The 52,647-nt window shown below is 40.0% G+C and overlaps 2 protein-coding genes across 3 annotated transcripts in view; both read right to left on the bottom strand.

Annotated features, from left to right (window-relative positions):
* The window catches only part of Sar1a (secretion associated Ras related GTPase 1A), a 17,512-nt gene extending 12,603 nt beyond the window's left edge, over positions 1–4,909 (bottom strand). The window contains exon 1 of one of the 2 annotated variants that reach the window (XM_040273683.2): positions 4,836–4,909. The gene's annotated coding sequence lies outside the window, so the exon portion shown is untranslated. Of the gene's footprint in view, positions 1–4,744 lie in introns of both variants that reach the window. The other variant, XM_005325948.4, reaches the window with a different exon arrangement.
* Positions 4,910–24,870: 19,961 nt separating this feature from the next.
* Ppa1 (inorganic pyrophosphatase 1) lies at positions 24,871–52,388 on the bottom strand. The gene is made up of 11 exons (XM_078040978.1): positions 52,195–52,388; positions 49,365–49,423; positions 41,701–41,754; positions 40,111–40,230; positions 38,384–38,470; positions 35,896–36,022; positions 32,121–32,248; positions 31,428–31,513; positions 27,761–27,830; positions 26,498–26,540; positions 24,871–25,220 (listed from the first exon to the last, which is right to left on the bottom strand). Exons 1-11 carry the CDS (start codon positions 52,256–52,258, stop codon positions 25,189–25,191), a joined length of 870 nt encoding a protein of 289 aa, XP_077897104.1. The 5' UTR covers positions 52,259–52,388; the 3' UTR covers positions 24,871–25,188.
* Positions 52,389–52,647: the final 259 nt, after the last annotated feature.

Genomic DNA, 52,647 nt, shown 5'->3' with positions numbered 1-52,647 from the left:
GATACCACCAAGGTCTACCACTCAACAACACCTGTAGGAAATCAGTCTCATTAATAACCTGGATCAAACAGACACATAGATATGTGGAAAATAAGAAGAAAAGCATATTAACTTGTCTGTGCACAGCTCTAAAAGACAAAGCCAAAATTGTACTGGCTAACTTAATTTGTCCTGGTCCACTTACAACCTCTTTATCCCTATTGGGGATCGAAACCAGGGCCGTAAGCAAGCTAGGCCCTGTGCTCTAACACCAAGCTATATCTCCAGGCCTTTCTTAAATTTTAAGGCAAGGATCTCACTAAGTTGCTCAGGCCTGCTTAAGCCTACTGTGGATTACAGGTATACACCACTGAACCTAGCTAAATATTATCTCTTCTTTAATAAAATTTGTCTAACCCCTTTTGCAAATGTTTCAATTTATAAAAAGAAAAGACATACTATTTTATAGAAACAAAAAGGAATAACATAATACTTTCAAATATAAATAATCAAGTTCAAATCCATTTCATAAATTCTTATTTACTTTAAGAAAGAAAATTCTCTCATAAGCAAGGTGAAGCGGCACACCCCTGTAATCCTAGTACTGGAGAGACTGAGGCAAGAGAATAGAAAATTCAAGGCCAGCTGCAGCAATTTAGCAAAACCCTGTCTCAAAATAAAAAGGACTGGAGGCCGGGTGCAGTAGTGCATACCTATAATCCCAGCAGCTGGGAGACGAGGCAGTTGGATCACAAGTTCAAAGCCAGCTTCAGCAAAAGCAAGGCACTGAGCAACTCAGTGAGCTATGAAGCTATATATCATTGACCAAATTTTGAGTGAGACCCTGTCTCTAAATAAAATAAAAGGCTGGGGATGTGGCTCAGTGGTAAAGTACCCCTTGATTCAATCCCCAGTGCCAGAAACAAACAAGCAACAACAACCAAAAAAACCCAACAACTCATTCAGAATACAGTAGTAGCTTTCTAAGCAAGTACATTTATTAATTAGCACTAATTAATATAATGAGCAAGATATTTTAATTAAACAAGTACATATATTAACTAAGCAAGTACATATATTAATTAGTAATTAATTAACTTAGTTTCCCACAGGCCTAGATAAAACAATGACCCAAAGCTACTAACAGGTCTAAACACACTGGTAACAGGACCTCTGAGTGAAGTTACAAGGAAAGGATCTAGAGACATTGGTGAATCTAAGGTGTGTGAGAGTTAGCATTTTCTGGTTACACTAAGTATTTGCCTCAATATCTCAGATTTAGGACAGAAAAAAAAAGACCCTCATCCATTAACAATATCTATCTGTACACAAGACTTTACACTACATGTGATCAACTATAATCAAATAAAAAACTTTCTTGAATAGTAATGGGTAAAAAGGTTACACACAAAATATTCTTTTCTGTTGCCCAAGCTGGCTTTGAACTCCTGGGCTCAAGCCATCCTCGTGCCTCAGCCTCTCTAGCAGCTGGGATGGCAGGTGCACTCCACACATAGGCTGCACCTATATGCTTCAAAGAATGCTAGACGGAAAGGAAGCTGAAAAATACAGAAGGTATGTTTTTTCTTTTTCATTCAATTACTGGATTTCTTCAGGGTTGGGTATTGACCTATAAACTTTAGAGCTTCCTTAACACTATTCACAGCTCTTACCACAGAGGGAAAAGGTTTTATGAAAATAAATTAAAGCTTTTTTCCTCCCTTTTCTGTAACATTCAATTTTATTTTGGTAGAAAGACCATATTTAGCATGTTAAATAACACTTTTGTTTAGAAACTTAGTCTACACTTTAAGTCCAATAACTTAAATGCACTTACAGGCTGGGCATGATGGCACACTTGTAATCCCAGTGACTCAGGAGGCTGAGGCAGGAGGATTGCAATTTTGAGAGCAGCCTCATGAACTTAGGGAAGCCTGAGCAACTTAGCGAGACCCTGTCTCAAAAAATAAAAAGGGCTGGGGAGTAGCTCAGTGGTTAAGTGCCCCTGGGTTCAATCCCCAGTACCAAAAATAAAACAACGTATATACAAAACTCCTATGCTGTTTCTTTTACTACAGGCAAGCAAAAGGACAATGTGCCTTTCTGTATGGTCTCCTCAAAGCAGATACCCTTCCCTGTTTTTCCTCAATCTATTGCTTGGAGAAGCACAGTTCACATTTATTTATTATTTATTTCGCTGGGATTACAGTAGTGTGCCATCACGCCTGGCACAACTCATCTTTAGAGAGTGCCCTTCAATAAGGTACTCCCTGACCATCACTCCTTTACAACACATCTCTATTAATTTGTACTACACTGGTTTGCAGTCAATACTTTATAGATTCTCCCCCACTGCTCCCCGCTCCAAGTACTGGGGATTGAACTCAAGAGCTTTGTGCACACTAAGCAAGTGCTCTCCAACTGAGCTACATCCCAAACCCCTAGATTCTTTTACCACATCATTTTCAAAGTACTCCCAACCGGGCTGGGTAGTTATAGCTCATTGGTAGAGTGCTTGCCTACCATGTGTGAAGCACTGGGTTCAATCCTCAACACTATGTAAAAATAAATAAATAAAGGTATTAATAAATAAAGGTATAGTGTCCATCTATTAAAAAAAAAAAGTAGTAGTACCCCCAACCAGGTGAATTCTGCAAAGGTGATGAGGGGAAAACCTCACACTTCAAGGAATTTTCCACAGTACTTGAACTACTCTGATTTTCCAATTTATTTTCCTTTGACATCACTGCTTTATGGGCGTAGTATGGCATGCCTATAATCCCTGCTACCCACAAGTCTGAAACAGGAGGATGGCAAGTTTGAAGTCAGCCTAGACGTAGTGAGACCGAGGATGCAGTTCAGTGGTACTGTGCTAGCCTGGCATGTGCAAGGCCCTGGGGTCTACTTCCAGCACTGCAAACACTAAACAAAATTATCTATGGAGAGTGAAGAAACTTTAGGTGATGTTTAAAAAAACAAACAAACAAACAAACAACAACAACAACCAAAAAAACCCTCCAATTTTTTACTGGACCGAAAGGGTTGGGTTCCACTGCTACCCAAAGTTAAGCAAATGGCCTTGATGTCTCCTCCATCCTTGAATTCTCAGAATTTATACCAACTCAGTCATTTTAGAGATTAGAGACACCTCATTTCATCCCTACACCAACTCACAAGCAGGGCTTATTAGCCTCATTTAACAAGATGAAGATGCTGACACTCCTAAATTAACTGCCTTGTTCAAGACTACTTAGCTGAAAATCTCACAGTTCCAGGACTGAAATCCAGGACCTCACACACACATTAGGCAAGCACTCTACCATTGAGCTACATTCCCAGCCCTTTTTATTTTTTATTTTGAGACAGAGTCTCCCTAAGTTGCCAAAGATGGCCTTGAACTTGCAATCCTCCTGTCAGTCTCCTGCATAGCTGGGATTACAGGCATGGCCACCATCTTTGGTTTTATTATTTCTGAGACAGGATCCTGCTAACTTCCCCAGGCTAGGCTTAAACTTCTGATCCTCTTGCCTCAGCCTCTGGAGTAGCTGAAATTAGAGCCACCCAGCTTAAACCCTCCTTTTATAACACCAAAGCCAAAGCCCTTTCTGTTAATATTACATAAAATTCAGATCCAAATCACAAAATTTATTTAAAAACTTCCTTAACCCATCTACTATATAGATAATAATCTTTTAAGTCTTTTTTATAATTCATCACACCTTTTGGATGGTATTTTAATAATTAGTATTTATTTCCTTTACTATCACATTATGGCAAGTAAGAGTATTCTAAAATTTAAGGGTTCTAAAGACATCAAAAACACTGCTGCACCTAAAACAAAGACTTGCAAAGTTAAGTTCTGATTCAAACAAGTACCGAAAGGAGAAACACAGATTATAACTCATTTTTTTTTAAATTCTGCATCATTTCCTATACACACTCAGAACAACTTTGAGAGACTATTCCAAACAGATCTGGAGTTTTAGCTAGGAAACCACTTGGCTGAAGGAGTAAATGTCAGCCCATGGCAAATCTCCCTAAACCTTCTGTTTACACCTAAGCAAAAGGACTCAGGGTAAAGACAAAAGAAGAGGACCAAGAGAGAATATTTATAGAGGCAATTTGATGCGACCCTTACGATTCTGACCCCCTCAGCTAGAATCGTAAAGAAAATAGAAATCTGTGCCGAATGCACATGAAGAAATTTTTCCGTGCACCAAAGAGGGGGAAAGAGGGAGGCGGAAGGAGAAAACACGGGGTTTGAACGACATCAGATGACAACAGAGAGCTGACGTGGGGAGGAGCCCTGAACTAGGAGCCTGTAGACCTGGTTCAAGCGCTCACAGTTGCCAGCTGCGGGGACTTGCCAGGCCTCAGTCCCCGAGTCGGTACAAAATAAGGATGATCAAAAGCTCCCAACCGCCTCACCGACGACTGAGGCACCTCCAAGATAGGAGACACGGATTCGTTTCCTAAACTGAGGAGCACAGTACACACTGGGAAACTGTTATCCAGCCCGGCAGCTGCAAGACCCCGAGAAGAATGCAAGTGAACTCAAGAGCCCGGAGGTCGGCAAGGGACAGAGCAGACCCGGCCGAGTCGGCCCGTCTCCGCCCAGAAGCAGCCCGGTGGCCCCAAAGAACCGCCTGCGTGTCACTTCCCCCCCCCAACCCTGCCGAGGCCGGCCTCCGCCCCGACCCCCTCCGCGGCCCACCCCAGCTCTCTGGGCCCCGACTGCCTTCTCCGTGACCACTCCCTGACTTACGGCCCGAGGGGCTCCTCCGAAGGCGGCAGGCGGCTGGGACCCTCCCTCAGAACACACAGACCAGCAGCACCCGGGACCGCCAGCTACTCACCGGATACACGTCATACCCCTCCCCCGGAGTTTCCGGGAGCGTCCTTGCCCCCGCCCCTAGCGTCACGCTCTCTTCCCAGGTACCGCCCTACCAGCGAGTCTCGCAGCTGAAGGGCGGGTCTAAGGCGTGACGTACGCGGTCGAGGGCGGGCCCCACCTAGGCTCCACCTACTCTCGTGGAGCCCGCAGGCCGCACGAGACGTGGCAGCACCTGGCTTCGCAGGCGGGATCCTCGAGTCCAGCGGCGGTCTTGCTCGTTCTGCTCCCGGGTTTCCTTTCCTTCGGTGCTCCTAGATGCACTGATAAGATCAAAAGGTGCAACCGACGGGTGGGTAGACAGGTTCTGCAAACAAAAGTTGACCTTAGGGCCGGCGACCTCAGGTGGATGCCGTCAGTCTTTGGCTTTTGTTTTATCCAGCCCCCAAACTGATCTCCCAGGAAGGAAGTGATCCACACACGGTTAGCGGTATTCCAATAGGGAGCCTTTATTACCGGGGCTCGCTCCACGACAAAGAAGAGTGGCCCCTACCAGAGTTAGGGTCGGGTTTAAAAAGGAAAAAAACCGCAAAGCTCAGTATGGGTGGCATCTCTCTTTTGTCCTATCAGCTCTCGCCAAGCAAGCAAGGTACTCACAGAAGCAGAATTTGCGGTTAATCAGGAATTTTTGCAGGTGTGCTAAGAGTCCTAGTTTCCTCTTTTTAAGGGTCCTAATTCCTCCTTAGGTGGAAATTCCCTTCTGGTGGTTATTCTAGGAATTAATGCCATCTTTCTCTCTTTGATGCTGGGGGTCGAATCCAGGGCCTTTTGCATGAAAGCCAAGCATTCTACCAACTGAGCTATATTGTCTCTATACAAACTGGAATTAGGTTTGCTGTCACACTTTAAGTCACATTTGCCCTGTCGAGGCAAAGCCTGTTGAGTGAAAGAGCTAGTATCTGTTCAGCACTTACGCTCCCAGCAGTCCGCTGGGTACTTGGAGGCTTCATCTCATTCTACCCTCCTTACTGTTTTCTGAGGCAGATACCATTATCAGCCCCATTGTACAAATGAGAACCGAAGTTCAGATTAGCCAAGAAATCAAACTTAAATTCAAATGATAAAAAATAGCAAAAGAACATGTCACCCCACTATACTGTGCTTCACATATATTTTCTCATTTGATTCTGATGACAACCCTGTGAGGTTGGTATTAGTACCCCATTTTGCAGATAAAACAGTAGAATGGAAAGATGACACTCTGGGATAGGAAGATTTCGGTATCATAAAGATGTTAATTCTTAAGTGAAATTATAAATTTTATGTATATTATAAATTTAACATAATCCCAGTAAAAGTACTAGTAGGATTAATAGGTCTTGTGTGTGTGTGTTTAAACTACCCTGTTCCTAAAATTCATATGGAAAAATAAATAAGGCTCTGGAAAACAGCTAGGAAGAAGCAGCTACCACTATCAGATATTATAGCATTATAATTAAAGGAGTGTACCACCACTAAGTGTGGTGGTACACTCCTTTAATCCCAGCAACTTTGAAGGCTAAGACAGGAGAATTAGTATTTCAAGACCAGCTTCAGCAACTTATCGAGACCCTCTTTAAAAATAAAAAATAAAAGGGGTGTAGCTCAGTGGTAGAGGGCCTGTGGATTCAATCCTTAGTACCAAAACAAACAACAACAACAAAAACGGTAGCCAGGCTTGGTGGTTCATGCTTGTAATCCCAGCAACTCAAAAGGCCAAGTCAGGAGATTCACAAATTCCAGGACAGCCTCAGCACTTAGCCACTTAGTGAGACACTGTCTCAAAATAAAAAGGGCTGGGGATATGACTCAGTGGTTAAGCACCCCTGGGCTCCATCCTCAGTACCAAGAAGATGAAGAAGAAAAATATGTGAGATATATATATATATATATATATATATACACATATATATACACACATACACACACACCCACTCTCATATATATCTCGTCCATAATTATTTAAAACAGGTACAAGCCAGTTGAAATGGCACATGCCTGCAATTCAGCCACTTGGAGAACTGGAACAGGAGGATCACAAGTTCTAGGCCAGCCTGGGCAACTTAGTGAGATCCTGTCTCAAAAATAAAAAAGGGGCTGGGGAAGTAGTTCAGTGGTAGAATGCCTAGCATGAGCAAGGCCCTGGGGTCAGTCCCCAGTACAACAAAACAAAGGAACTGATGCCAAAGCAATGAGACAGAACAGAGTACAGAAATAGATCCAAATGTACTTGGAGAAATAAAGTGGCCGATGGCACTGCAGCAACCACATCTCCAACCCTAGTGCACCACCTTTCCCCTCCCTTCATCCTGTGGGTCTTGGGTATTGAGTTTAAATCTTGCCCAGACAACAAAAAAGGTCCAGGCCATTTTCTGATGCTTTTTTCACACCAGCTTTGTCCAACAGAGGACTGTGCCCATGGGGCTTACAATTACAACGTGCACAACCTGGATGCATAGGTATATTGCCCTGGATTAAATCCCCAGTATACAAAAAAAAAAAGAACAAAAATAAAAAACCTGAGTAGTCAACAAACCAAGTTGCATCCATAAATGACATAATACACCAAGTAAGTTCCAGGTGATTTGCATAAGTTTGGGTAATAGATTAAGTACTTAGTATGCCCAAGGCACTAGATTAAATCATCATCACCAGAAAAAGTTTGTATATTTTAAATGACACTAGAAAAGTACTTGCAAAATAGAAGAAAGCATGGATTTTTTATTATCTTGAAATGAGGATGACCTTTCCAACTGTGATTGAAAATTTTGAAGCAATTAAAGGGAAGATTGACAAATTCAGCTGCATAAAAATAAAAGGCTGAAAATGACCAAAAATAATAAGGGCACTCTAAGGGCAAATAAGTTGAGAAAAAATATTTACAAGTGAAAAATACGCATGAAAAAGACTAACAATGTAAGCTCCAACTAATGGTCTCACCAAAATATGACCTGATTACTAGGGGGATTGGAGTACATGTGCATGGAGAGAGGGGATACATATCATTGAGTTACATTTTCATATTCTAAAGTTGTTAGAAAATAGGTATTTTCCAAATCTGAAAAAGCCAATTAGTAACTAAATAAGCATGCTATGCAAAGATATATAGGCAAGTTTAAAAAAATTCATTAAGAGAGTTAATGCGATTGTCTCCAGGGAACATAAAATTAGTCAGGAGTGTTGGGGTGGGCATGGATATTTTTATATCAAGATTTGGAGTACCATTTGCCTCTTTATGTGTTTGTGTAACTTAACTAAATTAAAATAATAAGTAACAAAAAACAAACAAAGACTAATAATGGAAAAATAGGTAAAGAATAGGAAAGAAATACAAATGGCTCTTACACTTAGTAATATAATAACATACTGTAAGCTGAGCACAGAGTGGTGCATGCCTGTAATCCCGGCCACCTGGGAGACTGAGGCTGGAGGATCACAAGCTAAAGGCCAGCCTCAGCAATTTAGAGAGACCCTATGTTTCAAAAAATGAAAAGGGTTTGGGGACTAGCTCAGTGGTAGAGCCCCCTAGGTTCAATTCCCAGTACTGCCAAAAACAACAACAACAAACTATAGAATATATATAGACATTTTATATAGAGGACATATAGGTATATAGGTAAAAGAGCTATTATAGAATATACGTCTTGGGCTGGGGATGTGGCTCAAGCAGTAGTGCGCTCGTCTGGCATGCATGCGACCCGGGTTCGATCCTCAGCACCACATACCAACAAAGATGTTGTGTCCGCCAAAAAACTAAAAAATAAATATTAAAAAAAATAGAATATATGTCTTGAAAAAACGTGTATCTCTATATCTGTTTATATGTGGATATGGTTATAGCTGTTCCCTCAGTGTCCATGGAGGATTGGTTCCAGGACACCTCTCAGATACCAAAATCCAGGGATGCTTAATCCTTTATATAAAATGGCATAGCATTTGTTTATAACTTCTGAATGCCTGTTTTGGAAAAAAAGGGGGGGAAGGATCAAATTCAGACACTTGTGCATGATGGGCAAGTGCTCTAGCACTGAACGGAACCCTTAGTTACCTCCTGTATGCTTGAAATCACCTCTACAAATAAAAAATAAACGCTGCACATACAATTATTTTGTTTTGCTTTCATGGTGCTGGAGATTGAACCAAAGGCCTCCCTCATGTCAGGCATGTGCTCTACCACTAAATTTGTGTCTCCAGCCCTGTGTATATAATTGTTATAGTGCATTGTTTAGGGAATGACGAGGAAAAAAAATCTCTGAATGCTCCATAAAGATGCAATTTCCCCCCAATTGTTTTCCATCCACTGCTCTTGAATTCTTCTAATAGCTGATTGCATAGGGGAAGACACTAAGTAAGGTTTGTTACAGATTCCTCTGGTACCATCTTTGAGCTGATAAGGGTTATTTGCCTATATTGGTATGATGGAAAGCACATTTCTCAAAGGAATTTTAGGGCTTGCTGCAAGTGGGAGCTGTTAAAGGGCAGTTCAGATGGTCATTTCTGTAACTCCTATTTCTCAAGTGCCTTCAGCTCTGATTGGTATGCCAAAATGACCTATCTTGGGGTGGCATGTTCTGGTTTCTTTCATTACTGTTTATGGGGATGTATAGGTAATGCCATTTTTTGGAAAAATAGGTTCTAGAAACAAGCTGGGTTTGAATCCCAGCTCTTACACTTACTAGCATAACAAGGACTTAGAAGCTGCTTTTGCTAACAACACTGACTCTTTACTTGGGCCTGCAGATGGGGGTAACTAACTGCAGATGGTGGTTACCCCCAGTGGGGTAACTAAAAACAGGATAAAGCTTGGTATTTCTGCCTTCATTTTGTATCTGTCTTCTTTATTACCTTAAACTTTGGGTCAGATACTTGCCTAGTTTTGCACACAGTTAAGAAGTGTTAATCTAAAGCTGGCAATCCTACCCCAAGGTAGAGTAACTAAAGCATTTGCTGGATTTTCAGGTGCCAAGGTCTCGGCTTGGCACCAGAATCACGAGCCACCACACAGCTTTGTAGGTTCAAACAGCAATTCTTTATTCCGCTCTCACACCGCCTCCACACAGGTCCAGGGGCAATCGTGTTCTGCCGTCAGCCCGCACAATCCACCTACTCCACAAGGCTCTCTCCAAATCCCATTTTAATCTCACGAGAACTCAACGGAAACAAGCAGCAGGAACACCCTAATCCCAGCAATAATCTTCAACCTTTAACTTCCCTAAAACCCATTATCTTAAACTGGCAATGCCTTAAACTCAAGGAGCCGGTTACTTCCTCAAACCTGATCAGCTCTAAACCCGGATCCACCTTGGTCCTTGAGCAAGGTCACCTTATTAAAGCATGCATGCAATGTCCCATCGAATGTCCTCTAAGCAGCATGGGGTACGCTTGGCAAGGAAATTTCGATGCGTCACTCCTACTTGGTAATGGCCCTCAGCATTCAGGGACATCATAGTCAACTAATTGTCAACTGTCAGCTTTTACAAAATCCTGTTCCAGACCACCAAGGGGTGCCTAAATGACCACCTGTCATTGCCTCACACCTGAAGGACTAACACCATCTTGCTTTTCTAACTGGTAATGTTCTCTGAGTCATTCTCTCCTGCAGTCACTAGGATTCCAGGAACAACAGGCCTTATCAATAAACATTTTGTGATGAGTCCAAACTACCCGGGGGCAACATCAACTTTCTTACAGCTAATGACAAAGCTCTACGTGGCCAATCCTGAGATAATGATCACCAGACCAGTTTGACCAAGCCTGCTTAACTGTGCATGCTTGTGACTCCCCTTCCCTATATAATCTGGAAGTTCATGTCAGTATCCCTAAAGAAAGGCTGAAGACACCTGATCCCCTTTGTCTTTTCTACAGCTATATTGAATAAATTCCTTTCCTGCCTTTCACCATTATTTCTTCCATTTAATTTCTGGGGTGAGTGGCTGGACCTGAGTGTTAGGATTCCTGGAAGTCAGGCCTCATCTAGCTAGGACACTGGTCATCTGACATTAGCTGTCAAATCTGTGGTAATTTATTGAACTTTATAATACATAGAAAGGATAATAAGACATTGACTTTTTGATAGTGTGTCCCCAATGACTGACTTTATTGTATAGTAGCAGTGAAGTTTAATTATTAAATTATTAATCAAGTGAATGTTTTGTTTTTCTTTCTTTTTTTTGGAACTGGGGATTGAACCCAGTGGTGCTTTACCACTGAGCTGGGCTATATCCTCAGTCCTTTACACATACACACACACACACACACACACACACACACACACACACACACACATAGACTGGGGATTTTTTTTGGCAGTGCTGGGGATTGAACTCAAGGCCTTGTGCATGAGAAGCAAGCACTCTACCAACTGAGCTATATACCCAGCCCCCAGTCCTTTATATTTTATTAGTACTAAGGATTAAACCTAGGGGCACTACATCCCCAACCCTAGTGTCAAACTTGCCATCCTCCTTCCTTAGCCTTCTAGGTGGCTGGGACTTGCCAGTGTGCACCAGTGCACCCAGTGTGGATTTTTTTTTTTTTTTTTTTTTTTGCATCAGGGATTGAACCCAGGGGCACTGAGCCACTCACTGAGCCATATTATTTTTATTATTTAATTTTGAGACAGAATCTCACTAAATTGCTTAGAGCCTCTCTAAATTGCTGAGGCAGCCTTTGAGCTTGTGATCCTCCTGCCTCAAACTCCTAAATTGCAGGGATTACAGGTATGCACCAACAAACCTGGCACTGAATGTTTTTTTTTTTGTTTGTTTGTTTGTTTTGTTTTTTTTTAATATTTATTTTTTAGTTATCGGCAGACACAACATCTTTGTATGTGGTGCTGAGGATCGAACCCGGGCCGCACGCATGCCAGGCGAGCGCGCTACTGCTTGAGCCACATCCCCAGCCCCTGAATGGTTTTTATGGAGATTAAGATTACATAATTTGGGCTGGGGTTGTGGCTCAGTGGCAGAGCACTTGCCTAGCACCTATGAGGCACTGGGTTTGATCCTCAGCACCACATAAAAATAAATAAATTAATAAAAGTTTTATTGAAAATTACATAATTTTAGGGGCTGGGGATATAGCTCAGTTGGTAGAGTACTTGCCTTGAATGCACAAAGCCCTGGGTTCAATCTCCAGAACCACACAAACACACAAAAAAGATTACATAATTTTAGTTTCTAGCACACATTCAAAAATATCAAGTGTTACCATCAATATCTTTTTCAGCCTGGGATTCCTTCCTTCTTGTATATATTTGTGTGGGCTCTTCTTTCTGGAGGGCTCTTTGACTTCTTTATGTTGTTGTTCAAGACCCAGGTCAAGCAAAACCTCTATAAACAGCCTTTTCCAGGTGGTTCTTCCCTACATTTGCAGGTCTGATTCCTTTCTCCCATTACAACATCTCTAAAGTTCATGTGTAATAATTTTTTTGTAATAGCTTTATTGAGATATTATTCATATACTATAAAACTCACCCATTTAAAATATATAATCCAGTGATTTTTAGTATATTCACAAGACTGTGCAACTGCAACTATAATTGGTTAAGAATATTTTCACTGTCCTCTCAAAACACCCATTAGAACCTGGTATAGTGTAATCCCAGATACTCAGGAGGCTGAGGCAAGAGGATCACAAGTTTGAGGCCAGCTTCTGCAACTTAGTGAGACCTTGACTGTCTAGAAATTTAAAAAAAGAGAGGGAGGCTGGGGATGCAGCTCAATGGTTGAGTGCCCCTGGATTCAACTCCTGGTACTAGAAGAAAGAAAAAAAAAATTAACAGTCACTCCAAATCTATAGAGACAAAAAGTAGAGAGTAGTGGTTGCCAGAGGCTTAGTCAGGAGGCCAAGTCAGAGCTTTCCAGAAGGCAGTTCAGCACATATCATAATCTTTGTACATACTCATCCACCTGCAGTCCACCCCTAGGGATTTATCCTCAGGGAAAAGGGTTAGATATATATTCTGATTTTTGAAAATAAAGTTGTTCATTTATTTCTGCATTATTTAAAGTCAGAGAAAACTAGAAATAAACCAAAAGTCAAATCATAGGAGATTGGTTAAATAAACTGTTACATATCTTCATTGTATGACTGAGTCATTTTATTTAGTATTAAGTATTTTTATAAAAGAATAAAAGTTCCCATGTTAAGTTAAAATAACAGGTTACAGGTCTGGAGTTGTGGCTCAGAGGTAAAGCGCTCACCTAGCATGTGTGAGGCACTGGGTTCGGACCTCAGCACCACATAAAAATAAATAAATAAAGGTATTGTGACCAACTATAACTTTAAAAAAAAAACAACAGGTAACAAAGCTGCAACTGAGTTTCTCACTTTCGTTTCATAACTTTGCATACCCAAATGTGCACAAGTACAGACAACTGTTGATTCTCGTTATTTGCAGTCATTGTGTTCAATCTAGTCACCCCAAATGCTGGATCTGCTTCCTTTCGCTGTTGTTTGGAAAGGAAATCTGCTCAAAAAGAAGGCAGCTCTCTCGGTTCTGCGCTTCCCCACTCGTATCTTCTCAGGAGATCTCTTCATGGGTGCTTCTTGAAGAGACTGGCAGGTATCCTGCAGCTGAGGACAAGACCTGAGCACCAGACTTGACTCTGAGGTGCCCTCCAAAACCTGAGGGCTCTGTCCACTTCCAATACCTTCCAACTGAAAGACCCTAGCCCAGTTAGCCCAGTTACCTAAGGCCAAGATATGAAATCAAGATACCGGGCTTGTCATAAACAGGCTCAGGGGAGGGATGTGCTTTCCACATAACTGGTTGAGAAAGGACAGAGCACCCCCATCCTGAGGCATGAATGAATAAACAGGAACAGATAAGCAGGAACAGAAAGAATAGAATGCAGACCTGTGGTTTTTGGAATGCAGACCTGTGGTTTTTGGAATGCAGACCTGTACCCCCTAGGTGGCCTATATGCTAGATTTAAACAAACCAATAAGAAACCTGTTGCTTCCCGCGTGCGCGAAACCTGTCCCAAACCCTATAAAAATCTCTGTATCCCCAAGCCCCGTGTGCCAGTTCACCAAAGCTCCCGCTGAGGTTCTGTTGGGCACCCGCAGGCGCCTGTGTCCCAATAAAACCTCTTGCTTTTGCAGCCAGTGTTTCGTGTGATTCTCCTTGGACAGGGATACGGGGGTCTTTCATTGGATGGGGGTCTTTCACAACTACTGCCTTTAGCATTTTGTCACTGCAGACACTCCTGAGGAAGGGAGGAGGCAAAGCCAAGTGAAGATAGCACAGCATCTTATGGAGGTTACACCTCAGGCCTCACCTTGCTAGGACACATCTTGTGGGAGGAGCTATGAACATATCCTGACACAGCAAAGGCTCACACCAATCTTTATGTTCTGCAATTCAAAATTCATGCAAATGTGGCTGGGCATGATGGCTCAGGTCTGTAATCCCCAGAACTCTGGAGGCTGAAGCCGGAGGATCAGCCTCCAGAGGCTGGAGGCTAGCCTCACCAACTTAGTGTGAGACTCTGTCTCAAAATTCACAAACTTGGAGGGTTGCTTTGTTCTCTTAAGAATACACCACTATTGGGCTGGGGATGTGGCTCAAGCGGTACGCTCGCCTGGCATGCATGCAGCCCGGTTCGATCCTCAGCACCACATACCAACAAAGATGTTGTGTTCGCCGAGAACTAAAAAATAAATATTAAAAAAAAATTCTCTCTCTCTCTCTCTCTCTCTCTCTCTCTCTCTCTCCCCCCCCCCTCTCACTCTCTCTTTAAAAAAAAAATAAAAAAAAATAATGTGAAAAGAACTCACTGGGATTGTGCAGAAAGCACTCATTTAAAAAAAAAAAAAAGAATACACCACTATGTCTGAATATATTCTCCAGATATTTGTACAATTCAACAATTTGAAAGACATGTTCACAGTGAGAAAAAATATAAATTCAATCTAAAAAACAAGGAATGAGGAATCTTATTGATAGAACCTGATATGATTTCATTGTTCAACTAATTACTCTTTTATTATAAACAATGTGCTAAACATTTTTTTAAATATTTATTATTTTTTAGTTTATTTAGACACATTATCTTTATTTCATTATTATGTAGTGCTGAGGATCAAACCCAGGGCCTCATATGTGCTAGGCGAGCGCTCTACTGCTGAGCCACAATCCCAGCCCCTGTGCTAAACATTTCTTATGTTCCACTAAGGTTGAAGCGATTCAGCTCATTCAGGCCTAAAAAAAAAAAAAATCAAAAATACAGAGGGCTAGGATATGGCTTAGGGATAAAGTGGCCCTGGGTTCAATCCTCTGAATTAGAAAAAAAAAAATCATGCAAATGTGATGCTGGGGATTAAACCCAGGGCCTTGTGCATTCGTGGCAGGCACTCTACCAGCCATGGAACATGGGTCAAGTCTTAATTATCGGTCTCCCAACCTTGTCCACTTGTCCCCTTCAGATCCTGTTCCCTGGACTATATCAAAATCAGACATGACATCTTTCTTGTTAAAATATATGATCAAGGAGCCGACTACCTCAGTATACACAATGAGGAAACTCAAGCCCAGAGAGGTGAGAGGATCTGCTCAATGTCACAAGGGGCCGAGCCTGGACAGAACTCTTCCAACTCCAATTGTCTAGTGGCACAGCCATGAGACAGCAGCCACAAACAGCAATTTGCCCAGAAATGGCACATCTTCCCCTTCAAAATTCATGAAAACTGGCATTCAGAGCTGAAAGGCCAAGGTTCGTCGTCGGAGATTAAAATGCACACACACAGATAGCAGTGACAAAGATAAAGCACTTTATTGCAAGCTGGTTCTAGCTTATATAGAAAGTGAGAGTCAGTTATCTTAAACCATGAAGCTCCTGGGGCCAATCATAGTAAAGGTCAGGTCATCACCTACGGTCCATGCACGTCCACCCTGCATAAGATTCATGGGGGGCACGAACTGTCCACGTGTACGAAAGATGGGAGGACCAATTAGAAGGTTTTCAAAACAACTTGTTATCCACCCACTGGCAACTTGCTCGTCGCCATGTTGCATTAGGGGCTCCTTATCTGAAAGGCCCAGGGAGTTCTAGCCGCCCACTGGCAATTTGCCCACCGCCATGTTTGAAAGGCCCGGGGAGTTCTCAGGGAGACTCCCAACAAGAGCCATAATACATGTGTGTCATATAGCCTTTGCAGAACCTTGTAATTATTCCCCTTCCTGGTGAAGTTGAAGCCCAGGGCTTTGTCTGTGTCTGCTCTGTGGCTTTAGTATCCCTTGGCACAGGCTATGTCCCACATGGAAAGCCACACATCACTCCATGTTGACACCCATGTAGAACTGCTAAATGCTACCGGCTCTGCCATCCTAAGGAGCACAATGAAGTCCTGTTTGAAAAGCCATTCCAGAGCAATCAAAAGGCACTCACTGAACTCCTACCATGGACGGTACTGTGCGGGACAACAGGGGTCAAAAGGTTACAATGACATGGCCTCAGCATGTGAAGAGCTGAGTCGACTAGGTGGAGCCTAGAGGAGAGACAAGAGGTTCCAGGACAGTAGGATGGCCTTGGGGAACAGTAGGATGCCTTGGGGAACAGTAGGATGGCCTTGAGGACATGGGTGTAGCAGCAAGGAGCCACATGTCACAATAGAATGTGCATGCTATGGAAAAGAATGACAAAGCTGCATTAGGACAGAGGCATGGCAGGCTGGGGATGGGGAGGCCTTCCGGGTCACCTAGGCCAAGCCTCACAGGGTAGGTGTGGAAATGGTGGGGTTTTTTTCCAGTACCCGGATTTGGACATTTTCCCAGTACTTTACCACTGAGCTTCATCCCCAGCCCTTTTCAGTTTTGAGACAGGGCTTGCTAAATTGCTCTGATTGACCTCGAGTTTGCAAACCTCTTGCCTCAGCCTCCTGAGTAGCTGGGATTACAGGTGTGCATCACTGCCAGGCAAGGTGTGAAAACTATGACGAAGATGACCCAGCCAGTAAGCCTCTTTAGATGACCTCCCGAAACTAAACCAGTGCCACCGGGCTTGCCAAGTAAACAGAGAGAGGAAGACTGATGTGTCACCAAGGCAGTGCTGTAGGGCTGGGTTGTTGTCACTCTCATTTGCATTCCCAGCTGGTAGGCCAGGGCCAGGCCCAAACTAGGTGCTTAGAGACCTCAGCAGGCCACTTGGGCTTCTGCCCCCATCCAAGGCCATAGAACACGTGGCACCATGTAGCGCAGTAAAATCAGATAAGTGAAGCCCATAAAGCCTACAGCTCGAAGCCTGACACCCAAGACGTGCTCGCTAATGAGAGCTGTTCTTGCTGTTGCTGTGAGCGGGCCATTGCCGATTTATCTCATGCTGATTAGAGGAAAACCTGACAAGAAATCTTTGGCCCATTTCTGGCATTTCTGACTAGATCAGAAACTTGAAACTCCAGGGCATGTATTAGAACTTCGGGGAACTGGCTGAAAAGTAGACTTCGGGGCCAGGCACAGTGATGCATGGCTGTAATTCCAGAGACTGCCCAGGAGGTCGAGGCAGGAGGATAGCAAGTTCAAGGCCAGCTTCAGCAACGTGGTGGCAAGACCCTGTCTCTAAATTAGAAATTATAAAGGTTGAAGTTGAAGTTCAGTGGTAAGACACTTCTGGGTTCACCCCCCCAGGACCAAAAAATAAAATAGGTTTCAGAACCTGGTCCCTCCCAGTTTTAATCAGACCTAATTGTTGTTTTAAACAAATCTCTTAAAGTTGTTCAGGGACCACTTGGAGAGAAGCTGTCATGAGCTGGGAGACTGCTATATTGGTGTTCTCTAATTTTGATTTTCTTTAATGAATTTTAGAAACAAATATACATGTTTTTAGAAAAACAATTCAAAGTAGAAGGCAACTCCCTGGCACCCATCTCTTTTCCCTAATTCTACAACCCCATTCCCAAGAAATAATCATTGTTAACTATGGTCTTAGGATTTGTCCCCAGAAATTGTCTGTGTCCTCACAAGCATATGCACTGATATAGCTCTTTCCCCTAGTGCTCCCTTGGTGTAAAAAACAACAGAAACAAAAACAAGAATATATGAAAGCAGAGATTGGCAAACACTGTTTTCTTCTTTTATGTGCCTCAGACAGGGGGTGGAGGTATTGGGGATTGAACCCAGGGCCATGCACATGCTAGGCAAATGCTCTACAACTGAGCTTTGAATAGATATTTAGGGAGTAGAGATCTCTCGCTAAATAGTCCAGGCTGCCCTCGAACTTGCCATCCTCTTGTGCAGCCAAATTAAAGGCATATGTCACTATGGCTGGTGGCAAATATTTTCTGTAAAGGATCAAATAGCAAATATTCTCAGCTTTTGGGCCATATAGTTTCTATCTCAATGGCCGACCTCTCCATTGCAGCATGAAGGCAGCCATTAGGAGATGAATGGACGTGGCATTGATCCAGTAAAATTTTATTTACAAAACAAAACAAAAATTTTGGGTTTTTTTGGCAGTAAAAAAAAGTCCTTGGTTGAACCCAAGGACTTATGAGCACTAGGCAAATGCTCTGCCACTGAGATGCATCTCTAGTGCTTTGATTTTGAAATAGGGTCTCGCTAAGTTGCCCAGGCCAGCCTTGAACTTGCCATCCTTCTGCCTCAGTCACCCAGGTAGCTGGATTACAGATATGGACCATGGTATCTAGATTGAATTTAAAATTTTGATAGATGGTGTCAAATGGTTCTCAAGCTTTTTGTCATTCTCATTGCTTAATATTGTTTCTAGTGAGCATTTTCTGTTAAAGTTTTAGAAATAACTAAAGGAAAGATCATAAAGACCAACAGGCAGCAATGAATCAAACAGTAATGGATTCTGTAAGCACAAAATTCCCTGACCTTAACAAATTCAGGGAAGCCATTTATTGTTCTTCGAAGACTTGGGCGCCATGGGGACTCATTTTCTGGATTCGAAAATGGCCATCAGGGCTGGAGATGTGGCTCAAGTGGTAGCCCGCTCGCCTGACATGGGCGGGACACCACATAAAAATCCTCAGCACCACATAAAAATATATTGTGTCCACCTAAAACTAAAAAATATTTTTAAAAAGGAAAGAAAATGACCATGGGTTAGAGGGATTTTGGTTTTATAGGGTACTGATAGGGTGGTTTCATCACTGGAACTTGTGGGTATGCGGTTTGGATAGTAAATGTAGGTTAAGACTTTTAACGCTAACTCAGGAGGGCAGCTGTAAAAAGGTTGAAACTCATTGTTATTTGGAGAGATAGGAGTCCAGATTGTGAGGGATGGGCATTTCTTTTTCTGGAATTTATCATCTCCCAGAGTTTCCCAATTCGCCTCCTTCCTTCAAGGCCCATTGTTATCAGGAAACGATTTACTTACTGGAAGGTCAGTGCTTGGCTAGTTTCTCTTTGAATGCAGTGCAGGGCCAAGAACTTTTCTGTTCTCCCTTGAATCGGAACAGTTCCTCAGGCTCTACTTGAACTTCATGCCCTTGACTTTTTTTTTTTTTTTTAAGAGAGAGAGAGAGAGAGAGAGGAGAGAGAGAGAATTTTTTAATATTTATTTTTTAGTTTTCGGCAGACACAACATCTTTGTTAGTATGTGGTGCTGAGGATCGAACCTGGGCCGCACGCATGCCAGGCGAGCGCGCTACCGCTTGAGCCACATCCCCAGCCCTGCACTGCATTCTTGTCAATGTAAAAGTAAATTCCATTCTGCCCAGAGAATCCCAGAACGCAGCAGGAACAGCTTTTTCTAAATGTAAAGAACATGATCATGATGGGCAAAAGCAGTTTAGGCCCTTACAGAGCCAGTGTGCTTAAAGACAGGACATTGTTGCAAATTGAGCTGGAGCCTTTGCAGGCCTGAGCTCAGTGATGATGGAATAAATATTCAATTTTCCATTTAGAGTTCCTAATAAATCCTTTACACACTGGGCCAATGCTTTGGGTTTCCTAATCTGAAAAAAATGCACTGATCACACTCGGTGTTGTTAAGATTACAACTAGCTCTTGCTGAGCACCTGTTAGGACACTGGCAGTGAGGGAGGTCCTTCATACATTCCCTCCAGCACTGGGATGGTGGCATCACTGTTGTACAGATGGGAAAACTAAGGCTCAGGTAGGTTGTCTGGTCTGCTAAATACAGTCATGCTGCACCAAAATTGGCAAATCCCTGGCAGAAAACCATTAGAGTAATGAAATCTCTATTTCCCATGATGTGGCAATCTACTCCTTAGAAATCTTAAATCCAATTAATTTCCTAAGAAATAATTCCAAAGGCACCAGAATATTAGAAATATAAATAACATAAAAGGAATGACAGCAGGATAGGCAGTGGCACATAACTGTGATCCTAGTGGGTCAGGAGGCTTAAGCAGGAGAATCGTTGAGTTGAAAGCCAGCCTGAGCAACTTAGCAAGGTCCTAAGCAACTTAGTGAGACCTTCCTTGTTTCAAAATTAAAACAGGAAAAAGGTCTGTGGAATGTGGCTCAGTGGTCAAGTGCCCCTGGATTCAATCCCTGGTACAAAAAAAAAAAAAAAAAAATTGGGTGAGGGTTGGGGAATGAGAGACCAAGCTTGATGGTGCATACCTCAGTGACTTAGGAGGCTGAGGCAGGAGGACTGCAAGTTCCAGGTCAGGCTGGGCAATTTAGCAGACCCTGTATCAAAATAAAAAAGACTAGTGATGTAGCTCAGTAGTAAAGCACACCGGGGTTCAATCCCCAGTACCTAAACAAATAACCGAGCCTACAGACCCATGGAACAAAAGAGCCAATATTCCTATCATGGAGTCCCAGATAGAGAAGAGAGTTGGGCAGAAAAAAAATGATCAAGAAATGGAAAAAAAAAAAAAAAAAAAAAAAGCTTGGTGGAAGACACAAATCTACAAGATGCCAGATGAAACGTACTAACATTTCAATAATTACTTGAATGTAAATGCTGCATATACATCAAAAGACAGATTGGTCAGACGCAGTGCACACTCCTGAAACCCTAGCTACTCATGAGGATAAGGCAGGATTCCAAGGTCCAACCAGCCTCAGCAAGTTAGTGAGACCCTGTCTCAAGATACAAAAAAATAAAAAGGGCCACAATTTAGTTCGGTGAAAGTGCTCCAAGCTCAATCCCCAGAACCTACCCCCATACATGCCTATTACTGAATAATATGCTGCTCATAAAAAACTTACTTCAAATTCAGCATAGGTAGGTTGAAAGTAAAAGAACAGAATATATACCTTGCAAACATTAATTTTCTAAAAAGAACTAACTACAATAATAGCTGATCAAGTAGCCTGTGGAGTAAAAAAATAAAAAAAAGGATTAGAGATAAGAGACATTATGTAAGGATAGCTCAGTCAGTCCACTAGAAAGACACCAAAAACCAGAGACCAGAAACAAAAACTGGTAGGAGTAATAAACAGACAAATTCAGTTACAACTTGGGACTTCCATACCTCCCATTCAGCAACCGATGAAACTAGAGATCTAAATAGCAGTAGAAAACATTTTTTTTTTTTTTGCTATGCTAGTAATCAAATGCCAGGGCCTCACACATACTAGCCAAGTGCTCTGCCACTGAGCTACACTACCAGTTTCTCAATACACTTTTATTTTAAACTACTGGGAGTTGAATCCAGGGGTGCTTTACCACTGAGCCAAATCCCCAGCAGTTTTTTTTTTTTTTTGGTGTGCATGGAGAGGGGAAGAGATTGAACTCTGGGGCACTCAACTACTGACCCACATCCCCAGCCCTATTTTGCATTTTATTAGAGACAGGGTCTGAGTTACTTAGCACCTTGCTATTGCTAAGGCTGGCTTTGAACTCGAAATCCTCCTGCCTAAGCCCCCCTAAGTGCTGGGATTACAGGCATTTGCCACTGTGCCTGGCTTTTATTTTTTATTTTGAGACTTGTCTCACTTAGGGCCTCATTAAACTGCCCAGGCTTGCTTTGAACTTGCAATCCTCCTGCCTCAGCTTCCAAAGTTGCTGGCATTACAGGGGTGTGGTACGGTGCCAGACTTCAATAAATATTTTTAAAGTGCCCATGGAACATTTCCCAAGATGACTAAAACAACCTCAATAAACTGCATGCAGTGAGTAGGACATACCTATAATTCTATCTGGTAAGCTGGGGCATAAGAATTACAGGTCTGGGGCCAGCCTCAGCAAGTTAGAAAGACCCTATCTCAATATAAAAAACAAAAACGGCTGGTAGAGCACTCTGGGTTCATTCAATCCCCTGCACCACACATGCATACTGAAGATAACAAATTTAAAAGACTTGAAGTCAGAATGTTCTTTGACCATTACAGAACCAAGCCAGAAATTAGTAATAGAAATGCATTAGATACTCTAAAAACTAAAATTGATTTAAAGACTTAATGCAATGCCTACTTAAAATTTCAGTGAAGGCAGGCATAATGGCACGTGCCTGTAATTCCCAGTGACGCTGGAAGCTAAGGCACAAGGATTCCAAGTTTGAGGCTAGCCTCAGTAATTTAGCAAGAGTCTAAGCAGTTCAGTGAGACCCTGTCTCAAAATAAGACAGGTATGGTGGTGCACACCTCCAATCCCAGCAACTCAGAAGGCTGATGCAGGAGGATCACCAGTTCAAAGCCAGCCTCAGTAACTTAGCAAGACTCTGTCTCCAAATAAAATATAAAATGGCTGGGGATGTGGCTCAGTGGTTAAGCGCCCCTGGGTTCAATCTCTGGTACCAAATTTTTTTTTTAAATTTATTCTGATTAGTTATATATGACAGCAGAATGAATTACAATTCATATTATACATATAGAGCACAATTTATCATATCTCTGTACACATAGTAGAGTTTCACCATTCATGTCTTCATACATATACTTAGGACTGGTACCAAAAATTTTAAAAATAAAATAAAGTCCAAGTGAAGCTGGGCATGGTGGTGCATGCCTGTAACCTCAGCAACTTGGAGGCTGAAGCAGGATTCAGTTTCAAGGTCATCCACAGCAACTTTTCAAGACACTCTGCAATTAAGCAATACCCTGTCTCCAAATAAAAAATAAAAAAGGACCTGGGGTGTAGTTCAGTGTTTAAGTGCTCTGGGTTCATTCCCCAATTCCAAATTAAAAACAAAAATCCCAGCATTTTTTTTTAATAGGCACAGACAATAGACATAGCAAAGTTTACTCTGAAAAGCCATAGCCCTTGAATAAATAATCTTCATAAGAAATTCAGTTAAGGGATGGGGATGTGGCTCAAGCGGTAGCGCGCTCGCCTGGCATGCGTGCGGCCCGGGTTTGATCCTCAGCACCACATACAAAGATATTTGTGTCCGCCAAAAACTAAAAAAATAAATATTAAAAAAAAATTCTTAAGAAAAAAAAAAGAAATTCAGTTAAGTGGAAAGAATTTAATACTACTTCAATATTAAAAGCTTATCATATAACTAATCAAGAGAATGTGATATTGGCAAAGGGACAGACATAGATCGGTGGAAGAAAAGACTCAGAAACAGGTCCATGCAAATATGTTCAACTGCTATTTGATAAAAGTGCCAACCAATTCAACAAAAATCACCTTTGAACACATGGTGCTGGAGCAACTGGACTTCCGTAGGAACAGACTCAAAATGGACTGTAGGCTCAAATGTAAAACTTTACAAACATAGGAGCTAGGCAAAAAGTTCTTAGACTTGATGCCCAAAATTGCAATCCGTAAAAGGAAAATTTGTTAAGTTGGGCTTTATCAAAATCAAAAGATTGGGCTGGGGTTGCAGTTACTCAGTGGTAGAGTGCTTGCCTAGCATGCAGTAGGCACTGGGTTGGATCCTCAGCACCACATAAATATGAAATATTGTGTCCACCTAAAACTTAAGAATATTTTTTAAAAAAAGATTTTGGCTTGTGAAAACTTGTGTGACGAGAATGAATAAATAAGATATAGACTAGGAGAAAATATTTGCAAACCACACATCAAAACTGAACAGTAAGAATATACAATCTTTTTTTTTTTTTTTCAAAAACTGTCAGAATCAACTTTATTATAACCCTGGAGATCAAAAGTTTATAGCAATCACATAAATGTTTAATCAAGGGGGAAAAAGTGGCAAATTGCTAGTTTTTGCAGATAAAAATTATTTTCATTTTTTTTTAATTTAGTATTTTGTATATTATTCCATGAGGTTGCTTTTCAGTTTGTCTAGTTGTATCATTTGACATTCAAACTTAAATAAAGTTCAAATCTACCATCAAAAAAATATATATATACAATCTAATTAAAAAATGGATAGAAGATAGGAACAGATTTTTCACTGAAGATATACAGATAGCCTAAAATAAGCACATGAAAAATTGTCAACATCATTAGTCAGAGAAATGCAAATTAAAACTAGTGACACATCATTATACACCCAATAGAATGGCTAAGATAAATAGTGACAAATCAAATGTTGGCAAGGATGTACAGAAACCAAATTACTCATACAGTGCTACTGGGAATGAAAAATGGTATAGCTACCCTGAAAAACAATTTCATAGCTTCTTATAAGACTAAACATGGGTCCGTGGCAGCACATGCCTATAACTCCAGTGACTCAGGAGGTTGAAGCAGGAGGATCAGTTTCAGGCTAACCACAGCAACTTAGCAAGACCCTGTCTCAAAATAAAAAAAAAATAAAAGGGCTGGGAATGTAGCTTAGAGGTAAAGCATTCCTGGGTTCAATCCCCACTACTTGGGGGGCATGGGAAGCCAGGAATTAAGTAACAGAGTACAGCATCAAGACCAACATAAGCACAAGGAACTTCATTGTCAGGTTCCCCAAAATTAGCACTCACTCATTATCTAATAATCACAAATCACAAAATTTCAGGGCTGGGGTTGTGGCTCAGAGGAACAGTGCTCACCTAGCATGCATGAGGAACCGGGTTTGATCCTTACTACCACATAAAAATAAAACAAAGAAAAAAAAAAGTCACACAATTCAATTATAAGGTCATTGACAGAAAACAAACACCAAAAAGTAACTACACCTGTTTGTGACATTGACTTCAGAATAAAATGAAAACATCTTGAACCAAGTTTCAGCAAAATAATTTTATTTTCTAACACATGGTAAACATACACATCCAATGTGTTCATCTTGCCCACCTCTTCACAAATGACTTCCAACCACAGCTGCTTTGACATTTAAGCATGTACTAAAGTTATCTTACTTGAAATACGAAAAATGCTTTTGGATAGGTAACATTCCGAATATATTAGACTGGTCACAGAAGAATTTGCTTTAATTAGATGAGTTCTATAAATTTAAAGCTTTGAAAAGCTACTACTTTTGCATCTAATAGTTCCAGATGAGTAGGATGCAGCAGTATCAGCTTATATTCCAGAGAAATCCCATCAGTTTTTCTGGTGATGGAACCACTTATCCACTGTATTCAGAGAAAAGAAAAACAGATCAGAATTGCAACTGAGAATAAAAATTATACACAATATACAACAATACTATACTTGCTTTAATGGATCCCACTATAGATTATCTCAACATAAATATAGTGATCTTCCGCCTCAGCCTCCTCAGCCACTGGGATTATAGGAATGCGCTACCATACCCAACCTAGGCTTCCTTACTTTTTTTTTTTGAAGTTTTTTTGGTTGTTGTTGTAGATGGACACAACACAATGCCTTTATTTTTATGTGGTGCTGAGGATCGAACTTGGGTCCCGCCCGAGGTAGGCGAGCGCTCTACCACTAAGCCACAATCCCAGGCCCAGGCTTCCTTACTCTTGATGTAATTGTACAATGTGATTCTCAAATTTGTTTTAAAGTGGCAGAACCATTTTCTTAACAGAAAAAACAGGTTTCTAAGAGCTAAATAGGGAGAGAACCATTTTCCAGATGAAGCAGCCTGTTACCAGATGGGAACGTGGAGCCCAGCCAACTCAAGGTCCCTCCCACATTGCCCATGAGGCATGTACATGATCTCGAGGGTCACAGTTCAGAAACCAGTGTGATACAGAGTGGCACTAAAGGTGCTATATAGCAGCCCATTCGTCTTCACATATGCTAAGGAACTCTAAAAATGTTTCTTTCCTTCTCTCTCCATATGTTATGTGGTATACTAAAAATGTATTTATATATAACATGGATGAACCTGGTGCACATAATGCCAAGTGAAGTAAGCAAGGCACAGAAAACATAAATACAGCATGATCTCATTTATGTGTAGGATCTAAAAAAAGTTGAGTTCATAGAAGTTCAGAGTGGAATGGTAGTTGCCAAGGGCTAGAAAGTGGGAGAGGGAGGATAGGGAAAGGGAGATGTTGATCCAAGGGTACAAAGTTGTAGCTAGACAGGAGGAATAAGGTAGGGATGTGCTGCACAGAATGGCAGCTGTACTACATAATGGCCCTTCCTTCCTTACATGCTAGGGATTAAACTCAGGGCCTTGAGCAGGCTAAGATCTACACTAAGCTACAGTCCCAACCCCACTGTACACTAAAAATAGATCAAACAGTATATTTTAAATGTTTTCACCCCATGAAAAAAGTATGTGAGGTGACAGACTTAAGCATCATCTAATTATCCTATATTATAACATCAAAACATCATTCTGTGTTCCATATATACATGTCAGTGAAAAATAAAATATATAATTTTACATACATATACCCAATTTTTAATGATTCTACTAGAATGTAGATCTTACCATCTGTTGGTATTGTGCAGGCAAATTCACATGGTGGTGGTAACTAAAATAAATATTAAAATGCATTAGTCTGATGGAGGGGGGAACAACTAAAAGTATACTGCAAAATTTGAAAGAATCTTGATAAAAGGCTACCCTAATTTTTAGGTTCTAAAAATAGTTGATAATATACAGGAATAGTGCAAGTTTTACTCTTCTGGTAAGAGACACTAACATATTCAAGACTCTTGACTTATCTTTTATGCATATAGAATAATTTTATATACACACACATAAAACGTAAGCAGTGTTGGAAAAGTCAAGTTATAATAATTGATCAATGGGTTTTCCATCCCAGTTTTTCTTATTTATCTCAATGTTGTCAGGATTTATAGTAAACCTGTAACAGGCTCATATTGTTGTCCCTTTTCCCTATGCTGCAAGGCAGCTAAGTCAGAGTTCCATTACTTATTGACCATGCGAGGAAAGTGCTCTACCCCCAAGCTGTATCTCTAGCCCTTTTTATTTTTATTTTGAGGAAAAGTCTCACAAGTTGCCTAGATTGACCTGGAACTTGCTATCCTCCTGCCTCATATGCCACTATACCTGGCGGTTTGCCTTTTTATTAAATACTGTAAGTGATAATAATTGAAGATGATCTGGTTCAGTCTTTTTTTTAAAAGTCTAAACCACAAAATTAAAAATAATACAAAAACGAAACGACTGTTTTGATAGTTGGTTTAGTATCTCCCATGACATTCTTTTCTAGTATTACAATCTACAGTGGTACCTAAAATTAAGTAACTTCCTCAGTTCTTGCCAAAATGAAGACAAGTAAATCCATATTGGTTCTCTTGTGAAAAATGGCTTATGACAGGTAACAGGCACTTGGGTTACCTGGCATCTGCAGTCATTTTGATTTTTATAAATTATACTACTTTGCTGCCTGTCCAACTTACAGTTCAGTAGGATCATTCCTCAGCTTCTCCCCTTGGTCAAATGTTAACCTGTGTTTATGGGTTCTCATTTCAAGACTTCAAACAATATAGGAGGTACTCAAATTATCTGTGAAAGAAGCTCTTTTTTCCCCCTATTTGGCAACATATCATTTATCACTCATCTTTTTTTTATTTTTTAGTAATTGTAGATGGACAGTATACTTTTATTTATTTTTATGTGGTGCTGAGGATTGAACCCAGGGCCTTGCACATGCTAGGCTAGAACACTCTACCACTGAGCCACAACCCAGCTCCCATCCTCTTTTTAAAGAAAACTTCTACATACAGCATCCACAATGGCTTTGGCAGCATCAGGATCACACTTGAAGGGGCTCTCAGACACTGTTGTATTCATGCTATGAATAAAACAAAAGTAGTCAGAAGACAAAATAACAACAAAAAATCCTCTTAAAGAGTTAAAAAATAAGTTGAAGATTTAGACCTTATGATATTCAAGTTTGGTTGGTTGAAAGCTCTCTCACCTATATTAAACACTAATTATTTTTGTCAAGGTGAATTTTTCTTGTGGTTAATTTTACTCAAACATCTATAGTTTAGATTTAAGAATCTGAGACTGGATACTTTCAGTTCTCACCGAAATAATTGAGAAATACCAACTGAAATGAGAAACGTCTTTCCTAGTTGAAGAAAATGAAACAAAAATGTACCCCTGTTCCTATAAGGGCTTATGGGACATCTGAAACAAGACACTCCTGGTAAGAGTAATACCTAAACTCTACATTTCTGAAAAATAACTCATTAAAATGTAATCAAAATCTTTACAAAGTTCATAAGCTTTGATAGAGAAATTTCTACTCTGAGAGCCCAATACAAGACTGAATCTCTAAAGATGTTCCCATACTGTGATGGTGAACCAGTGAAAAACTGGAAGTAACCAAAATGTCCAACAATAAGGGATAATGAAAAATGGTTTAACCACAAGATAGAATATTATACAGAAACAGAATGTTACACCATATTATAATGGGAAAATGCTTATAGTATGGTGTTAAATTTAAAAAGCATAAAATTAATTGTGCATGCAATATAATTATAACTATTTTTAAAAGTATTATGTATTAAGGACTAGAGGAAAATCCCTCCAAATATTAATAGAAGTATCTGGAAAGTGTGATTCTGGGTGATTAACGGTCTTTTTGCTTAACTATAGTTAAATTCTTATTATAGCATTAACATAATGTGTGCATAACAAAAAATATTAAAATGAGAAATGAAATATCTGCAATTACCTGTTATCATTGATCTAAATTCCCAGTCCTTTTTATTTTGAGAGAGGGTCTCACTAAGTTGCTTAGGGCCTTAATAACCGAGGCTGGCCCTGAACTTGTAATCCTCCTGCCTCAGCCTCCAGAGGTGCTGAAATTACAGGCGTGCACCACCAAGCCCTGACTGTTCATTTTCACAAAATGTGTTAACTTTTCTCAGATTTTCCTCTGTTTATGGAATTATGATATTTTCAGTTTATAGGATTATTATCCTGATATAGAAGATTCTTAGAATTATTTTTATACAGTAGGATTTTCTTATACTTAAAGAAAAATCTAAGGCCACATCTATAAGATACATTCACTATAGTACTACAAAAAAAAAAAATCATGCATTTAACTACATTTTAACAATGAATAAGACTATATCTTCTTATAAACAAACTATTGCTCTACCTTTTCCCCTTCATCTTTTTTCTTATAAATAGCTTATTGAAGTTAATAAGTTAAGGAATCAGGCCTTTGTTATGTATTGTTTAAAAAAGATAAGTAGGAAACGTCTTCTGATACATAAAAAATAATACCATTTATAAAACTTTTTTAAAATTAGTGTTGTGTTTAGAAAGGTCATGCCTACTACAAGCAAAATATCTGTTTTTTAAAAATTTTTTTAATATTTATTTTTTAGTTGTAGCTGGACACAATACCTTTATTTGTTTATTTTTATGTGGTGCTGAAGATTGAACCCAGGGCCTTGTACGTGCTAGGCAGGTGCTCTACTGCTGAGCCACAACTCCAGCCCAGAAATTTTAATAAATTTTTTTAAAAATATTTTTTAGTTTTAAGTGAACACAATATCTTTATTTTTACATGGTGCTGAGAATCAAACCCAGTGCCTCATGCATGTTAGGCGAGCACGCTACCACTTGAGCCACATCCCCAGGCCTAATAATAAATTTTTCTATCTGGAATTAAATACTGATGGTAAGACAGGGGTTGTAAATCAAATGCTGGCAGAGAAAATCCAATTAAGAGTATAAAATAGGCTGGATGTAAGAGAATTGGTGCTGGGATGTTGTCCACAGAACATACACCAAGCACCGGCCTAGTTATAGCATGTTTTTTTTTTTTTTTTTTAAAGAGAGAGTGAAAGAGGAGAGAGTGAGTGAGAGAGAAGAGAGAGAGAGAGAATTTTTAATATTTATTTTTTAGTTCTCGGCGGACATAACATCTTTGTTGGTATGTGGTGCTGAGGATCGAACTTGGGCCGTACGCATGCCAGATGAGCGCACTACCGCGTGAGCCACATTCCCAGCCCCAGTTATAGCATATTTTAAAAATAAAACACCTGGATCACGATGGTGGTTGCCAGTATGCATGCTTGGTTTAAGGATTATAAGGAAATAGAAATCTAGTCTTCCTTTTCTTCCTTGGTTTAAAATCATTAATTCAAAAAATATATATTTTTAACATTTTTTAATCTATTTATTTTTATGTGGTGCTGAGGATTGAACCCAGTGCTTCACACATGCAAGGCAAATGCTCTACCACTGAGTCATAACCACAGCCTTCAAAATATATTCTGTATTATGAACTGTAAACAACATGAACCTACTATTATAATTAACACTCCTTAACACCTCTACTACCTTTGTTTTTCCTTTTTCCTGAATTCTTGGTTATTCTCACATGTAAATTGTTTCTAGAAGAAACTGAATGTCATTCTTTTTCCCTGCTTTGGGTACCAGGGATTGAATTCAGGGGCACTCAACCACTGAGCCCCATCCCCAGTCCTATTTTTGTATTTTATTTAGAGACAGGGGCTCACCGAGTTGCTTAGTGCCTTGCCATTGCTAAGGCTGGCTTTGAATACACGATCATTCTGTCTCAGCCTCCTAAACCGTGGGGATTACAGGTGTGTGACACTGTGCCCAGCTCGAACATTTTATTATCTTTCTATTTAACATCTTGTATATTCCTCAACAGAATCTTAAAGTTTCCCTTTCTTGGGTCTTAAAGATTTACTATTTAACCTTGGTATATATATTCTTTTCATTTTTGCATGGAGTGGGATGGCGATAGGGAGTAGGTATTAAGGATTAAATCCAGGGGTACTCTTACCACTGAGCTACTACATACATCTGGATATACAATATCATCTGCAACACTTGCTCTGCCCTTTCCAATATTCCTACACCTCATTCCATTAAGTATCTCATTGATTAGTATTTTTAGAACAATAGGTAAGTGATCACAGTGGGTAGCCTCTTGAGGAAGTCCACTGTACTGTTAAGAACGCAGGTTCGGGGGCCAGACAAGAGTATGAATTCTTGCTCTGACACTTACACATCCATTACAGGCTCAGCAGATATTAACTGCTTCATAAACATTAGCTACTATTAGTGATGATAAATTTGGTAAACACAGTAGACGCTGGTGTAGTTGCGATGCACCTTAGGTTTTTACATCAGAGGATACTAATCCTGCACTTATCTTTTATATTCTGAATGCCCTGATGCCAGCAGCCTTTCCCTCACACAGCTCTAACCTCACTGTCCTCTTTATGTTTTAGATTGTACTTGTTCAGAGTGTCCGCATTCACTTGAGCACTGACAAAACTAGTTCTTTACCAAGTGAATGTAATAGTACAGTGTCTTACGGTTACTGAAACCTTGGGCACAAACTGGCTTGCTCTGTATTGAACATGCAGAAGAGGGGAACACTTACCAACTGATTCCTTTTCCATCCGTTTTCTTAGTCACTAATGCTTTCCAATAGTCATGAGTGCTTTTAATAATATCAACTGCAAAGTCCTATAATTTAAAGAGAGATTAATTAGTTACAGTGTAGAAGTGTTTTTTTTTCCCCCGTTACCATATGTCCATGCATAATTGTCACGGATTTTGTCAAATTCAGTAAAGAAGTGGGGTGGGACCATTATAAAGTGAAGTTTTTTTTTTTCATAATTAGGGATTTAAGCCAGGATTGCTTAACCATTGAGCCACATCCCCAGTCCTTTTTACTTTTTATTTTGAGACAGGATCTCACTAAGCTGCTGAGGGCCTCGCTAGGTTACCAAGGCTGGCCTTGAAGTTGTAATCCTCCTATCTTAGTCTCTCAAGTCACTGGGATTAGAGGCGTGTGCCACCATGCCCAGCATGATGTGAGGTTTTTATTTTAAAAAATCATGCTGACACTATTTAAAAATTGTTTATTACTAAGAAATACGATAGACATTTCCCAAACCCTGATACTTTATTTTGAATCACTTCTTGTGTTAAAAAATAAAGAACATTTAAACAAAGGTTAATAAGACACAAAGTCTTTAGGCTTTTGTTTATTTTAAATGAGAATTATATGATTAAATTATAAGTCTCAATACAAACAGGCCTAAAGCTACAGTTATGAATGACATATCACCTTATCTTTAAATTCAGCATTGAAAGCAAATTCATTTTCTGGTTTTCCATCAGGAACCTTGTACCTTCTAAACCAGTCCACAGTAGCTTCTAGGTAGCCGGGTTTCAGCCGTTTGACATCATTTATATCTATAGAGTATAAGGAATTTGCAAGATGCATTATTATTTATGCATTCAACAAAGACATCAAATATTTACTTTGACAGACCTCCCATTATGTTTTAGGGGGAAGTTCTTTACTTTCTCACACTATAAGATACTTGGGGTCATCTTTTCATTCCCTGCTGTAGTCATAGAATTTGCCATTTCTCCCAGGATCTTAGATCCTCTTCATTGTAGAATCTGGGTGCCAGGGGAGCTCATCATCACTGAAAAGTTCTCCTAAGCCCTCCCAGCTGATAAAGAAACAGATATGTGTGTACCAAGTCATGTACATACATATATTTAAAAACTTTTCTTTTGGTACTGGGGATTGAACCCAGGGGTGCTTTACCACTGAGCTACATCCCCAGACCTTTTTATTTTTTGAGACAGGGTCTCACTAAGTTGCTGAGATTGGCCTTGACCTTGCAAACTTCCTGCCTCAGTCACTAGAGTCACTGCGACTGCAGGTGTGCACCATTGCACTATGCTCTAAAAGTTATTTCTCTATGTCTCCATCTGTTTCTACATTGGGATAAATTTGGGTTCATATTGGTATCTCCAACTCTAATCCATTACTACAAATACAATTCTAGCCACATCTCCTTGCTTATCTATAACCTCCCACTGCAACACGGAGAAGCCTGGTTCACCATCTTCCATCCATTTTTTTAATTGCTCAGATCCAGTATGTGTTTAGTGTCTAGGCCTGTGAAGCATCGATCCAACAGAAACAACTTTACCAACTGCAGTCCGATGCTATGTGCAGTTCTTTCTGCCTTTGGTCTTACTAATTTCACTCATCCCTAAAGCAACTAAGGTCAGGGAGGTTCTTTCATACATTTGTAATAAAGTAAGATTCTTTCGTTATAATCTACATCTCATCCTGGAATTGACCTTGTAAATGATTCTTTAAAAAATTTACATCTACTAAGGTTCACTCCCATACTGTATATTAGCTAATCTATTCTGTAAAACAAACAATAAAATCACAAGCTTGGTAGCTTAAAATAACATGTTTAGTATCTAACAGTCCTGTGGGTCGGAAGTTCCACGGTGCCACTAGATGTCTGCAAGGCTGTGTGACCTTTTTTAATATCTTTATTTTATTTGTTTATTGTATGTGGTAGTGCCTCACACATGCTAGGCAAGCACTCTACCACTAAGCCACAACCTGGCCCAGCTGTGCACCCTTCTAAGGACTCTGGGAGAGAATCTGTTTCCTTGCATTTATCAGCTTTCATAGACTACCCCCTCCTCACCTCCAGCATTTTCTTTTTCTTTTTTTCTTTTTCTTTTTTTTTTTTTTTTAAGAGAGTGAGAGAGGAGAGAGAGAAAGAGAATTTTTAAGATTTATTTTTTAGTTCTCGGCGGACACAACATCTTTGTTGGTATGTGGTGCTGAGGATCGAACCCGGGCCACACGCATGCCAGGCGAGCGCGCTACCGCTTGAGCCACATCCCCAGCCCATCACCTCCAGCATTTTCAAGCCAGCAATGTGGCACCTTCCTGAGCTTTCTCTTGCCATCACCTTGCTCTGTCAACACAGCTGGGAAAGGACGTGTGTGATGGATTAGGCCCACTTGGATACTTACTCCAGGATACTTCCCCTATCCCAGGTCCTTAATGTTAATCGTGTCAGAAAGCCCATTGGCCACAGGTGACATCTTCCCAGGTTTCAGGGTTAAGAGTTGGGCATTTCTAGAGGGGGCGTTATTCTGCTACTATGAAAATCTACGGGTTAGGCAAATGCACATTATTATGTATCCACCGTACAGGGTCATACAAAATAATTTTACTGCTGTGGTAGACAGACACCCATCTCTCAATTCCCAGTCTGTGAAAGTGCTGTTTCATAGCACAGGGGGAAAATGGAGCAGATGGAATTAAGGTTGTTCATCATCTGACATTAACACTGGGGTATTATCCCTGGTCATCTGGGTGGGCCTGACGTAATCACAGAGGTCCTTGCACATAAAGAAGGAAGATGAGTCAGAGGAGCTGTAACAAGGAACTCAAGTTTGCAGTGAGAAAAAAATGGATCTTCCTCGAGGGCCCGCAGAGGAACACAGCCCTGCTGACACTTCTCCAGTGAGAACCATTTGACTTAAAAGGCTAATTCAATAACCAGATAAACGGTTAGAAGTAGAAGCAAGGTTAATTACTGATACATCCTGCAAGGTTAATTACTGATACATCCTACACACGTGAATGAGCTAGAAAATGGACAGTGAGTGAAAGCAGCTAGACACAAAAATCTGCATGTTATACAAGTCTATTTTTCCACACCTATAGAAAAATTAACTCAAAATAAATCAAAGACTACAATGTAAAAGCTAAATTTATAAACTCATGGAAGAAAATATAAGCTCAAACCTTTATGACCTTGGATCAGGCAATGGTTTCTTAGACACAACACCAAAAACACAAGAAAAGGGGTGGGGTTGTGGCTCTGTGATAGAGTACTCGCCTAATTAGACGAGGCACTGGGTTCGATCCTCAGCACCACATAAAAATAAACAGATGATTAAAAGGAAAAACTGGACTTCCATCAAAATTTAAAACTCGAGTACCTCAAAGTATACTGTTAAGAAAATGAAAGGACCAGCCACAGAACGAGAAACAGTACCACTGTTTTGATTAAAAACATGTCTACACAAAAACACATACAGGATCATTGGCATTGTTTATAATCACTAGAACCCAAATGTCTACACCTGGTGGACACAAACAAAATGTTAACATCAACACAATGGAACAAAATTCAGCCATAAAAAGGAGTACCGATACAGGCAACATGAAAGAACCTAGAAAACGTGAAGTGAAAGCAGCCAGACGAGACTGCGTGCCATACAGGCCCATGTGCACAAAACCTCTAGAGACAAAAGTAGCCCTAGTGGTTGCTAGGACCTGGGAGAAGGAGGGGAAAGGAAGTAAACTCACCTCGTGGTGGTGGTTGCACATCCTAGGGAATGTGTTAAATACCAATGAATTGTACACTTAAAAATATTAAGATCAGGGGATGAGGTTGTGGCTCAGTGGTAGAGCACTCACCTAGCATGAGTAAGGTGCTGGTTCAATCCTCAGCACCACATAAAAATAAAAACAAATAAAAATAAAGGTATTGTGTCCAACTACAACTAAGAAAATATTTTTTTTAAAAACCCGATAAAATGAGTTGGGTATGGTAGTCAATGCTTGTAATCCCAGCAACTCCAAAAGCTGAAGCAGGAGGATGGCAAATTTGAGGCCAGAGTCAGCAATTCAGCAAAATCCTATCTCAAAAAAAAAAATGAGGTTGGGAATGTAGCTCAGAGGTAGAGCACTGTTGGGTTCAATCTCCAATACTTACCTCCTAACACACAAAAAGATAATGTCAACAATACCGAATGTCCTTTTAGGGCAAAGGAAATTAGACAGTGGTGATGATCACACAACTTACTAAATACATTAAAAGAAAATCCAAAAGAGAAGCTTACTTTTTAGTTAATTGTCCCAAGTTAAGTTGTACAAATAACAATGCTTTGTTCCTCCATTCTTTAACAATGTGGAGTCAGGGGTTTACAATTCCAATCATAATTATGGGTAAAGTTTGGTCTTGCCTAAGAAAGTTAGAAAGACTTAATTGTCTTACCATTATAATTCGATGCATCAGGATCATCCACGTTAATGGCAATGACTTTCCAGTCAGTTTCTCCTTCATCAATCATAGCCAATATGCCCAGAACTTTCACCCTGATTATTTCACCTCTTGCACATACCTGAGGGGCAATAATCACGGTCAGGACAGAATTAACAGAATGGAAGTTTGAAACAAAGTTTTACTTGAGAGTAATAGGAAATAAGAAAGGTGTCAAATTTCTGCAAATTTACTTGAAGATTGTTCCCTTGAAGTAAACTTTTAAAATTATTTATTTAAGCACTAGGGATTAAAGCCAGAGGTACTTTACCACAGAACTACATCCCTAGCTATCTTAATTTTTTACTTTGAGACAGGGTGTTGCTAAGTTGTTAAGGCTGGTCTTGAACTTGTGATCCTCCTGTCTCAGCCTCCCGAGTTGCTGGGATTATAGGTGTGCACCAGCTTGAAGCAAATTTTTAAAAGATATAAATGCTTTATCAGTCTTATTAAGGTTGAAAACAAGACCTGTTAAGTCCTGTTCTCTTATAGGTCAGAAGAAAATCAGTAACATAATTCCGGGTAATTAATAATACTTTTCATATTGTCTTTGTGCTGAAGAATAAGTTCACCATAATTTGTTTCAGAAACAATTTTCCTTTTTTTGAGACAAGGTCTTGCTATGTGTTTCCAGGCTGGCCTTGAATTTGTGATCCTCCTGCCTTAGCCTTCTTTGTAGCTAGGATTACTTGCATGTATCATTGCAGCAGACTTAGATTGGCTTTTTTTTTTTCCTCTCCTTTTTGAAGTAGTGGGGTTTGAACCAAGGGCCTCTTACATGCTAGGCAAGTCTCTACCACTGAGCTATTTCCCCTTTTGAAAAAAATTTTGAGATAAGGTCTTGCTAAGTTGCCAAGGCTGGTCTTGAACCTGTGATTTTCCTGCCTTTGCCTTCAGAATTGCTGGGATTACAGGCATGTAACACTACACTTAGCTTCAGATACATCTCTTAATGTGCTTAATTAAGGCTGAGGCAGGAGGATCACAAGTCTGAGGTCAGCCTCAGCAATGTAGCAAGGCCCTAGGCAACTTGGCAAGCCCATCTCAAAATACAAAATAAAGGAATGTAGCTCAGTGGTGAAGGACCCCTATTTTCAATCTCCAGTACCAATTTAAAAAAAAGAAAGAAGTAACTGTAATCAGAATTTTGAAGTAACCCTAAGAAGTAACTGTAATCAGAATTTTAGAGCAACCCTACTTAATAGAAGAATCACTATCATAAGCTTATGTGGTCCATTTGGCTGTAGTCATTTCACCCATCTCTTAAAATCATTAGGTTCAGTTTGCTTTGTACTGAGATAAAATGTGCCTCTTGGTGCCCTTCACCTATTGGCTAGCTGTCCATCTCCCAGGATACTGCAGAATATCCCCTTCTTCTACATGTATGTTCAGCCACATACACATAAATACAAATTTTTTTCCCAGATTAGGTTTAAATGTACAAATGGCAATGTAGAAATGCTTGGAAGGAAAGAGAAACCAATCGCCAAAGAGACATCACTATTTCACTAATAGTCATATACAGTATTCACAATATTTTTTAAAGCATCAATTTTTTTTTTACTTTTTTTTATTGATTGTTCAAAACATTACAGAGCTCATGATATATCATCTTTCATACATTTGACTCAATTGGGTTTTGAACTCCCATTTTTACCCCAAATACAGATTGCAGAATCACATCTGTTACATACTCACATTTTTACATAATGGCATGTTAGTGACTGTTGTATTCTGCTACCTTTCCTATCCCCTACTATCCTCTCCCTCCCCTCCCCTCCCATCTTCCCTCTCTACCTCCTCTGCTGTTGTTCAATTCTCTCCCTTTTTTTCCCCTCCCCCTTGCCCCTCATAACCTCTTTTAATTTTGTGTAACATTGAGGGTCTCCTACCATTTCCATATGCTTTCCCTTCTCTCTCCCCCATTCGTCTTTGTTTACTGTTAGTCTTTTCCTCATGCTCTTCCTTCCTGTTCTGTTCTTAGTGGCTCTCTTTATATCAAAGAAGACATTTGACATTTGTTTTTTAGGGCTTGGCTAGCTTCACTTAGCATAATCTGCTCTAATGCCATCCATTTCCCTGCAAATTCTATGATTTTGTCATTTCTTAGTGCTGCATAATACTCCATTGTATATAGATGCCACATTTTTTTTTATCCATTCATCTATTGAAGGGCATCTAGGTTGGTTCCACAGTCTAGCTATTGTGAATTGTGCCGCTATAATCATTGATGTGGCAGTATCCCTATAGTGCGCTCTTTTAAGGTCCTCAGGGAATAGTCCAAGAAGGGCGATAGCTGGGTCAAATGGTGGATCCATTCCCAGCTTTCCCAGGAATCTCCATACTGCTTTCCAAATTGGCCTCACCATTTTAAAGCATGAATTTTGATATATTTCATTAATTTCATCTTAACACAGTAGAATAAAATGTCCAATTTCATTACCTTGCTTCCAATTTCACAAACATCAATTGGGTCATTGTCACCACAACAGCCAGTATGTTTATCGCTGTGTCCTGGGTCTTCCCAAGTCTAAAAAACAAGGATTAGGGAATATCATTCTTGTATATGTTGCTGACAAAGTGGATTATGTTGACATTAACAGATAACATCCCATAACTCTTTCTGCAAAAACATGCATCTTCAACTATTTTTTTCTCATTTTTAAAATTCTTTATTCAGTTTAAGCATCTAAATAAGACACTAAAACAGATGTGGGTAGGCAGCAATATGAAAATAGAAATGATACATTCTTATGTTAAAAGCATCATTGCTGACTAGGAACCACAACTGAAAAGTTTCATCAGGATTTTCTGAAGCTTAAATTCCTGGCTTGCTTTCCTTGCTAAAAGGCAAGCCAGGACCCTTGCAGAGCACCACACAAAAGAACTGAAACCTGTGCTTGTCAGGAAGTTAGGTTTGAAATGCAACTACTGTTTTTCTTTTCTTCCCCTATCAGAGCATATTTATGACTTGGATTTGTTTGCCTATTTAGCTGATGTGAAAGCAAAAAGATAAAAATGAAGAGGGATAAATAAAGAAGACCATATCCAACAAAGTCACCATTAAGAAAGCAAAAGTCAACACACAAAGAAAATAAGCATTTCAGCAATGTTTTCCTAAAGGCACCACACTTAAATGCTAACACTAAATGAACTGAAGTACAAGGTAAGGCACTACAGTTAGGGCAGACAACTTTGTGATTACCCAATAAGCTAGATGAGTTTGACTTATGTTCTTTCTAGTAACTTAAAATTGTTTCACAGTAGATTTCATTTAATAGACTTAGGTGAATAGAAACAAACCACTTATCAAGAGGAAAAACTAAACTGAACAGTTAGTAAGTGCCACAGCATTAGCCTAGCTAAACCAGAATTAAATAAATGTTGTTTACTCATAATAGACTCATAATAGTGACTCTTCATTCAAATATCAAATAAGAATCTGCTGCGTACTGGCATTTTGGTAGAGATAAATTAGTAAACGATGCAAAATATACCCTTCTAGAAGGGCTAACTGCTTAAGAAAACTGGACTCTCATCATTACTTTACCACAAAGAGCTTGACCCAAAGGAGGAATCGGGACCCTACACCTAAAAGTCAATGGCTATGAGAACTGCATGTGAGGTACTGTATGCTTTATCTCTGCCAATAACTTCAGGAACTGAATATTATTAATGTCTCAGGGAGAAAGAAAGGGAGATAAGTCCAGAGCCAAAAATCAGTGCTTTTAACCACCATCTTATGTTCTCTCTTTATTAGTTGTAGACTTGGGCTGGGGATACAGCTAGTGGTAGAGTGTCTGCCTTGTATGCATGAGGCCCCGAGTTTGATCCTCACTAACACTCCCCCCAAAAAAGAAGTCTCTATTAGTAGACATGCCACTTAATCTGGAAAGAAAGAATGCATATATCTTATAACCACTCCATTAAAAAAAACAAAATATTTTGGAAAAGAATAAACTTTCAAATCTGAGTTTAAATATTGTACTTAAATTTCAGCTAATTATGAAAAAAAGGGTATTTAAGGAAGTATTAAAATGTATTAATTACCTCTAAGTTTTTTAAGTCTACTTTTTTTGAAGGTGTTATATTTTTTTTTTTAACTAACCACTTAAGTTAATTTTTAGTAAGTTAAAAGAGTATATTTTCAGGAAGTACATGCAAACATACCTGAGGGATGGCACCATAGTTCCAGATGTATCCCTTGTAGGGGAACAAATTCGCAACATAACGGAGTTTCCCTTTTTTCACATCTTGCTTAATTGGGTTTAAAGGGTCCTTTGTAGCAATCTGAAAGATTCAAATAGATATCTGAGGAAATCAATTATGACATGTTATCTCTTAATTCCACTTTTAACAATTAATTTTATCCCTAACATTTTTATAATTTGGACTGGACTAACATGTTTTCACAATTAGCCCTTAAGTGGAAAGCTTAATTAGGCAATTATCAATTACTAATTCTAGACAGCAACAACTAAAATTAGCTGGAAACACTTGAAAAAGGGTAAAACAAATATAATCCAATTTCATCTTTCTTTTAAAGCATTTAAAATTATTAAAATATCCGAGTGTGCTGGGTGCAGTGCACATGCCTGGAATCCCCATGGCTCAGGAGGCTGAGTCAGGAAGATCTCAAGTTCAAAGTAAGTCTTAGCAAGACCCTGTATTAAAAATAAAAAATAAAAAGGGCTGGATACATGGCTCAGTGGTTAAGTGCCCTTGGGTTCAATACTTGGTACCAAAAAAAAAAAAAAAGTATGAATGTTTATTACATGCAAAACATGTTCAAAAAATTCAATAACAAAAAGGCAACCATGTTAGGAGTCATCAGATTGGGACTAGACAGAAGAAACCCCTGGAGTACAGATGTTTCACCTTTTTTTTTTATTGGTTGTTCACAACATTACAAAGCTCTTGACATATATTTCATACATTAGATTGAAGTGGGTTATGAACTCCCAATTTTACCCCAAATGCAGATTGCAGAATCACGTCGGTTACACATCCACAATTTTACATAATGCCCTATTAGTAATTGTTGTATTCTGCTACCTTTCCTATCCCCTACTATCCCCCCTCCCCTTCCCTCACATCGTCTCTCTACCCCATCTACTGTGATTCATTTCTCTCTGTTTATTTTCCCATTCCCCTCACAACCTCTAATATGTAATTTTGTATAGCAATGAGGGTCTCCCTTCATTTCCATGCAATTTCCCTTTTCTCTCCCTTTCCCTCCCATCTCATGTCTCTGTTTAATGTTAATCTTTTCTTCCTGCTCTTCCTCCTTGCTCTGTTCATAGTTGCTCTCATTATATCAAAGAAGACATTTGGTATTTGTTTTTTAGGGACTGGCTAGCTTCACTAAGCATAACCTGCTCTAGAGCCATCTATTTCCCTGCAAATTCCATGATTTTGTCATTTTTTTAGTACTGCGTAATATTCCGTGGTGTATAAATGTCACATTTTTTTTTTATCCACTCATCTATTGAAGGGCATCTGGGTTGGTTCCACAGTCTAGCTATTGTGAATTGTGCTGCTATGAACATCAATGTGGCAGTATCCCTGTAGCATGCCCTTTTAAGGTCTTCAGGGAATAGTCTGAGAAGGACAATAGCAGGGTCAAATGGTGGTTCCATTCCCAGCTTTCCCAGGAATCTCCATACTGCTTCCCAAATTGGCCGCACCAATTTGCAGTCCCACCTTTCACCATTAATAATACCTAATATCCTAAGTCTGATATTGAAGGTGAAACGTTACCTCCATTTTTGCATTAGACCAGCGTGGAACTTCAACAACCATGTGAAAGATATCCTGGAAAAACAAAGCAAAGATAAGATGACCACAGGAGCTAATTTGTCTCTTATTATTAGAAGCATGTGTGTTTCTTCCAAAGTTAAACTGTTAGTCTGAGGTCAATTTTAGCAACTTGGTAAGACCCTATCTTAAAAAAAAAAAAGATCGGGGATGAGAGAACATCCCTGGACTTAATCCCCAGTACAGGGTGGGAGAGAGAATTACTTGATCATACTTTAACAAAATTATACAGCTAGATTACCTACATTATTCTCCAAATTTGACTGCTTTTCAAAAATCAAGTCCCAAAAGGACTAAAGTCTATTTGGCATTGAAGAAAAACATATTCCAAAAATGTCAGGCAAACACAGTAGTATTGTAATTAGCCAAGAGCCTTAAGTTGTGTGTGTATGTATTTACTGCCCCCCTTCCCCCTTTTTACTGTAAAGTAGATGATTTTCGGGAGCATGCCTGTTTTTAGGGAGAAAAATCCTTCATACTTTTTCATCTCATTCTGCATAACAAGTTAAATATGGACTTGGCAGAGGCTGGGGTTGTAACTCAGTGGTAGAGCGCTTACCTAGCCCATGTGAGGCACTGGGTTCGATTCTTAGCACCACATATAAATAAAATAAAGGTCCATTGATAACTTAAAAAAAAGATATTTAGAAAACCAATGGTAAGTCCATATATTTTGTTTAACTAAAACCGAGCTTTAAACAGACTATTTACTTTATTGTAGGTGGACACAATATCTTTATTTCATTTTTATGTGGTGTGAGGATCGAACCCAGTGCCTCAAGTGTGCTAGGCAAACACTCTACCACTTAGCCAGAACCCCAGACTATGATTTATAAAATTTACAATTTTTTTTTTAGTTGTAGAGGGACATATAATATCTTTATTATTTTTTTATGTGATGTTGAGGATGGAACTAGTGCCTCACATATGCTAGACAAGAGCTCTGCCACTGAGCTATAGCCCCAGCCTCCAGACTACGATTTTTACCAAGGAATAAAACTTGTAGTGAGTTTTTCTGTTTGCAGCCCCTAGAAGGACACAGATGAAGCTTAATCTGCAATCATTCTTTTATCAAAAATGTATCTTTAAACTGGGTGTGGTGGTGCACACCTGTAATCCCAGCAACTTGGGAGGCTGAGGCAGGAGAACCATGAGTTCAAGATCACCTCTGCAATTTTGTGTAGACTATCTCAAGATCAAAAATGAAATAGGCTGAAGATGTAGCTCAATGGTAGAGCACCCCTGGGTTCAATTCCGAGTACTCCCTAACCCCCCCCCCAAATCTACCTTTAAGGGGCTGGGGGTGTAGCTCAGCAGTATAACACTTGCCTAGCATGTGGAAGGCCCTGGGTTCAACTCCCAGCCCCACCAAAGGGAAAAAAAAAATGAAAATTAGAACTGAGTGATAGACCTAGCTATTCAGAAGAATGAGCTAAGAGGATCTCATTTGTACCCCAGAGTTTGAGACCAATTTGGGCAACATGGTGATATTCCACTAAAAATAAATAAATAGGGCTGGCGCTGTAGCTCGGTGGTAGCCCAACATCTGTCTTGCACGCATGAGAACCTGGGCTCAACCTATGAATGAATAAAATGAAATGAAAATTACTTACACAACTTTTTAGAAGTACCCCTCTGCTATTTTGCATGAAAAGACAAGGCTGATAAACTATCAGGGAATAAGTCAAAGATATCAAGTCAGAAATCACCTTGCTGTTGTTTTTAAACAAGCAGAAAAACTACACATGTGTACATTCTGCCAAGCCTCCTGATGCTTATGGAATACCATATAAAGCCAATAAAATAGAGATTTCACTTAAATCTGGGACTGAACGAACCACTCTTTTCCTATATCCCTATTAAGTAATAACTAGATGGTTTAGAAAATGTAACAATTGTTCATGGGTAGGAAGCCTCAGGACCAACCTCTGATTAAATTTCACTTTGTCCACTGTAAGTTTAAGAACTACATTTATCTAGTATCACATCTTAACTATGAAAAGGAAATATCTGTAAACTATGTCAGGGATTTAAAAGTTTTCATCAGCAATATCTTAAAGATTCACAAGGGGGAGCTATTACCACATGAAAGTTCAACTAAGTAGCGGTTTTTTTTTTTATTTTTGTTTTTTGATACTGAGGATTGAACCCAGGAGTGCTGCATCCCTCATGACTTGTGATCTGTTTATAACACTAGATCTAAAGTCTAGTGAACATGACACGCTATATCATAGATTTATACAAGTAGCTGAAATAAGCATTTTCAAGTTGACTCATGATTTATTTCTCTAGAAAACTTCAGACAGAAATCAAGTAAAGGCCAGACCTGAAAAGAAACACAAAAATCACCCTCTGATCCCACCAATCTCATTTTTTTTAAGTACTTTTTTACTTGTCAATGTACCTTTATTTTACTTATTTATATGTGGTGCTGAGACTCGAACCCAGTGCCTCACACAACCCCAGTCCCCCACCACTCATTTTTTAATGTTTTCAGTAGAAGTAAAACCATCTAGAGATTTCGATATAAAGAAGCTAATACCAAATGAGTAGCTTTATACTTTTTTTTAATTTCAGATGTACAAAATCCCTATCAGAGAGCTCACATAGGGGCTGGGGCTGTAGCTAAGTGGTAGAGTGCTTGCCTAGCATGTGTGAGGCACTGGGTTCAAATCTCAATACCGGATATAAATAAATAAAACAAAGGTTCATCAACAATTAAAAAGAGTTCACATAGGTAATAAGGAAATGATCCAGCCCATAATAGTTTTGAAAAGGTGCATCAGGTTTTTCATCATTCCAAGAATATTTTACCTTATTCAGTGATCACTGAGCAACAATGGCTCTTAACAGTGACTTTTCAGTTTAGGCATCAAAGTTGGTTTTATGATTATAGAAGGATATTCTCTCCAGTTGTTAAAAATAAATGAATTCCTAAATTATTTAATTGACAAATGACAGTCTATTTTAGAAGCTAATGGAAAGAAATATGATGAACAAAGTTTATACTATTGTGCCCTATTTACAATTGTAATAGCAAAGGAAAACATGTCAACCCCCGCCCCACACACACAAAAAAATTTTTTGCTCAAAAGATTGTGTTAACAGGGCTGGGATTGTGGCTCAATGGTAGAGCGCTCACCTAGCTCGTTCGAGGCCCTGGGTTCGATCCTCAGCACTACGTAAAAATATATAAAATAAAGATAATATATCCAATTAGAAAACAAAAAGATTGTGTTAACAGTCCAGAGGAAGATGATTTAACCTATTAAAAAAAAAAAAAAACATACATACACAAGACTTTCAGTAATACTGGCCAAGTACCCTTATCCAAAATGCTTGGGACCAAAAGCATTTGATTTCAGGTGTTGGGATTCTGGAACAGTTACATAGACTCTACTAGTTGAGTATCCCTAATCCAATTCCATTGCTCTGAACATGAAACATTTTGAGCATTCAAAGTTTCAGATTCTGGGCTGGGATTGTGGCTCAGTGGCAGAGCTTTTGCCTCTCATGTGTGAGACACTGAGTTTGATTCTCAGCACCACATATAAATAAAATCAATAAAGGTCCATCAACAACTAAAAAAAAAAGTTTCAGATGCTCAACCTAAACTTTGTTATTGTGCAATTACAAAGATTTCTTGCTTATGGCAGTCAAACAACTCTGACAGTTAGAAATACACTCTGCCATATGTACCAACACAGAGTGGTAACTTAATCTTCCAAGTCTTAATTAAGAATAAACATCTACTTTTCCCCTTCAGATAACTTCAGAATTACTAAATTTTGAAAACAGATATTCTAACGGTAATTTATTTTCTCCTCTTGCTTGATTTTTTTAAATTAAGAGCCTACATTTCTAGTTATCAACATTTTTATCATTTGCAATGACTAACTAGAACCTTACCCAAGAAAAATGCACAACTGCCCCCAAACTGCAGAAAACAAAAGTTTCTAAAACATCAACCTATTTGATTAGAAGCTTGACCTCTTTGGAGGGGAATAAGAAACAGTTCCATATTTACACAAACTACTATATGTTCCCAACAAATTCAGGAAAAACAAAGATGCTACATAGTCAGAACTAGTATTTAACATGAACATTTAAGGTCCATGGACTAGGAAAACACCACACTTCTAAAATTATAATATCAAGTCATGATGTATGAGCACTTTGTATCTTTATCTACTCAGTGTTCATATTATTTACCATGTCCTGGGATTTTTAAATTCTTAGAAGATATTCCTGAGCCACAGGTACATGTGTGTATATATTTTATTTATGTATATGAGGTGCTGAGAATTGAACCAGTGCCTTGCATATGCTAGGCAAGCGCTCTACCACTGAGCCACAACCCCAGTCTCAGATACTTTTATATTTGATCCCCAAACAAAGGCAGAGCAAAGGGAGTTCGTACAAAAAAAAAGAAAAAAAAATATCCAGCGACTCCTTGCCTTCACCTACTCTACCCACTACATTTGGACATAAAACACCTGAGTCATAACAACTTCCAGGCCTGGCTAACTTGACAACCTAATGGCATAACCAAATTGGATGTTACCCACATTGAAAGATCCTAATGTGCAGTACAATATACAAGCCTTTGGACATTTTTCTTTAGTGGAGTTATGTTAAAGGTAGGTACATCTTTACTGTTGGTGACATTCCCTCAAAGACTTACCATACTAGAGATAAAGATTATGACCACACACGCAAAAATATATCACATAAACTTAATCACACTGGAATTGGAAAGAAAGAAAAAGGAAAAGAGAAAGGAAACTTTGTGGGGTAGGTAATAATCCAAAATTAACCCGCATTGCCCACACCTATGTTTGTGTTTTCAACAACTTCCCTGAAAACAACACAAAAGAGCTTCGTCCAGCTTCTCAAGGAGGAATCAGAAGCAACAAGGTCCTTAGGTTCTGGACAACTGCAGAAATCCAGAGCTCACAAGTCTGAACCAGCACAGGGTGGCAGAGGGTAGAGGCTCTACCACAGATACAAGCAACCCCATACAAGACTTAGGTGTCACAGGGTAACTAGTAAAGATGTTTTGTACAACACCAAAAGGTCATCTCAGTTTCCTATCTTGGAATATTTGAAGCAGCAATAAGAGCAGGTACTATGACTTCTATGATCATTCTGTTCTTGGCTAGAACACTGTCTAATTATTTATGAACACCAAAAATCAATTATGTGTAAAGTGGTTTCCTTTCTGAGCTCACCTGCATGCAAAGGTACCTCTTCATTATTCACAATGGTCGGAGTCGTTACCATGAAGTTCTTTACGTATGATGTAAATACTATTATTCAACAAATGGATAGGTCAAACCGACCAAATGAGACCAATTCAAGAGGTGGGGAGGAATCAGTAATTCATCAGCTCTCAGGAAATCAGATGTAACAAACCGAGTTTCTGAATAGATAAAATTCTGAGTCTTCTATAGGAAAACACATGCCAATTAGCGGTCCTCCCTGTATAACTATGGCACATAACTGTCTTGGGGCTTGTGCTCTATTGTTTCCAACTGGGGCCTAGTTCAGGCAGGCTCCTCTGAAGCAACACATGAAATGGATTTTCTGCCAGTGCCTAAGTGTCAACGGGGAACTTAAGCAAACTTCCTGGCAGAAGATTTGTCTATTCCCAAGAGTCAAGCCCAGAAAACAGTAAGACTGAGCACACACAAGGAAAAAATTTCATCTACTATTATTCTACACATGCATCACAATATGACATTCACATGTAGTATGGATCAACACTAAGCCAAGGAAGGTCAGTAGCCTATGTGGCTTTTATAACTCAAACTTCTTCTTGAAGAAAAAAAGAAATATGAAATGTATAAAACCAGATATATGTCCTGTGTCAAGTTCCTGGACACAGTACAAACTCTTCCCACTGCAAAGGAGGCTAAAAACAAAAAAAAAAACCTGGGTTCTTTGGAGTGTGTGTGTTGTTGGGGATTGAACCCAGTGCCTTAAGCATGCAAGGCAAACACTCTACCAACTGAGCTATATCCCCAGCACTCCCCCCTTTTTAACATAACTAAAGTTGTGAAAATACGCACTGAGGATACAGCTCAGTGGTAATCACTTGCCTAGAATGTGTAAGTAAGGCCCTGGGTTTTATCCCTAACCCCACAAAAACAAAAAAGTCACTGGTTAATCCTACTACCCAAGGATTATAAAGTTTTGTTTTTTTTTTTAATATTTATTTTTTAGTTGTACACAACACCTTTATTTTGTTTATTTTTATGTGGTGCTGAGGATCGAACCCAGGGCCTCACATGTGCTAGACAAGCGCTCTACTGCTGAGCCACAACCCTATCCCTAAAGTTTTTAATATATATCTAATTGTAATTATTTTTCCTAGAAAAGTAAACATTCTTATTAATTTATGGTAAACATACCAATCTACTAAATCTCCAGCTCATTGGGTACATATAAGAACAGATCACTAGCGAGGCATGGTGGTGCACACCTATAATCCCAGAGACTCACAAGGCGAAGCAGGGGATTTTTAGTTCAAAGCCAGCCTCCGCAACTTAATGAGTGTTAAACAACTCAGTGAGACCCTGTCTCTAAAATAAAATATATAAAAAGGGCTGGGGATGTGGCTCCATGGTTAAGTGCCTCTGGGTTCAATTCCTGGTGCCAAAATAAATAAACAAACATTATAGTCAAGATTTTTTGCTAGAGTAATGAAATACTAAGATTTTAGTTCTAAACACACAAAGACCAATGTGATTTTTTTATTTAATAAAGCACCCTAAAAAATTCTGCCTCTATTCCTCTAATCTTTCCCAACATGTAGTTGCTTCTTTAACTGAATATTCTGGTTTTAAGACTGATTTCTTGCCAGGCACGGTGGCACACACTTGTGATCCCAGATATTTGGAAGGCTGAAACCTCAGGAGGCTCAGAAGTTCAAGGTCAACCTGAACAAGTTAGTGAAACTTTGTGTCAAAAATGAAATCAGAGCTGGGGCTGTAGCTTACTGGTAGAGTGCTTGCCTGGAGTGTGTAAGGCACCCGGTTTGATCCTCAGAACCACTTACAAATAAATAAGATAAAGGCACTCTGCCCATCTACAACTACAAAAAAGATTTAAAAAAAGAAAAAGAGTTGGTAGAACAGACTTATTTTTTATTTAGTCGATCAATATTTTTTTTTTTTAAAGAGAGAGAGAGAGAGAGAGAGAGAGAGAGAAAGAGAATTTTATTATTTATTTTTTAGTTTTCGGCGGACACAACATCTTTGTCTGTATGTGGTGCTGAGGATCCAACCTGGGCCACGCGCATGCCAGGCGAGCGCGCTACCGCTTAAGCCACATCCCCAGCCCTAGTCAATCAACTTTTTTAAAAAAATTTTTTTTTAGTTGTAGATGGACACAATATCTTTATTTTTATGTGGTTATGAGGATCAAACCCAGTGCCTCACAAGTGTGAGATAGGCACTCTAACACTGAGCTATAGCCCCAGCTCCTAGTCAATAAACTTTTAACCAAGCACAACAAGACATTTTAAACATTTGTTAGAAACAATCCATATGTAGAAATAGCTGATCTGAGTAAGAAACCATGTTCAAATGACAGGGATACTTTACCTTATCTGCATAAATTGGAATATCATGAAATGGAGATATATATTGTCCTTTTTCATTTTCTGCAAAATAAATTTAAAAGGTCATTACTGTGGTTATATTGCCAAATGCATGAAGCACACATTTTTGTTTTTATTTTATTTTCTGGTACTGAAGATTGAACCCAGCCCTTTTTTTATTTTGAGACAATGTCTCAATACGTAGTTCAGGCTGGCCTGGAAGTGATCTTTCTGTCTCAGCCTCTGGAGTTGCTTATATTAAGGACTGAAGTACATATTTTTGAATATCAAAATTTTATTCCCACATCCAAACAAAATAATCTGGTTGTATATTTCATTTTTCTTGAGCTTCCTCCCAGACTATTTTTACCCAATGCACTCTGTAGTCGTGGCAGGAACACCTATTACAAGAACAGGAACTGCCTTGCATCCTCTAAACCTAGCACTGCTTAGTATACAAAAGATGATCAATTTTTTTTTTGACTCATCTTGTATCACTCAAATGTATACATAACTTTTATTAAAAAAAACCTGGAGAAGGGCGCTTAGATGCTAAATTATAAATCATGTTGCTTTAAGTGATGTTTTAAGATAGCTATCTTAAATAATGGCTTTTAAGACTAATCAAGTTGCAACAACTCTTTGCAGGTAATTTCTATTCTCTAGAGACTCAACTATCCAAAAATCATTTTTTAAAATGTCCCCAGGACTGAGGGTGTATCTCAATGGTAGAGGACTTGCCTAGCCTAGCTGTAAGGACCTTCAAGCACCGCAAGCAAATAACACACATACACCCTTTTCACTATTCTTTTCTTAGAAGACCTAACAGTCCATCCACATTGAATCTCATCAAATTTAAAAAACAAAGTGGAACAGAAAAACTTATGACTGTCCAGAATCCTGTAGGGGTCCGCTTCAGAGTCAATTGTGACTTCACAGCCTTTCAGACCCTTAACAGTGTTGTGTTTTGTTTTTTATACTGGGGATTGAACAAGGGGCACTTTACCACTGAGCTATAACCCATTTCCAGCCCTGTTTTTTTTGTTTGTTTGTTTGTTTTGAGATAGGGTCTAACTAAGTTGCTTAGGTCTTGCTAAATTGCTGAGGCTCACCTCAAACTTGCAATCTTCCTGCCTCAGCCTCCAAAATCACTGAGATTACTGGTAGGCACCACAATACCCAGAACACTTAGAAGTTTTAACAAATGTAACATAAAGGTAAAAAACTTTACTTTCCATATTAAGAAGCTAAGAAATCTAATTTACAAAAAGCACGTGAAATTAATTAAATAGTTTTAGCCAGGCATGGTGGAACACACCTATAAATACCAGCAGCTCAGGAGGCTGAAGCAGGAGGATTGCCAGTTCAAAGCCAGCATCAGCAACTCACAGGCCCTAAGGAATTCAGTGTTATACCCTGTCTCTAAATAAAACACCAAAAGCGCTGGGATGTGGCTCAGTGGTTAAGTGTCTCTGGGTTCAATCCCTGGTACAAAAAAAAAAAAAAATTACATAATTATTTCTTAAATTCTAGAGAGCTCCATTTTATAGTTTACTTTAGTCAGGGTGAACTACTTTAACAACCACTCAATCACTGTCAATACACAACCTAAGTAAAAACACTGTTGTCTGTTCTGCCTATGTAGTCTGAAGATAATTCTCAGTTGATCCCCTCACCTCGAAACCAGTCACTTCTCTAAGCCTATTCTATAGGGAAATTCTGAAGCCAACACTTCTCAGTGAACTATTAGGCAAAAATTCCTGCACTGTCCTGGCTGCTTAACTCTGACATTGAATAAAATGGGGAGTCCCACCCTTCCGGGATTTTATCTGGTGGTTTAATCTTCAACTAGATGTGTAAGCTTTAGGACTCACTTTTCTTTTCCTTCCAAACCATGCTACGTTTTGCCAGGTGCTTTGTTCATTCTTTCAGTACTCCCTTCCCTGCCCTTCATGCCCTAACTCAAGAGCTCTCTGCACCTGCCCATTTCCTTTACATAAAACTGAAGAGGTTAAAATAGAAGCGACTTTGGTGACAGTTTTCTGACGCCTCCGTTAAAGTCATTTATCTATTCCTAGTATCTGAGGGTAGGAGGGTAAGATCAAGATAAATCCAGGTAGCTTTCCTGTACCAGCAAGGAATAAGGTGGTGCGCCCAGGCAACCTGCTCGCTTCTCAGTGCAGGACTTGGGATGGGAATCCTAGGATGCCGACCCCCGCCCAAGTATAAAACTTAGCACTTGCTCACTCGTGTTCCCCAGATTGACGTCACCTGTCTAGCTGGAGCTGCACTCTTTCTGTTTCAGAAGGAGCATTCCTAGCATCAGCGCTACGGGAAAACACACGGTGCGAGAGCCAGGAGCGCGACCTCCGAGGATGGGTCGTGCGTGACCCAGGTCCCAGTCTCCTAGTCCGTAAACGAGGACCAATACTTGACCCGGCTCAGCGCCTACAATCTGGGCTAGGGCGGAGGGATAAAGGTCTTCGGGCGGTCACCGCCCTCGGTCCCCGCAATCCTCTTACGGGGATTGTTTTACCTCCAGGCACCTTTCTAGGGTGACTCAGTGGATTCTTTCCCATCGGACCCTGCCGGAGCCCGAACCTGCAAAACTAGCCGGGCCCGGATGTGGGTCCCGCCGAGCAGGTGAAATGGGAAGCCTCCTCCGTCAGAGGGGGATGGCCGGAAGGCGAATCTTGTCCCTCCCGCCAAGACGTGGGGACGCGAGCGAGGAGCCCGGCCCGCGCCGCAGACCAGGGGCCGAGCGCGGGCCGCAGCGAGGCCGGGAATGAATGGGCGGCCGGGGGAGGGAGGCGGCGCAGGCCGCCAACACTCACTGAGGAAGACTCGGTACTCGAGGGTAAAAGGCGCGGCGCGCTCCTCGCTGCTGAAACCGCTCATGATGCCGGAGACAACTGACCGCCACCGCCACAGTGAACCGCCTGCACGCGGCGCCGACTGACAAGGAGAGAGCTAGCGCCTGCGCACCGCGAAGGCTGGACCGCGAGCCGGTGGGGGGCCGCCTTTAATGCGGCTCGGGTGGAGCTATCACCGCGCCCCCGGCCCGCCCATCCGCGCAGGCGCATTCCGCCCGCCGCGCGTCCGCACGCCCAGGCCACGCCCCCAGCCCCGCCTCCTAGGACCGCCTCCTGGCTCCGAGCCTAGGCCACGTGGCTGGTGCCAGCTGTGGCTCGGTTTCTCTCTAGTCGCCCGGCCCCTTCGCTCGTCTTTCCCAGCTGGGGCTTGGTAGAGAGTAAGAGCGCTAGCTCTCAGCCGAGGCCAGCTAGCAG

This window comes from Ictidomys tridecemlineatus, chromosome 1, assembly GCF_052094955.1.
Source record: "Ictidomys tridecemlineatus isolate mIctTri1 chromosome 1, mIctTri1.hap1, whole genome shotgun sequence".
NCBI lineage: Eukaryota > Metazoa > Chordata > Mammalia > Rodentia > Sciuridae > Ictidomys > Ictidomys tridecemlineatus.
This window is presented reverse-complemented; position numbering and strand designations above follow the sequence as displayed.

Bases quoted from the DNA above. Each gene is read 5' to 3' on its own strand.
- Ppa1 (XM_078040978.1), bottom strand. From the start codon at position 52,258: ATGAGCGGTTTCAGCAGCGAGGAGCGCGCCGCGCCTTTTACCCTCGAG. The intron at 41,755-49,364 runs GTAAAGTATCCC...TTGTTTTTCCAG, and splicing joins TTCCAATTTATGCAGATAAG to GATATCTTTCACATGGTTGT. The intron at 26,541-27,760 runs GTATGTAGAAGT...TATTTATTTTAG, and splicing joins CCAAAGCCATTGTGGATGCT to TTACCACCACCATGTGAATT.